General features: G+C 37.4%; 11 protein-coding genes, 1 long non-coding RNA gene and 1 pseudogene across 18 annotated transcripts; 5 read left to right on the forward strand and 8 right to left on the reverse strand.

Annotated features, from left to right (window-relative positions):
- Positions 1–853: 853 nt before the first annotated feature.
- On the reverse strand, positions 854–4,740 carry LOC137725687 (uncharacterized). The gene is made up of 6 exons (XM_068464456.2): positions 2,994–4,740; positions 2,209–2,426; positions 1,946–2,122; positions 1,594–1,818; positions 1,357–1,485; positions 854–1,239 (listed from the first exon to the last, which is right to left on the reverse strand). The coding sequence occupies exons 1-6, from the start codon at positions 3,142–3,144 to the stop codon at positions 1,009–1,011; spliced, it is 1,131 nt and encodes a 376-aa protein (XP_068320557.2). The 5' UTR covers positions 3,145–4,740; the 3' UTR covers positions 854–1,008.
- LOC137725686 (pentatricopeptide repeat-containing protein At4g19890) lies at positions 3,606–6,087 on the reverse strand. Its single transcript, XM_068464455.2, has one exon. The coding sequence runs from the start codon at positions 6,034–6,036 to the stop codon at positions 3,901–3,903; it is 2,136 nt and encodes a 711-aa protein (XP_068320556.2). The 5' UTR covers positions 6,037–6,087; the 3' UTR covers positions 3,606–3,900.
- Positions 6,088–9,882: 3,795 nt separating this feature from the next.
- LOC137726665 (protein EXORDIUM-like 7) lies at positions 9,883–11,270 on the forward strand. Its single transcript, XM_068465600.2, has one exon. The coding sequence runs from the start codon at positions 9,890–9,892 to the stop codon at positions 11,018–11,020; it is 1,131 nt and encodes a 376-aa protein (XP_068321701.2). The 5' UTR covers positions 9,883–9,889; the 3' UTR covers positions 11,021–11,270.
- A 1,213-nt stretch (positions 11,271–12,483) lies between these two features.
- LOC137725749 (uncharacterized protein At4g19900-like) lies at positions 12,484–17,493 on the reverse strand. 3 transcript variants are annotated; one of them, XR_015962443.1, is made up of 6 exons: positions 16,008–17,493; positions 15,769–15,918; positions 14,802–14,898; positions 14,137–14,271; positions 13,392–13,586; positions 12,484–13,100 (listed from the first exon to the last, which is right to left on the reverse strand). XR_015962443.1 is itself a non-coding variant. In XM_068464525.2 (5 exons), exons 1-5 carry the CDS (start codon positions 17,378–17,380, stop codon positions 12,914–12,916), a joined length of 2,040 nt encoding a protein of 679 aa, XP_068320626.2. In that variant the 5' UTR covers positions 17,381–17,491; the 3' UTR covers positions 12,484–12,913. The 3 variants fall into 3 exon arrangements, 2 of the variants coding, with proteins under 2 accessions (XP_068320626.2, XP_088550128.1); XM_068464525.2 differs by lacking the exon at positions 14,802–14,898 and having other exon boundaries at positions 16,008–17,491; XM_088694002.1 differs by lacking the exon at positions 14,802–14,898 and having other exon boundaries at positions 12,990–13,165; positions 16,008–17,492.
- Positions 17,494–20,433: 2,940 nt separating this feature from the next.
- On the reverse strand, positions 20,434–26,567 carry LOC137725830 (uncharacterized). 2 transcript variants are annotated; one of them, XM_068464632.2, is made up of 4 exons: positions 26,443–26,567; positions 25,359–25,650; positions 25,156–25,272; positions 20,434–25,072 (listed from the first exon to the last, which is right to left on the reverse strand). In XM_068464632.2, the coding sequence occupies exons 2-4, from the start codon at positions 25,641–25,643 to the stop codon at positions 20,945–20,947; spliced, it is 4,530 nt and encodes a 1,509-aa protein (XP_068320733.2). In that variant the 5' UTR covers positions 25,644–25,650; positions 26,443–26,567; the 3' UTR covers positions 20,434–20,944. The 2 variants fall into 2 exon arrangements, with proteins under 2 accessions (XP_068320733.2, XP_068320734.2); XM_068464633.2 differs by having other exon boundaries at positions 25,359–25,673; positions 26,443–26,559.
- Positions 26,568–27,253: 686 nt separating this feature from the next.
- PEX1 (peroxisome 1) lies at positions 27,254–35,905 on the forward strand. 3 transcript variants are annotated; one of them, XM_068465601.2, is made up of 18 exons: positions 27,254–27,649; positions 27,739–27,912; positions 28,007–28,106; positions 28,234–28,716; positions 29,107–29,865; positions 30,014–30,105; positions 30,743–30,816; positions 30,939–31,161; positions 31,846–31,939; positions 32,085–32,239; positions 32,846–33,076; positions 33,268–33,468; positions 33,656–33,781; positions 33,866–33,927; positions 34,332–34,449; positions 34,634–34,918; positions 35,028–35,101; positions 35,438–35,905. In XM_068465601.2, the coding sequence occupies exons 1-17, from the start codon at positions 27,455–27,457 to the stop codon at positions 35,064–35,066; spliced, it is 3,411 nt and encodes a 1,136-aa protein (XP_068321702.2). In that variant the 5' UTR covers positions 27,254–27,454; the 3' UTR covers positions 35,067–35,101; positions 35,438–35,905. The 3 variants fall into 3 exon arrangements, with proteins under 3 accessions (XP_068321702.2, XP_088550130.1, XP_088550131.1); XM_088694005.1 differs by having other exon boundaries at positions 27,311–27,649; positions 28,007–28,102; XM_088694004.1 differs by lacking the exon at positions 33,268–33,468 and having other exon boundaries at positions 27,304–27,649.
- Positions 35,906–36,932: 1,027 nt separating this feature from the next.
- On the reverse strand, positions 36,933–40,087 carry LOC137724504 (proteasome subunit alpha type-5). Its single transcript, XM_068463245.2, has 10 exons — positions 39,901–40,087; positions 39,552–39,594; positions 39,355–39,436; positions 39,143–39,223; positions 38,554–38,667; positions 38,378–38,479; positions 37,950–38,008; positions 37,661–37,763; positions 37,340–37,405; positions 36,933–37,236 (listed from the first exon to the last, which is right to left on the reverse strand). Exons 2-10 carry the CDS (start codon positions 39,563–39,565, stop codon positions 37,144–37,146), a joined length of 714 nt encoding a protein of 237 aa, XP_068319346.1. The 5' UTR covers positions 39,566–39,594; positions 39,901–40,087; the 3' UTR covers positions 36,933–37,143.
- A 47-nt stretch (positions 40,088–40,134) lies between these two features.
- Positions 40,135–44,922, forward strand: LOC137724505 (proteasome subunit alpha type-2-B). The gene is made up of 11 exons (XM_068463246.2): positions 40,135–40,276; positions 40,353–40,429; positions 40,630–40,694; positions 41,141–41,187; positions 41,890–41,965; positions 42,124–42,191; positions 42,826–42,895; positions 43,404–43,489; positions 43,626–43,688; positions 43,832–43,897; positions 44,570–44,922. Exons 1-11 carry the CDS (start codon positions 40,236–40,238, stop codon positions 44,616–44,618), a joined length of 708 nt encoding a protein of 235 aa, XP_068319347.1. The 5' UTR covers positions 40,135–40,235; the 3' UTR covers positions 44,619–44,922.
- A 365-nt stretch (positions 44,923–45,287) lies between these two features.
- LOC148696647 (uncharacterized) lies at positions 45,288–46,481 on the forward strand. 2 transcript variants are annotated; one of them, XR_015962444.1, is made up of 2 exons: positions 45,288–45,521; positions 45,622–46,481. It is a non-coding gene; the product is annotated as an uncharacterized LOC148696647 (long non-coding RNA). The 2 variants fall into 2 exon arrangements; XR_015962445.1 differs by having other exon boundaries at positions 45,346–45,521; positions 45,676–46,481.
- Positions 46,482–48,407: 1,926 nt separating this feature from the next.
- On the forward strand, positions 48,408–50,776 carry LOC137725693 (glycine cleavage system H protein 2, mitochondrial). The gene is made up of 3 exons (XM_068464463.2): positions 48,408–48,567; positions 49,467–49,726; positions 50,335–50,776. Exons 1-3 carry the CDS (start codon positions 48,489–48,491, stop codon positions 50,458–50,460), a joined length of 465 nt encoding a protein of 154 aa, XP_068320564.2. The 5' UTR covers positions 48,408–48,488; the 3' UTR covers positions 50,461–50,776.
- A 106-nt stretch (positions 50,777–50,882) lies between these two features.
- Positions 50,883–52,076, reverse strand: LOC137724659 (F-box protein SKIP23-like). The gene has a single exon (XM_068463400.2). It carries the CDS (start codon positions 52,074–52,076, stop codon positions 50,883–50,885), a length of 1,194 nt encoding a protein of 397 aa, XP_068319501.2.
- A 448-nt stretch (positions 52,077–52,524) lies between these two features.
- LOC137722896 (putative F-box protein At5g55150) lies at positions 52,525–54,615 on the reverse strand (annotated as a pseudogene).
- Positions 54,616–56,423: 1,808 nt separating this feature from the next.
- Positions 56,424–59,192, reverse strand: LOC137726283 (AAA-ATPase At5g17760). The gene is made up of 3 exons (XM_068465185.2): positions 59,075–59,192; positions 57,932–58,935; positions 56,424–57,106 (listed from the first exon to the last, which is right to left on the reverse strand). The coding sequence occupies exons 2-3, from the start codon at positions 58,922–58,924 to the stop codon at positions 56,687–56,689; spliced, it is 1,413 nt and encodes a 470-aa protein (XP_068321286.1). The 5' UTR covers positions 58,925–58,935; positions 59,075–59,192; the 3' UTR covers positions 56,424–56,686.
- Between the last annotated feature and the right edge of the window lie 3,119 nt (positions 59,193–62,311).

The raw sequence follows: 62,311 nt of genomic DNA on the forward strand, positions 1-62,311 counted from the left end.
GAGAGAGGGCTAGAGAGAGAGAGAGGAGAGAGAGGACAATCTTATCTCTTTGCGTATTACAAATGAGGAGAGAGATTACAATACCTTCTCTGATCTACGTTTACAAATGAAGGAAGAAGAAGGAGGAGGGAGCTTCAATTTAAGACTGCGATAATTAGGAGTGGGCAATTGAAAACCAAAACCAAAACACAAACTACATCGGACCACACCGAACGGTTCAGTTTGTGGTTTTGGAATTCTTTTATCATCATTTAAGTATCACATATGCAAAAAATCATTCATTTTGGAAATCTCTTAGCCATTAATGTGCTTCAAATAGATGGATGATTCATCATGACGATGATACTTGTTGACACGAAAGTTGCTCTCCATCATGCGATCTTATGTAGAAAACTTAGAGCATCTCCAACAATTATGTTCAACTAGGGTTAACACATAACATTATATTCTTGTTTAGGTGAATCGTGTGGGGGTTAATTAACAGTTTACCAGAGAGTAACTGTGGTTGTGGATCATATTCTTGTTCAACTCTAGTAACAGTTGGAACACTTTTTGACTCTTATGAAATTTCAGTTTTGAGTTACATGTATTGAGTTAAGTCATTCTTCTTACCTACATCAGTCTTTCATAAGATCTAAATTCAACACCTCATTCAACAAAGTAAGGATTGAATGTCGCTGAACCAATAAACATGTGCTACTTTAGCCTTAATTGCAACATATGTTGAACATTAGAAATCCTAATCCATCATATTTAAGTTTATGATAAACTACTTCAAAAAAGGGAATATAAATATCGCATTGTTAACAGGATTTAGTAACATGTATTTTGAGGGAGAGAAATGCATGATGTATAAGTTCTAACTAGATAGAGCTCAATTCTTTTTTACTAGAAGTTAAGATGCAAGATTCAAAAGTACAAAAACACACGTTACAAATAGAACAAAAGCACACAACCTCAACACACAAGCGATATGTAGTTTGGTCTCCAAGCTGCAGTGTACACAAACTATGTAGAAAACCTGTCTCTGTCATGAGGAGAAGAGTAGTCGATATTTGGGCCGATAGGAACTATTCCGGATGGATTGACAGCCAGAAGGCCGTAATAACCTATCTTTATGTGATCCATGTTGACAGAGCTGCTCACTCCAGGAACTTGGAAGATATCTTTCGTGTAGTTAAACAAATTTGGGTATTCTCGTAGCAGTTTCTTGTTGCACTTGAAGTTGACTGCGTAAGCCTGCCATCAATGGGAAAAATTGTATCGTTAAAGACAATGTAACAACGTGGGTGCAGAAGAAATTGGCAGAATTTTCTGACAATATAAAATCTTGATTGAGGAAACAAGTATCAGTACCTCGTCGAATCTTATAAGAGTGACAAACAACCGAATATCTGCTTCAGACAATGTGTTCCCACACAAGTATCGTTGCTTGCTAAGTATCTCCTCGCATTTATCCAAAGCTTCGAACAATTCTTTCACAGCCTGAGAAGAGAAAGATTAAACAATGAATTTGAGATGGCACAAATAGTCCTTAAAGATAATGTAAACACCAGAACCTGCAGAGTCGTAATTACAGCTTGCAAAATATACCTCTTCATAAGGCTCCTGATTCCTCGCAAACCCACATTTATAGACACCGTTATTTATCTTGTCATATATCCATTCATTCGTCTGATCGATTTGAGATTGCAAGTGAGGAGGATACAAGTCCAAAGATGCGTTTTCAGCTATATCATTGAATTCAGTATTGAACATACGAATAATCTCTGCACTCTCGTTATTGACAATTGTTTTAAGTTTTTTATCCCATAGAACCTACAAAAGTAAAAAGATCGATCACTTAGTTACAGAAAAAGTCAAAAATCTAAGAGAGGAACAACCAGAATAACAACAGCGAAGGGAAAAGAAAAATGAGAAGGCCACATAATATGAGTGAACATACTGGAACTGTGTACTTTCCGGTATACTGTGTGCTTGCAAGTTCGTAAAGTTCTTTAATACTTTTTGCTCCATTCAAAGGGTCCGGTTCAGCTCCAGCTACCTCGGTATCTGAAGCAGGAAAAACCCACCCCATATGCTCATCGGTTTCTTTTGTTCTTCCCCATGTTGGTCTGACTGACTGGGCAAAGCAAGCATATATACAAGATTAATTTGTCTCATACAATGAAAATCTAATAAGTAATAATCTAATATAAAGTGCTATACCGTAAAGCCGATGGCTTTCTCAAGTCCTTTGATTTTCAAGTATGCGAGGCACCTAGAAGCCCAAGGGCAACCATATGAGATATACAGATGATATCTCCCAGGTTCTGCCGGAAACTGCGAATTTGGGTCCCGTGAAATGAAGTTACGGAATACAGAAGCAGTTCTCAAAAATGCACCGGATTGTGATATCTCCGTGGTTTGAGCCATCTGATAGCGGTCTGAAGAATCAAACACACGAAGTAATCAGTTTCCCTTCCTATCGTTTGATTAAAATTATATGACTTGAAGCATATATATATATATATATATGTATATATATACATATCATCCTACAGTCTTCAATCCAGCTACAACTCGAAAGTCAAACCTTGATTAGAACTCAAAGGAAATTTTTACCCTTCCAAAGTCTGACTATGAAACTTAAGCCACACTCTTTGTTCTTCGTAGTCAACGGACGATCTATGTAAAATTCTTAACCCACTGAATAATATTTCTTGAAAAAGTTCTAACTAATCCTGTTCATATTTGGTTTCCAGTTCTGTACAGTTATTGAACAATTCACAATCACCAAATGAATCAATTTAAGAAAACACAAGAACACCTACAGTAATCGATCAACGAAACAAGCAACTAAAACTCAGATGAAATCCAACTGAAAAGAATTGTACTGTTTTTGCTTCAACGACCATAAACAGTTACCAAACGAGTTTTTAGTTTTCAAAAATAAAAACTGAAATGGTTATCAAACCAACGACTCTAAATAAATGAAAAAAGTTTATAGTTACCTTCAACTTCAAGGGGAGGATCTGACGGGAGAGACTGGGAGAAGGAGATGTAGCTCCGGTCAGACCCGGTAGCTATAAATACAGATTTTGGAAGTCTTCTCGGTGTATTGTTTCCTCTTTGTCTGCGTCGTGTATATATATATATATACATATATACATGCCAATAAGCCAATGTGCCATGAATCAACGCTTTGAAGATTGAAGTCGTAAGCCGTTGCGTTGAAGTCGTAAGCTGTTGGGTCGAAGTCGTAAGCTGTTGCGTCACACGTGAGTGGCACGTGGGGCTTTCTAAGTGGGGGTTGAGATGTTTTTATCGTAAATGGTCTCTGAAATTGAACTAATTGATCAATTTAGTCTCTAAGTTTCACTGCCGTACATCAATTTGGTCCTTTTTTTAGACTTCTGTTAATGTTTATGTTAGTAAGCTGATGTGGCAAAATACATAACCCAGAAGTTCAATAATATAGTGCCACGTAGATTATACAAAAAAATTATTTAAAATCTCAAAACTCTTCAAAGATTAACACAGGCTAGCAAACTGGGAAAAAAAGGTGTGAAAATTTTCCCGTAACGTTATTGTGAAGTATACGCCATAAATTCAAACACTGCTGATTAATGTGAAATCCCTTCAAGCCATTTATGCTTTACCTCATTACAAAGGATAAAGTGAAAAACAATCCCTCTCTCCAACTTAACAAGAAGGCAAAATGCAACAAGATTGCATGGCGGAAGCAGGAAGAATCATTGGCTTAGCCTGCCGGTTGCGCTTCGACCCTTTCACTTACAAATGGAGATGGCAACGCTGTCATCACCTATGAAAGGGAGACCTGCTTCAGCAGTTCAACTTCTGAAGGCCACCAGATTTTGGTAGCCAATAAAACAGCTAGTTTTCAATATATTTCAGCTGCTAGCCAATTCCTTTTGAGATCCTCTCAGTCAAATCTGAAACGAGAGCATACTTGTTGCTCTCACAGCATGCTGTCATAAACGCTGCCAATGTCACACGGTCCACGTTTTGGTCCTTGTCTACTAATTTATGAAAGAACAATGCTGCTATCCCTACTTTCTTCTCACTACAAAGCTTCCTGACTAATGTATTCACCGTGCGGATCCAGAGCTTCTTTTCTAGCCTTTCTAACATGATCATAGCAGCGGCAGAGTCATCTTTCATGCAGTACTTGTAAGCTAATGTAAATCTAGAGACTTCACAGGGCGATAGCCCTTTGTCCATCATGGTATCATATAACCTACGAGCCTCTTCCAATTTCTTGTCCTTACAGAGCCCACTTATCAGAGCACCGTAAGTAATACTATCAGGCGCACAACCATGGTCACCCATCCTTTGGAAATACTTAATAGCAGAAGCAATATTTCCATCCCGACAATGCCCACAAATCATGGATGTATAGGTTTCCTTGGTGGGAATCAAGTCAGCCCTGACAGCAAACTCAAGAAGTTTCTCGCTTTCTTTCATTTTCTTTTGCCTGCAGTAGGCAGCAATCAAAGTTGTATACAAATGTATATCAGGCTGCAATCCAACCTTCACCATCTTAGTAAAAAACACCAGGGCCCCATTAATATCAGCCCGTTTGCAGTGCTCAGATATGAAAATTGTATACGTGACCCTATCAGCTGCCAATCCTCGGCGAATGGCCTTCCTAATCAGTTTATTTGCTTCTTCAACCCTTCCCCTTTTACAGAGACTGTCAATTACTGCATTGTATGTATAGATATTAGGAGGCAATCCTTCCTTATCCATTATATCCATAAATTCATATGCTCTTTCAAAGTTCCCAGCTTTACAATGCCCTGAAACTAGAGTAGTATACGTGTTGGTGCTAGGAACTAATCCTTGTTCCTTCATCCTGCTCAATAGCATCTCTGCGCGGCTCATTTTGTCCTCTTGGCAATATCCACTGATCATAGCAGTATATGTATGTACATTTGGCTTGTGATTATCGCTCCGGACAAGCTTAAGAAACAGTCTAAACGCCCTTTCAGTCCAGCCTTTCTCGCAGAGCCCATGAATCAATGCTGTGTGTGTATACACATTCGGCTTCCAACCTTTCCTCACCATTTCCTCCAACATTTCAAATGCTTGTTTAATGCTGCCCCTCTTGCACAACCCATTAATCATCGTCGTGAAATTAATCAAATTCGGCTTCACACCCATTCTAATCATCTTATCAAAACACCAAGACGCTCGACCTACAAGACCCTTCTCGCAAAACATGTTTATGATCAAAGTAAACGATGCATTATCCAAAACAAAACCTCTCTCGAGCATCTTACTCAACCACCTATCCACGTCCAAAACCCTCCCGTTCCTACAAAACCCAACAACCATAGACTTATAGCTCAAGGAATCAGGAGACACACCTCTCTCACACATTTCCTCGAACAGATTCTCTGCATAATCAACCAAACCCAAATCGCAAGCAATCCCAAGAACACAATTCAACGTCCGAGTACTCAACGCAAGACCCTGATTCTGTATCTCAAAGACCATATCAGCAGCCTCCTTCAACCTCTCAATCTCAGCGAAATTCATCACCATACAATGAACCACCTCATGGGCTCTCTCCAGATTCCCATTGCGAAGTATCGCCATTGCGCAGAATATGTAAAGCCGCATGAAATATCGAAACTTGGGAAACCCAATTGCCCAGTAAAAGAAACTCAGCGCCGCCATGGAACCTGCTTCCTGAGCCAGTGAAGCAACGACGGAAATGGCCTGCTCGTGGGTCAAAGATTCAGGATTTAAGTCGAGATTGAGCTTCGGAGGCGAAGATCTCAGATGGGTTTGCGGGGAATAGGATTGGTATACCAATGAGCAGATCGAGCTGACAAGTGACTGCGATTGAGAAGAAGCGGCGGCGGCGGTGGCGGTGGGAGTGGTGGTGGAGTTTTGGTCATCATAGTGAGTGTAGGAAGAGAGTGTTCTGAGAGAGAAGAGGGTGTAGAATAGAGAAATGGGGGTTGAAGCAGGGGATAATAGCTTCAGTTGGAGTTCATGGGTTCTCAGAATTCGCAGAGAAACCATGAAGTTTCTCAGTTCGTTTGGTTCCACTGCCCACCAATCTTCGTAGCTTTCAAGTTTTTTTTTTTTTTTTTTCCTTTGAATTATTATTTTCATTAATTTGGACGGGCCGGGCCTGTACGAATTTGAATATTGGGCTTTTCTTTGATGAACATATTTCTAGCAATCAAAACTCTTTTTTATTTGTTTATTGGTTTTATGGCTGCAATTAATTTTTGTAATTTTATAGATTTGAATCTGTTGATGTACAATTGTGTATTATTCACTCTTTTCGGATCAGATTAATTATTTTAATTGTAGTACCCTAATACATACAATGTGAAAGTATAAGTTAAATTTAGGATAGTGTTATTCACACACTATTTTTTACCTCTTATACACTCTTGTTAATTCTGATTCATTGATTTTCTTCAATTTATTCATTTCGACGATCGAAAAATAAGTATGTTGATAGCACTACCCTAAATTCATATGTGAGAAAAAAATATGACCGGATTTGAGCTCACAATACAAAAATGTTGGTTTCGTTTTAATACTGAATATATACCTAACTTATTTAATATGCATGTGAACTTCCAAAATTTTCAAGGTAAACTTCACCTTTCATTAGCAATGACTAGTTTTATAGCAAATGTAATGACAACATTAACTAAATCACATTCATTTACAAGAAAATTAATATCTTCCAAGATCCATCTAACCACCATTTCTAGCTATGGTGAAAAAGACAAAAGAACTCACCATAATCCATTGTAATTATTCTCTTGGGGGTATTTATGATGCTGTAATGAACATATATAGTGCACTAGATTTTTATTTTTGCATTATGCTTCCTTTTGTATGGTAAACTTCTCCTGTCTAAGTTTATCTCATATTGTAGTGGCTAGATTTTTATTTCTCAGTATGCTCCCTTTTATATGGTAATTCTGCATGTGTAAAATTATCTTAGACTGTCGTGCACTAGCTTTTAATTTCTCATTATGCTCCCATTTATATGGTAAACGCCACCCGTGTAAGTTTATCTTACGTTACTAGTTCCAAGCCCGGATAAAGGAGAAGGGGGAGTGCGTGAGGTAGTCAAAAACCGACACTTTGTTCTTCACGTTAAATCCTATGATATGATTCATAATAGCCGATCTCACTTGATGAGATAAGGCGTGGTTGTTGTTCTTCCCTTTTTTATGGTAAATATGTTTGATGTTTGTGTAGGATTGCATTTTATTAGAAGCACTTCAAAAGCGCTTATAGTAGAAGCACACTAAAAAAATTATAATCCAATTACATTTATAAAATACCTCTAAGGTTTGTATATGACTATTGCAATATGAGTCACTTCTGTTTATAAGCGCTTTAATTAAAATAGTTTACTTCCAGAAAAACACGTAATATGTGATTATCACAAAAAGTGTTTTTAAGTTTTTCTACCAATGTTGCAAGAAGTGCCTTCAACATATAAAATGCTACAAGCGTTTCTAGAACTTTAAAAGTACTTCCAAACATGAAAACCCTCCAGTATATGGGATTGGCACAATTCACAGGGGAATTATCATATTTCTAGTGTTGCATTGTGATATTTCAGATCAATAAACCTTCCATCTAATAGTCCATGAAAAAGTGCAAGACATGCACTAATAAACCAAATTGAGTGCCTCTCGCAAGGGTATCTGAAAAGCATGGAGGATTATCCCCTCTTAATCTCTCTTCCCTTCCTTCCCCTCCTACTTGAACTAATAAATCAAATTGAGGATTCTCTCCCCTTCTCTTTCCTTTTACTTAAACGGTTACGATTAAGCCACATTAACATCTTATATTGATTTTTTTATAGAGACAATAAGACAAAAAAATAAAGTGTGAGAAGAGGAGAGAAGGAGATGAGAATAGGAAGTGAAAGAATCCAACTCCGAAAAGCATTGTGGCATTTGGCACTCAAGTGGATGACCTTTGTGATGATTAAATGGCAGCAAGCCAACAACACACAGTTCCCTTCTTTTGAGCATTTTCCTTTAAGAATCCAATCCAGCCCTATTTTTAAGGGCTGATGAGAGTTGAATATATGCAATGCTCCCACAATTTGCATGATTAATGCAAATACATTTAACCATAAACTTTCGATATTTTGATAGACATTTATATATGCATGATTCACAAATCAACTCTTCAAAACTCTTTTTTCACAATTAAAATACTTGAAGCATCGTTTTGAAGGAGAAAAAAAAAACTCTTGCACCATCTATTATATATTTGATAAGCTAATATATATATATATATATATATATATATATATATATATATATATATTGTAATTGAATTCTTTTAAGTGTTTCTTGTTGCTATTAACTACTATCACTGGTTTACATAAATTAACTTTTTGAGAAAGAAAACAATTTGGTCGTTGAATATTTCTGAGGAATTTCATAAGAAAACACTACATCATGCATTTGATTTATTAACTAATGCAAACGAAGAACATATATAGTCAATGATCATGAAAAGGAAGGGGTGTAGTCGAAAAGGGAGAAAATTATGGAAAGCCATCACATACTTTGCTTTTTTCCACACCGATCATTCATTTTTTTAACACTTGGATTTGACCCTCATCATTTTTCTTCTTCTTCTTCTTTATTCTTGTGAACAACTTTATCCTGAATCCTAATCACAGTTTGGTGAGTGTTTTAACTTCTGATTGAAAAAAGATAGAAAACCGTGTGGGACGATTCTTCTTTAAGGATAATTGGCAGTGCTTAAAACTCTTGATTAGTTCAAACATCAAAAGCACTTAAAGCTCCGTTTTGAAGGCAAAAAAAAAAAAAAAAAAAAAAAAATTTATGCACCTGATTGTTATTGTACTTGACTACCATAGCCTATCAGCTAAGCGGGTTTTTTTTTTTTTTTTTGACTCGTTAAGCGTTTCTCACAAAATATTATCGATTGTTAGGGTAAACTGAAATAAATGGTGATTTTTTTAAATCATTGGAAGATAGTCAGGTTGCTTATATTACCCAAATGATAATTTAGTTTATGAGCTAGAACCATAATATGTGGCCAACTACTGAAGCATAAGTTTTGTGTTAAAAGAAGATGTGAAGTTTGGCAATAACCAAGGTTATCATCATACACAAACCCAATGGAAGTATCAAATTACATGGAAAGACAAGAAAAATCTAAGAGAAAGAGAGAGAGAATCAGATATAAAAATTAGTGCCATAACTGTTTTGGGGACAAACAGACAGTTTCTTCTATGATCCCAATCTTCTACCCTAAGTGTAGGCTTTATACATAAAAAGGTTGATTAGCATAACACCTTTATTCTAATTAATATGGGAATAAGAATACCAGAGAGTTCTTTTTATTTCATTAATTAGTCTCTTAAACCTAACCATGTTAGTAAGAAACGCTTAAAACCCAAACTATAGAATACAAAACTCCTTATATATAGTGTCATTACAGTTGAGTGCAATAAAATTGGCGCTCATAGTTCTATCCGTTCAGAATAGAGCTTACATATTAAAATAACAATCGAGTAAAATATTTGTACCTGCTTTCTCCTTATGCACATCTTATTATTCATTTATTTTTGTTACTTAATTCTAGAGTAGGCTAAGTCTCTGGGCTAGCCATAATAATGTGATTCAAAATCGTATTTGCAAGAATCAAACTTAAAATCTCTCATTTACAAATATAAAGAAATACCACTAAATCATAGTTAAGCAACAATTCTTCATTAATTTCTTAAGATTCTATTGTAAAAAATAAATAAGAGTGTATATTTAAGAGAAAAAGGCTCCCATAAAGAAAAGAAAAGGTGAACAGCATAGTTATCATTAAAAAGTAGACAAGACCTTGAAATTATGCAAACATGCAAAAAACTGCTCATCACCACCCACCCCATTATTTACTTTCATTGGTTTCAACTTTCCCTATCTATAAGAACCTCCCCACTCTCACCACCCACAAACACCACATACCATTAAAGATGCAAAACCTGGAACTTTGCACTTTCTTCTTCCTCTCTTCCCTCTTTTTCTCCACAACTTTGGCTCAATATTCATGGAGCCAAAACAGACAATTCAACCAGGCCAAAAACTACGAGGGTTCATCTGATCTGGTGGACCTTCAGTACCACATGGGTCCTGTCCTTGCTTCTCCTATCAACCTTTATGTTATATGGTATGGCCAGTGGAACCCTAATCACCAATCCACCGTTAGAGACTTCCTCTACTCTCTCTCCTCTCCTGCTCCGTACCCTTCTGTTGCTGATTGGTGGAGCACTGTGAGGCTCTACACTGACCAGACTGGCTCAAACATCACTAGAACCATTGCTCTCTCCGGCGAGTTTTACGATTCTTCCTACTCCCATGGAAGCTATCTCAGCCGCCTTTCGATGCAGTCCATCATAAAAAATGCCGTCACTTCACATCGAGGAGCCTTGCCTCTCAACCCGAGAAACGGGGTCTACTTAATTTTGAGCTCTTCTGATGTTAGGGTTCAAGACTTCTGCAGGGCGGTTTGTGGTTTTCACTACTTCACATTTCCAACCCTAGTTGGTGTGACTGTGCCGTATGCATGGGTGGGTTATAGCGGGAGTCAGTGTCCGGGCGTCTGCGCCTACCCTTTTGCCTGGCCCAAGTACTCAGGCCGGCCGCCACCAGGCACACCTGGAGGCAACAACATTATGCGCGCGCCCAATGGGGACGCGGGCGCTGATGGGATGATAAGCGTGATAGCTCATGAGCTAGCGGAGGTATCGAGTAACCCGCTTGTGAATGCGTGGTACGCAGGTGATGATCCGACTGCACCGACAGAAATTGCTGACTTGTGTATGGGGGTGTATGGGAGTGGTGGGGGTGGAGGGTATGTAGGGGTTGTTTCAAAGGACAAATGGGGAAATGGGTTCAATGTGAATGGGGTGAAAGGAAGGAAGTTTCTGGTGCAGTGGATTTGGAACCCTGTTAAAAGAAGATGCTTTGGTCCCAATGCTATGGACTAGGAGGAGGAAGGAACTGTGGTTAACAGCTGCTTAATGCTTTTGTGCAAAAGTACTTATGGATCTCTTTCTTGCTTTTGAGGTCAGAGGCGGAAGAGAGAGAGAGAGAGAGAGAGATGTAATCTAATGAATCAAAAGGGTGGATGGCCCTACTGGTAAAGGGATTGGGGATTTGGCCTGCTTGATTTGTTGGGAATTATTAGCGATTTTAAAGGAGACTAGACAAAAGCACTTTCATGCTTTGCTTGTTCTATTTATAGGCTGCTTTTTTTTTTTTTTTTTTTTATGTAATGCATCATTGTTGTAGAAATACAGTGCCCTTGTAAAGGAACTATTTGCAATTGTAGCGCCATATGAATAAATAAGATTATGTAGGGGTGGGCACAGTGCGATGTGGTTCCACCCTTAAATCGGAACCGGAACCGGAAAATATCAACGGTTAGGTTTGGTGCGATTCTACTTAAATTTATTACTAGAACCATACTGTTCAGTCTACTCTAGTTCCGATTCGGTTCTCGCCGATTTACGATTCCAAATACTAAGCTTAAATGGAGACAATATAACATTTGATAGTAGCCTTACTCAATTATTGAAATTGAGTTGGAAGACAGATACCAAAGAACAAATATAAGATATAACATTTGATAGTAGGTTTCTTTTCTTCTCCGTGAGTGGAACATGTTAGTATTGTTAGAAGTCCTAAGCACGATGTACAATGTCTAACTAATAGTTAGACTTGATCAGAGTAATCATGCTTATGGAACAATTGTCTCCCAAAGGAAACTGGATAAAGAATGTAACAATTAGAAAATTAACGTAGTTCTTATGTCATAATTTGAGAAATCCATGCTGTTTATAAGATATAAGAACCCAGGGCATACACATGGAAGAAGCATTGCACCTCATTTTAGCAATTATCTATATCAATAAGCCCAAATAATATAAGCTAACGAGCATGCCAACTACAGATTAAAAAAAAATCACAGAAGCTATTAAATACCTGCCAATTTGTTTGAAATGGCAGAGAACTCCCAAACTCCTCCTTTAACAGGTTATTCCCCAAAGTTTGTTGTTCAAGGGGAACTCCAGCAGAACTAATTTGGGTGGAAGACATTGATGCATGAGAAGTTCCATCGTGGAGAGCGTCCACAAGGAAGAGGGGTCGACTGTGTGAAATGGGGGAATGGGGATGTGAGGCTGTGAGTGAGGTGAGTGAGCCCTAATTGGATTCCAGCTAGTTCGGTTAGGTTCCAGCTAGTTCTTGTTCATTCGAAATTAGAACCGAAACCGGTTTGAACGGTCCGGTTCGATTTTTGAATCAAAGTTGACTTTCCCAGTCAACATGATTATTTTCCGTTTTTTTTTTCATACGGTTCAATGCAGTTTTGCGGTGTGGCGGTTTTTATGCCCACCCCTAAGATTATGTACATTGGAGAGAGAGAGAGAGAGAGAGAGAGAGGAGTATATAACAAAGAATAAGACATCTTTATATATTACCATGTAAACTATTAACAAGTAATCTCTTCAATACAGGTGAACAGGTGGCCGAACCAACGTTGCATTCAAACCTTAACCGGTGATGCTCTATACTCGGAAGACAAATGACACAGACTAAGAGCCGCCTAACTAACTTGAGTGAAAAAGATTTTCCAAGATACAGCAGAGATTCCACCAGCATTTCACAAAGTAACGAACTCTATCTTTTCATGAGCATACAGAGAAGATACACGATCTTACAACTACATGAACGAGCTTGCGCTTTCATGTCCTCAACAGACAGATCACCAATACAGGTTAAATACTTATCCTCTAAATATCGGCCGGAGTGAAAACTTGATAAACCTGCGATGTTATCCGGCCCTTTCAGTATTGACCAAACAGAGTATTTATGCTAACTCACAACACATCAGTGCATCGGATACAAGAGTGGTCAATAAGCCTGGCTGCAACGCTCTCTGGCTCTGGAATGAGAGGAGATGTCAAGCTGTTCCAAAAATGGAATGTTAACGACTCATCTAGAATCTTTCTGAACAGGGCATCTTGTTGAGTCTTTTCAGTCTCTGTTGACGGTGCAGTGAAGTATCTGTTTCCACATCAACTGAGTTAGGAGGAAAGCGCATGGGAGATTTGTAAACCAAAAGTTAAAAACTACTACATCGAAGAACAAGAGGTCAAGAATATTTGAATAAATACACCAGCATGCATCCTAATATAAAACTCGTAAATGTAAGAATATCAGAAGATGGGGTTTTCTTCAATGCAGGATGAATGTTCCAGGACTGCTGTAGGAAATGAGTAGCAATCAAGGTGGATCGATTGGCACTCCAGCCCACAACACTCCTCTCACATTGGAAAAGAATTCATATAAGATTACCTTGAGATATTCTGAGAGGTGATTGGGAAAAATACAAAAGAAGGTTGCACTTTCAGCTCCAGCTGTCTAACTGATTTATTACGACCACTCAAAAACCTTCGCGCAACTCTTGTCAAAAGATCAGCCCCATTAAATCTCAGACGAGTATCATCATATGTCATATAAAACTCTTTCAAGCACTCCATTATGAAGTGACTGCATGGAAAAGTGAAGCAAATATCAAATCCAAAATTTTCATACAAGTCAAATATACTAGTTACAATTTTCCTCATCAGTGCCACTCAAATTTTCAAATATAACTCAATTTCCTAATTTTCCATGTGATTCTCCTGGACTCTCTTTCTTTGGTGTTTACACAATAAAGGTTTTGCAATTCAAAACAATTTTGAATTTTTGAGACGCATAAAACACGCAGACATATAGCCCAGTACACACACAAACAAATATAGATATTTTCAAGGGTCAAGGGTTAAGGGTTTGGTGTAATGTCAAGAAGAAATCATTGAAAGCTTCTGTTTATGAATCCTAAACCAGTAGGATGGATGAGGTAAAGGGACAGCAGTAGGTGAGAACTCTAGTACTCTACGCAGTGCACCCATATAAAAAGCACACTTAACCAACCATAAAATGAAAACAAACCTCGTTATTAAAATTCGATGATAAATACAAGTCTGTTCTGTTTCAAAATGATTTCAACTGAATAGTACTTTGATTCCCATAATTAGAGATGAAGTCATGTTCATACCTCCTCCTATTAAATGCCATTACAGCACCATTCAAAGAACTTCCCCAGGGTCGATCCTCTTTACCAACAGAATTGTAAAGTGAAGATAACGGCTTCAGAACTATTATATCAGAATCAAGATATATTCCTCCATATCTGCAAATGCAACAAATGAAGTTAGGAAGATCTTTATGCTTAACAGAAAAATGTTGAAGTTATGTTTAATGCACCATTCTGTTTAACGTAGCTTACACATATCAGCATCTAAAATCCAATACGTAACACAGAACCAGATCATATCAGACAGGATGATAATGGCCATGCTTAAGTTTGGCATATACCATATAGAATGAAAACTCTGAACCTAAAAATTCAACACATGCGATAAGTTTTCCATGATATGCTCAGCAGAAAACTTAAATCTTCTTTAGTTGAATCAAGCTCATGTAGCAAAACTTGCAGTCTCTTTAAAACTCAACTGCTCACACATACTATGAAAACTCTTGAGTTCATTTATTTTTTTAAGAATTTTTTGATGAAAGTGAAAATGGAGCTCATTGATTTGTTAAAACTCAACCGCTAAAGCACATACCATGAAAGCTCTTCAGCTCATTTATTTGTTAAGAATTTTTGCTGAAAGTGAAAATGGAGCACGGAAAATCAAAAAATTCAGGAAGAGGAATTACATTTTGCAGAAACAATATTTCATACTTCGCTCCACTCCAGAAAAGGAAAAGAAACCATTTGATTTCCGTCTTTACAACAAAATTATAGCACACAGCTCTGTTACAACAAACAAATAAAAAATGATTGTATAGAATAATAGAAATGAAATGCAATTAAGAAAGATTAAGGTTTAAACTCCTTTCACAGCATTAGCAACTACAAGGAGAACTAATAGTGCCCCACTCCAAGAATGTTTGAAAATTATTGCAAGGATGACTACAATTACGCAGGTCCAGCTAATGGCTGTAGTTTTCTTCTTCACCAAGTAACAGCCAGATAGTCTTCTTCTAAGCCGAATTGACAGAATTTATCTCTTTATTTTTTTATGAGATACCAGATTAATATAAAATGGATAAACAGAAACATAAAAGGGGAAATAATTCCATTCTGACATATCTATAATGAATGAAACTACCAAGTTAAAATATTCCGTTGATCCTATTTCTACCAATTACTTCCTCCACAGATTGGTAAGGGGTAAATATTAAAACTTTTAGGCTTTTAGCCCTTAGTTTAAGTTCCTACTCTGAACTGTTGAAAGTTCCTAGCCAAAAGCGGAATGTGATTGTGCATTTAACATCAATTATGAATCCTAACACAACTCTATCTTGTTAAACTTTGTGTACCCTGACGATAGGAAGACGAAAGTTAGTGCCTTGAATTGTGCCTACATAAGCATATCAGATTGACATGGTTGAATAGCTACAGTCAAACTTAAACTACGATTAAAGTAAATTGACAAGAACTTAGATTTCTCATTCATTATCTTCAGCGGTATGATAAGTATGTCAAAGAAAGTCCCAAATCTGACTGTACGTACTATTTTGTTCCATCCCAATCATGTTCACATTCGTCCCAATTGGATTTAAAAATAAAATAATATTGACTGACCCATATAAAGACGTCTCTACAATTAAATAAACTTACTTGTAGAGAGCAGCAAGGCGGACAAGCTCACTGTAATGAGTAGCATAATACTTGGTCTTTCTCCATTCGAACCAGGCAGAAGCAAATATATGGGTCGGTGTATCCCTTAATAATTCATCAAGATTTGGCATAGCAACAGAAATTTTGTAACTATAAAAAAAGAATTGCCTCAGTACAAAAAATGAACATTAGCAGATCAGCAAATAAATGTATCAAAAAAGCAAAATTTGAAGAAGTACCCGTCCTTCAAAAAGTTATCTTTAAAGAAATCGAGCTCAATTGTCTCAGACAACACTAAAACACAGGCATCTCGATGACGGAACAGTACACTCTCAAGCCCCCGCTGCTGTCTTACACTATACATCCAAGGGGGAGAATTCCACACCATAAACACCCTCATCTCACATTTCCCCTTCCTGAAAAACGCATCCACAAAATCGGAGAATGACAAAAACGGATCCAAACCGGGATAGTAACCCCATCTCTTGCCATCTGCATATATAAAACCTGAAAACTCATCCTTAAAGCCACCCACTTGATCCAGATCCGACTTACTAATTTGTTCAACGGTGTTCCCAATTGCTTTGTCACTCACATTACTCATGTAAGACAAATTCCTATCAGTACTAGAATTTCCATTTGAACCTGAATTCAACCCCTTACTGTCATTTTCATCAAGTTCTGTTCCTACACCTATTCCATTTCCCCTTCCATTCACAACACCATCAACACTATCACTCTCCATTTTCCTACCCTCACTACCATTTTCCCGGAGCTTCACTTCTCGGGGCCTCCCCGAAACTTCCAACGGCTTCTTCCCGAGAAACGGGACCTTCTTAAAGTGATTCAGCCACCATTTCTGCAGCACCTTATCACCCCTTGTCAACCAAGTAATCCCAACCGCATCAGGGTCCTGCAGCATTGGATTCTGCAATGGATTCAGCATCTCCAGATTGGACTTAAACATCCTATCCCTCCTCAAGAAATCGCCTTTCTTATCAAACCACTCCCCCCATCCCTCCCTCAGCGGCGAAACCCTCTTCCCCACCTTCAGCAAAAGCGCGTCCTCAATGCCTGCCACCTCACTCATCCTCCGCCGCACCTCCATATCCACCGGCACATCGTCCGATCCCAATGCCACCTTGCTCTTATCCAATGCACCCAATCCCACGTTAAACCCATTGTAATCCTCCTCCCAATCCTCAATTTTACGCTTATTGAAACCCCTCCTGATAACCCCAGTCACGTGATCGAATACATACCCGGAAACTCTAGATTGCGAAATCTCCGATTGGGGGTCGTCCTCGTCGTCTACCTCTTCGTCTTTGGGCGTCTCCTCTACGACGTCGTCGAGCTCGTCGATCTTGTCCTCGGTGGCGATGGAGCCGACGTCGTTGCCCTCGTCGGAAACGAGGGGGTTGGTGAGAGAAACGTCGTCGTATTGGGCATCGGGGTTCTGGTGGCGGTGCTGGAAGTGGTGAGATTGGGAGTGAGAGAGGCGAGTGTAGAGAAGAGAGACGGAGAGGAGGAGGAGGAGAGCGGAGATAACAGCGCAGATGTAAACGCCGTAACAGGGTCGGTGGGGCCGCCGGGGCCGAATACTTCTCAGCATTTTGGGTCTGTTTGGGGTTTAACGGAATCGGGTGTCATCGGCGGAGGGCAGTGAGAGGAGAGAGATTCAGTTGCAGGTCTTCAGTTATTAGAGCAAGCCCAGCGTGGCTTTTTGCTCGGGGGAAGGTGGACGGAACAAGGGCCCGAGGGCCAGGGGATCAGCTCCAGCGTGGGCTAGCCCGACCGAAGGTGGAGGCCTGAGCTCCGGGTCCGTGGGGGATTGCCAGCCCAAGAGCCCGAGGGTCATGTGATGTCAGCGCTAACGTCAGGCAATATTAAATTTTTTTTGTGTCAGGCGCGTGCACCCCACTCGCGCGTGGGGGCGCGTCGCCGACACAAAATCAGAAAAAAAAAATAAAATTTGTCAGTTATCGTTGGGAAGCCACGTGGCTTTCCACGGTCCGTTAGATCTCAACGGTTACTTAATTTGGACCGTTCGATCTCAACGGTAAAAAAAAATAAAAAAGTCATATTTAATATCTACCGTTCGATCTGAGATCAACGGTGGATATTAAAATGCTTTATAAATAAAAAAATAAAAGAAAAAATAGTTTTAAAATTAAGAAAAGTTACCGTTGTGACACGTGGCACAATCTGGAGTGTTGGAATTCAAATTTTTTTATATCCAACGGCAGAGATTAATTAATTGAATAAAAATTTAAAAAAAATTCAAAAAAATTCAAAAAAAAAATCTGAAAAAAATTGTAAAAAAATTTGTTTTTACTTTTCTATAAATACCTTCTCATTATCATCTACCTTACTCAACAATTTCATATTTTCTCAACTACTTTCAATCACATTCCTTTCTTTATTTGAATCCATTTTTTTCAACAAAATGACCACTGGTGCAGGTACGAATTGGTCGCTTATTGAAGATGTTGCGTTGTGTACTAACTGGGTTGAAGTTACTCATAGTTCGCTTACGGGTAATGAGATGCAGTTGCGAGAGATGTGGAGTCTTATTCATATCAATTTTCTTCATAAAATTGGTGGGAAAAGAACCAAATAATCGATGTCCAGTCGTTGGAAATTACTTAGCCAATCGTTTAGTACGTGGAGAGACGCCTTGGCACAAGCTAGTAGTAATATTCGAAGTGGGGAAAATTACTCGGATCAGGTAACAATATATTATTTATTTGATACCCAAATTTACATTATAATTATTTGTTTGTATTATTTATTTGTTACCTACATAATTTATTATTTATTGTTTGTATTATTTATTTGTTACGTACAAAATTTATTATTTATTGTTTGTATTATTTATTTGTTACCGTCATAATTTATTATTTATTGTTTGTATTATTTATTTGTTATTTATTATTTATTATTTGTATTATTTATTTGTTACCTACATAATTTATTATTTATTATTTATATTATTTATTTGTTACCTACTTACATTATAATTATGTTGTTTGTATTATTTATTTGTTACTTATTTTCATTATAATTATTTATTTGTATTATTTATTTGTTACTTATTTTTATTGTGTAGGAACTTCAAGCACAAGCTTGGTACGCTGCCAAAACCAAAAGCAAAAATAAATCATTCAACCGATGGGAATGTTGGAATATTGTCAAAGATTATCCTAAATTTAGAGTTGTGCCAGTCGGTCCAAAAGTACACATGAACAACACCCCTCTACACTCTACACCCGATGATGTTCATGAAGATGATGCAGAAGAAGTGCCCGAAACGCCCCTCCCTGAACAAGCGTCGGGTTCGACCCATTATCCAATTAGGCCTCAAGGTAAGAAGGCTTCAAAGAGAAAAGGGAGTGCTTCCAAGAATGATTATGCAAAGTTCATGGAAGAACTTACTCGCCAAGGTGAATTGACTTTGGCAAGGGAATTGGCGAAAGATGAGGCTGATAAGGCTAGATAGGAAGCAAAAGCAGCAGCTGTTGAGAGAGAATTTCATGCTAATGAGAGAGAAAGAGAGCTACTTAGGCAAGAAAGGGAACATGTTAGAGAAGAAAGACAGGCTTAACAAGATCGTGAGATTATGAACATGTCTTTAGAAGGGAAGTCTCCAAATAAAATTATTTTGTATTATTTAATAATACTTCGGATAATGACACGTGGCGCAACGAGAACGATTAAAAATCTTATCCGATATTACAATTAAAATTATTTTGTATTATTTTATAAATAAAAAAAATACTAATATTTTATTGTCTATTGCTAGGGCTATTGAAGTGTAACGGTGGAGTTGCAAATGCTATTGCCAGGGCTATTTACTGTTCATTAAGGGCAGTTACTGTTCATTAGGTGGATTGAATAGTGCATTGCCTGGGGGGAGGGCTCCAACGCTGGAGTTGCTCTTATAGCTCGAGTAATTTTCGGAACACTAAATTTTTTAAATCAAATTGATGCAGTGGTTTCTTAATTGAATATTCATTAACATTTATCTCTCAATTTATCAAAATATGCAATTATAATCATTTTTATCAACTCTATTAGAATTTTCGTCAAAATGAATCACGTGTCTTGTTATCCACGTGAAGTTAAATCAAAGGGAAAATATGGAAAATTAAATAAGAAAAATTGTATCAATAACCCTCAACTTTAGGTTCTTCCAACTTAACTAATTTTGACATAATTCTAACGGAGTTGATAAAAAAGACTATAGCTACATGTTTTGATGAGTTGAAAGATCACTGATAATGGATTTTTAATTAAGAGATTATTGCTAAAATTTGATTAAAATTGAGAAATCATTACTACAATTTACTCTAAATACAAAACTTCACAAAAAATATTAGAAAAAATTCGAACAAGAGACTTTAAAAAAGACTTGAGCATAAAACCTTAAAAACGAGAGTCCTCGAAAAGGAATAGGACATAAAACCTTCAAACGCAGGACATGTAAAAAAATAAAGGAAAAAGAATAAAAAAAAAACTTGAAAACTTTGAATTTTAATAATAAGGACAAAATAAAGAGTAAAGTAAATAGTACAAAGATTGATTTTTTAGTATAAAAATATGATTTTTCGTTAAAATAAACAGTACGGAAGCTTTTTGTTAAAGTTACAAATGGGAATATGGGGATTGAACAGATGGTCAATTACATCATAAATAAAACCTGAATTTGATGGTCAATCACATTTTCAACGTGCAATGTAAAGGCATCACCCACACAAACCACTGCAGTACAAGAAACAAGATTATAATTTTCCTTCAACCCGATTCAAAAGATTCACACATCCTGGGAACATATTCAAGAAAACTATATTCTTTAACCAAAATCAGAGCTTAGCCAACAAAAAAGGGTCATCACTTTGCATGCATAACCGTTGCATTCTTCCACTCCACTCCAAGCAACTCGAAAACAGCTACCGGAAGAAGGTCAAGAACGCGGCACGCGGCACGTGGCCGGCGGCAGCTTTCATGCGTGTATTTCCAGCTCTTCGGTTAGTAACACCACGACAAGCTGAAAAGCCCTAGCACTCCGCTTTTACAGGAATGTGGGTTGATCTTTAACTTCAACTAAACAAATACTTGAAAAAACCTGTTTGTCAACTGCAATGACTCGTTTTCAGGATGGAGCATCGACCGAAAGCTAGGATCTTGTCAGTGTTGTTTGTTGAGCATTCTTCAGCTGCTTTAACCTGGCCGTTAGAATACTCCAAAGCCTCTTGTTTTCTCTTTCAGTATCATCAGTTTTACTATCATCATCAAACTCAAAATCATGAGCTAAACTTGTATTTTGGCTGCAGGCCGTCTTGAGTTCACCTTTTCCGATTCCAACGTTGCTTTGAAGAACATCCTCCCTTGCTTCCGCACTCTCAGAGGTCGCACTGTCTGACCCTTTGCAAGAATTACTGCCGCTGATTGGGAGAAAATCCTTTGCATCGTCCATGTGCTTAGAAGTCTCAATTTTAGAGCAGTTGTCTGCTATCTTGAGTACACGTTTTCTAATGACAGCCCTGCTTGGGAAAATAACCTTCTTCTCTTCCGCATTCTCGGAAGTACCAATGCTTTTGTCAACATTACTGTCGCTGATTGGATGAACATCCTTTACATCGTCCACATGCTTAGAAGTATCAAATTTAGAGCGGTTGATTGCTCTCTTGAGTACACGTTTTCTAATTATACCCTTGCTTGGAAAAAAGTCCTTCCTCTCTTCCACATTCTCAGCGGTACCCATGCTTTTGCAAACATTACTACCACTGATTGGAAGAGAATCCTGTGCATCGCCCACATGCTTAGAAGTATCAATATCAGAGCGGTTGTCGGCTGCCTTGGGCTCAAGTTTTCTGCTTGGAACAAGATCCTTGCTAATCGTATCTTCCATATTCTCAGGAGTATCAATGTCAGAACTTTTGCAAACATTACTGCCGCTGATTTGAAGAGCATCTCTCCTTTCACCCACATGCTTGGAAGCATTAACATCATAGCTTTTGAAACTATTACTAAGTATAAAAAGTCGCTCTCCAAATCCCAAATTCAGGTCCCGAAATTCTAGACAAGATTCTGGCTTTTTGAAGCAACCGACAGTGCCAAAAGGTGCCTCAGACAATTTACCGGATCTGTGATCTTTAGATGGTTCTTGCTTGTCCAAGCAACTCACGGTGTCAAGAGATGCCTCAGACTGCTTATTACTGGATTCATGTTGGTTATCACCAACACCAGCATCTACACAAATAGCAACTTCTTTGGTTCCTCTTTGCAACCCAGAGTTTAGACTACCTGAGCTGCCTATTACTTTACCGATACTAAGATCACCACTTTCAGGACAAAGTTCAAATCTTGGAAGCAACTCCAGTTCATCGACTCTTGCACATTCAATTTCAGAAAAGGCATTTTCTGTTCCAGAATTCTGTTCAGGTAATCGCAGGGCTGACTCCTGAACAGTGATGTGACTGATATCATTACAATCTTGAGACGATTTGAGCACAATAGGAACCTTAAAATCCGAGTCTTTCTGAACATTAGGATTTTTGTCTCTATATGGGATTGCAAGGCCGCCAATTGGGCTGCCAAGATCATGAAGAGACTCCATTCCACCTTCATCTTCAATTTTGACAGACGGTCCGGAAATTTCCGTTTTTTTTTCCTGCTCATATTCTTGAAATCTTTCCGTTTCAGTATTCTCATTCTCACGACTGCTTTGATGAACTACTTGAGGCCATTCTGTACATTGCAGTAACAACTTAGGAATTGCAAGGTTAGCAATTTGGCTGCCAACATCATGAAGAAGCTCTTTTTGACCTTCGTGAACCACTCGAGGCGATTCTGTACATTGCGGTAACAACTTAGGGATTGCAAGGTCAGTAATTTGGCTGCCAACATCATGAAGAGGCACTTTTCGACCTTCATCTCCGAGTTTGACTGATGCCGCAAAGCTTTCAACTTCAATTTCTCTTTCATACTTTGAAGATCTTTCAGTTTGATTATTCTCATTCTCATGACTGTTTTGACACACCACAAGCGACAAACCTGTACCTTGCGGTAACAACTTACCTTGGCTTCCAACAGAAGCCTCACAACTTCCACCATCTGCACTAGTAGAACATTGTTGAGATGATACTTGTAAAATTTTAGAAGTGTTTCCATTCATGCTTTTATCATCACATTGCTCATTCACCCTGAACTTCGGTCTAACCAGCTTCCTTCTTTTGCCATTAACATCTTCACTAATGGAAGATTCTTGTGACAATGCTTGTAAAATCAGAGATGTATTTCCATTTATGCTTTTTTCATCGCCTGGCTCATTGTCATTGAAACTCGGCCTGACCAACTTTCTTCTCTTGCACTGCCCACCCAACAGTCTATCATTTCCTGCACTTTCATCCTTGGCTCTGGCTTTGGTATCACCATTAAGTTTCCGCAGTACACTCCGCCGCTTGAAATCCACAAATGGTATTTCTTCACGCCTTTGATCATCTTCATCTTCAACGCGTGTAGCAGAAGCCATGTTTGACTTCTTTGGAATCAATTCCAAGTAATTACTATCCAACTCAGAGTCCACTTTGGTCTTTTTCTTATTCCTAAACTTCTCTTTGTCATCGTGCAGTCTAGTAGGCCGCTTAGATTTTTTTGATTTCACCCAGCTGTAGTTACTCGCACTCAACCTTGCCATGACTTCATCCACTGATGCATCGTTATCATTTTCCTCGTAGTCAGTATGCATACTATTCTCTTTGCCAGGCATATCTGAAGCCAAGCGAGAAAATACACTTCTTTCATTCTTCAGATCAGAACGCATACCTTCAGAAAATGCACAAGACTTGAGATCATGATCAAAAGATTTCTGTTTATGGTGGTCCACGCTGCTATGACCAGAACGCATACCTTCAGAAAATCCATAAGACTTGAGATCATGATCAAAAGATTTCTGTTTACGATGGTCCACGCTGCTAGCGCTATGACCATCAGGATGAATGCGACATTGCAACTGGCACTGAAGCTCCTCAGATGAAGTTACATTAGCAGTACATGGTTCATTGTTCAATTTCTGTGCCATTTCTTGCTCAAGTTTCTTTTGTAATGCTACAGGATGAGCATGATCAATCACAAAGGACAGACAGTTACTAGGACTGAGAGAATAAGATGTTGGCCTCTTGGTTTCCCTCCCGCTACTTCCAATTTGTGAAAAACTGTCAGTTGATAAAAAACTCTTCAAAACTGGGTCCCAGGAACAATGTTTTCCAGAATAATCTATGGTCATTTCTTCAGAATATGCCACCCCTGGAAAAGGCATGATGTTCCCATGACATGTGTGCTCATAATGGTCAGAGGATGCGAATGGAACATGAACATCAAACTTTGGATTGGACTCTAGGCTTTGATTGATTCCTTTTGGCTCCGTGTATGATTGATTTGCAATGGAAGGAATGCCATGTTGTTTATAACAATCTTGAACGGAATTTGAACTCTGATTGACCCCAATTGATTGTGAGCGTGGATTGTTCAGACTAAGAGCATCAGGATCATAGGTGCTGGTTACAATCGCATCTCTATAAGACGGAGATGGTGAACAAGAATGGCCAGCAATTGGCAGCTCCATTAGATGGCCAACATTTGAAGTTGATATAGTTTGATCTTGAATCAAAGAACCTGTGTCTTCAACAGGCATGCCAGCACAGACAGGTCTATCAAGACTAGACTGAAAGAAAGCAGGGTTCTCAGTTGGTACAGCTGGCCCAAAAACATTACTTTCAGTATTGTCGATTTGTAATTGATCACCCATTAAACAGATGGAATCATCATGAATTACCAGGTCGTCATCACCATTTCCAGATTGACCCGACATAGGATGCTCAGATGACATGGATTCAACATCCACATTAAATTCATTCCCTGCCCTCTCAGACATTGCAAAAGTAGCATCCAATTGTCCAACTTCACCTGGAACGGGCACAAGATACTCACTCTGCATGATCTCCCCAACCTTCTTGTCTACTTCATGAAGATTTCCCACTTCATCACTTGCCAACCTGCCACCATCTCCTTTTCCAATATTCCCAGAGACATTCCCCGGTGACCCAGTCATTTTTGGCCCCTTATGATTGTCGGCAACAAGATCGTTGGTTGCCTTATCACTCAATAGAGTTTTGCCATCATCAACTTCCTTGACTCTACCAGCAGTGTCCACTGATATTGCTTCTCTTCTACTGGTTAATTCTCTCTGCCGCCGCTGATATTTCAACTTTCGTGAACTGAACAACATTAGAAGCCTTCGAACCTACATATATACGTGAAACAACACTGTTAAAGAAAGCAATTCTAAATCCCATCAAGGTCTGACTTAATAGGTAAGGAGAAAACCTGAGCTTTGGACAGACCAAAATTGAACTTCCAATTTGAAAAATAGTTATCTTTGATTGCGCCACTGAATTCAGGTTCTATGAGCGAATGACAACGCCAAATAAGATTGACTTTTACCTAATAGATCCAATTGGAAATTTGTAATAAATAAAAACATAAACGAAAATAGTGGATTCTCAACTGAAACTAGACATTATTCATACCTGAGCAGGAAACTGCCTTCCTGATGAATTGTATGCAGAAGGCGAAATATTCATTTCACCATCAGAGCATGCTTGAAAAACACCATGAAGTTCTCTCCTCTCGAATTCAAACAGAAACAAAATCATTCCAGTTTTAATCTGCTTTACAAATTGGCCTTGTGAAGATGGAAGGCCAAACAGTCTCCGTTTAAAACACTCATCTATCGTTGCAGTGCTTGACATGAAAATTGCACCATACTCCGGATATAACCCGCGAAAACAATCCTGCTCCTCGTCTGACTCCATTGGTGATCTAACAAAAAGCTGTCAAATTCACTATTCATAGCAACCATAACTATCCCTTCATCAGGTAATCATACCCACCAAAACAAAATACCAGGTAAAAGTACAAAAATGCGAAGGGTTTAGCACAGCAATATATAACTCCTCGCAGTGAGGCATGTTTAATCCAAATTTTCACCATAATCAAACACAATTTATTACAGCAACGAAGGTACAACTCCGAACATTTTCCGAAAAATGTATCCTACATTGTAATCCAGTTTATACACCACTCCGTTTCCAACCAAAAGTTCATTCCATACACAGATTCCTCTCTTTCTCCACCTCTCTCACCAAACCCCATACCCCGAATTCCGAAAAGGCTAATCACTATTCACTAACACGTAATTATCATATATTTTCCATTAAAAAACAAATTCAAGGAGGCACAGTTACTGTTAAGAACTCATTCTAATCACTAAAACGCCATTGATTCTGACAGAAAAATGCTTTCACAATTTATTTTTCAAACATTAGCAATAAAATATAATATAGTTACGCCCCTTCATATATAAACATGTATATATAATTTACTTATACACAAACAATTACAATAAATTTCTCGAGAAAATATTTACGGAAACCCTAGACCAGATTAGACAGAAAGCGATGACGAACAGGATATAAAAATAAATAAATAAATCTTAGAGAAAAAATAGCGAGAAAATAGCAGAAAAATGTGGACGCAATCCAAGCATTTACAGTAAGAGACTGAGAGAGCAAAGAGAGAGAGAGAGAGAAAAAGGACACGAAACGACGTTACCAGAAGAAAGAGAGAAGAGGAAGAGGTGGAAGAGAGAAGAAGACGACGGCGTGTGGCGGTGTGGCTTCTCGAGAGTGGCGTGAGCTATCAGAACTTTTGGCTCTATGCTTGATGGAGTTGGTGGGGTTGGTGGAGTTTGATGGTGAACAATTTATACGACGTCGTGTGTGAGTGGGACCCCATAGCGGTTTTTAACTCACTATCGACATGGATCATCCGGTGTCGTATTTTTTTTCTTTCTTTTTTTTTCGTTTCCTTTTACTTTCTTTTTGGGGTTCCAAAAAATCTTTCAACTTTGGCACTGTGTACTTGTATACAATAATTATTTTCCTATTTTACTCATAAGTTTATGGTACATTCCCTTTCGTTTTCTTGGCCAAATTAGTTAATTTTAAGAGAATATTTTCTTGGAATAACTTAATGAAACACCCTTTTTTTATCTTCTTCTTTTTTTAAATATTGTTTGCAAATGTTTTAGCTAAAATAATGATGAGATTGGGGTAAGTTTTTATTTTAGTCACTGAGACTTAAAATCAATATAAATGGTATTTGAGTTGTCCACAGTTAATTATTGTTTGTAAATCTTTGTTAAATAAAGACCGAAACAACAAAACTACTCTCAGTTTATGGACTAAAATGATTTGATAAAATCAATAGTATTATTGTTATTTTCTTCCTATTTAACACAAATAATCGAAGGTGAACAAGTTCAGAATTATTTTGATCAATTTTAAATTTTGAAGATGAAATTAAAAATTACATCACTCGCAGAAATCATTTAGCTAAAAAGCCGACAAATTAATAAACAAGTTATAAAATTCGAAAAAAAACACGTTATAAAATATACACACCCAAAAATCAATGGGATAATTTGGTGGGAGGGAGGATGACGTAATTTTACTCAACTCGAGAAAGCCTCGGGGGACGACCGTTTTCCGGCACTGCTCAAGCTTGACTCTTTATCTTCTTCCCGAAACGAAGCTCTACTCCGTCTCTCTGATTCTTTCCGGCCATGGAGTTTGAGGTCCGGTTAGTCGGAGGCATAGACAACTGCTTCGTCTCCCTCCCCCTGTCCCTAATCCAAACCCTCCACTCCTCCTCCCCATCCCTCCCGCCAGTTCTCGCTCTCGAGCTCCGCTCTTCCTCCACCGCCGACCGCTGGAACGTCGCTTGGTCCGGCGCCACCTCCGCTTCTCAGGCTATTGAGGTAATCTCAGTTTCAACTTCAATTTCTCTGCTTCTGCAACGGAAAACTCTAGAATTTGATCAGTGATTGTGTGCCTGATTGTTTTGCAGGTTGCTCAGCAATTTGGGGATTGCATTTCGTTGCCAGATCGCGCTAGTGTTCAAGTTCAAGCTCTTTCGAATGTGCAGAAGGCTACTCTGGTCACTATTGAGCCTTCCACTGAGGATGATTGGGAGGTTTTGGAGCTTAATGCTGAGCTAGCAGAGGCTGCAATTTTGAATCAGGTGCTCCGATGTTGTCAATTCGTGACCTTTTCGGTTGCTTGAAATCTATAAATTCGAATATTAGCATTAGTTTGTTTACATTTGATGAATGCAGGTGAGGATTCTCCGTGAAGAAATGAGATTTCCTTTGTGGTTGAATGGCCGCACTTCCATTACATTCCAAGTTGCTTCAACCTTCCCGAAGAAAGCGGTGGGTAAGATGCTGTATGCTTTGTCATAATCCAATTATTCAATGAATTCTTAGCATTTGAAATCGATGAGCCGTGACTTAGTGGTTGTACTCTGTATTGATATCTTGGTCTACTTGTGGGATATTACCAGTGCAACTGGTGCCAGGGACTGAAGTTGCAGTTGCTCCAAAGAGACGCAAGACTGTCAATCCACATGGAGATCCTTCCATGCTCTCTTCTAACGGAAAGTATCATATTTCAAAGGCACTACTGCGCGTTCAAGATCCGGACAGGAGATTAGTTCACAAAAGTTATGTCAAGGGCGTTGAGATTGGAGTTGTTCTCACTTCTGTTGCTATGGTTCACCCAGAAACAGCAAAAATGTTCTCATTACAATCTCTTCAGTTCGTAGCTGTAGTACCAAGATTATCACCAAAAGAGAGCATGAAAAATTCTGAAAATGATGGGTTGAAAACAAGAAGCAGTTCAACTCTGAAGGAATCTAACAGTGGAAATGACAAAAAGGACAATCGTGAAGTAATTGTTCGGCTGTTGATTTCTGATTCAGTTGCTAAAGGGCATGTTATGATTGCCCAATCTCTTCGTCTTTATTTGAGAACTCGTCTGCATTCATGTGCGTATATTCTACACAAAGTCTAATAGAGTACTTTTTAGCTATAATGCACATCGAACTATAGACTTGAATGATATTTGTTAGAGATTACATTTTGGATGTTATTTTAAACAGATAAATGCTATTGGAACACCATCTAGATTTTGGATTGTTCTAGTTGCCTTAGTTGGATGTAATCTTCTGATTATACATGTATGATGCTTATTAGCACACTGTTTCTTTCACATTTAATCACAAAAGTTGGTGTCTTCCCGAGTATTTTCCGTCACTTCCTGTATTAAGTGGCTCATGGGGTATGCTATGCTTGCCACTTAATAAGGCAAAGAAGAACATCCTAACCTTTCATTGATGAAACATATTGTTTTAATGGGATTGCTATCATGCCTGCAGGGGTTTATTTGAAGGTATGCAATGGTATTTTGAAGAATGACATTCCATTCCTTTCACTTTCTCCTTGTCACTTTAAGATATTGAAGGACAAAGCTGTTGAAAGAAATGGTCTAGATGTTCTTGAAAGGCATAAACTTCGCAAGAAGAAAAACATGCTTCTGACGACCGGCTCAAGCACCTATATAGATGTTGCTGATTGGTCAACCCACGACAAAGTTGTTGCTGGTTTTTCATGTGAATCTTCTTGCAAAGAAGATGAAGAGGCGGCTCTGCATTCTGATGAGTTAAAGGGAGTAGAGAGTCTTGTTAAAGCGTGGGTCCTTGGACAATTTGATGCTATTGCTTCCAATGCAGGAGAAAAAGTTAATTCCTTAGTTTTGGGAAATGAAACTATACTTCACTTTGAAGTGAAGGGGCATAAATTTAAGATTGAGGAAAAGCTACAAGAATCATTGGATGGATCCCTTGAAAACAAAAAGAAGAATGTTGAGCAACCAGTTGAAATCTTGTATGTACTGAAATTCTCCAATGAATCTCAACTTGCTGGAAATGCATATGAGCTTGTATTTGATGAAAGAAACAAAGGTAACGATAATATTGGAGGTGTAGAGTCAATTGGGAAGCTGAAGGTGGTCGATCCTAAGATGGCCGATCCTGTGACCTTTAATTCGGTTAGAGAGAGAATGTCTGAAAAAGATATCAATTCTGATGTATCAACCTTGAGCTGGATGGGGACAATTGCTTCTGACGTTTTAAATAGTAGGTATTCGTATTACCTTGTGGAGTTGTTTTCTATTCTGACACCTTTATATGTTCACCGATTCCTATGAGAATTGTAAATTATATTTACTCTTACCCCTTTAAGAATTCCATTGTGTTCCCTAATACATTATGTTTTCCTATGTAGGGATGTTGGTGTTGTTATCTCCTGCTTCTGGGGCATGGTTCAGCTCACACGATCTTCCTCTCCCTGGACATGTTCTGCTATATGGACCTCCTGTGAGTTTATTAACTTTTCAGATTTAGTTTTTCCACTGGGTGATGTATCTGAATTCTTAAGTTAAAACTTAAAACACTTATGTGGCGGTTAACCGTGTAAAGATGTGGTGTTTCTTTTCTGATGGATCTTCAATTTTCTGCTATTGTCGTGCAATTGTCATTGGGTCGTGGGTATAAATGATTAAGGTGTTAAAAGTCCCTGATAGTTTAAACATTAGTATAGTGATCAGGTAAATGCTTATTGTCTAAACATAAGCAGGGTACTTTAATTTCCTATACTCTTTTTCTACTTATCAATTTGATCCCTTAGAATCTTAGTGCCACTATTTGGGGACAGCTACAGGATCAAATTTTCTCAATGAACAGATCAAGTTTTGGTTTTGTCAAGCTTTTTCCCAATGGACTTCTCTTTTTCTTTTTTTTCTCTTTTTTTTTTTTTTTTTTTTTTTTATATGAAAAATGCAATTTTTTTTTTGCTATGAAAAATGCAATTTTTTTTAAATCAATTTTAATTTGATATTAATATCAGGAAGTTAATCTTCATAAGCTGTTACGGTGTTATCCTAGGAAACAATTTTTTTTATATATTAAATATTTGATTTGATGTGTTTTTTTCTTCACCTTTTTCTCCTATCAGGGTTCGGGAAAGACATTATTGGCGAGAACTGTTGCTAAGTGTCTCGAAGAACATGAAAACCTCTTAGCGCACATGTATGGTGTCATCGTGATGAATTTGCATTAAAACTTCTAACTTTGTGAATTGTATATGTAAGAGAGGTGTACTGATGGGTAAAAACATAAATGTATTCTAATGCCTCTTTTTGCCTTGGCAGAGTTTTTGTACCTTGTTCTCAACTTGCCTTGGAAAAGGCCTCGACCATTCGCCAAGCGCTTTTGAGCTATATATCTGAGGCTTTAGACCATGCTCCATCTCTTGTAATTCTTGATGATCTTGATAGCATTGTTTCATCCTCTTCAGACTCCGAAGGATCTCAAGCTTCAACCTCTGTGCTTGCACTGACAGAATTTCTCATTGACATTATGGATGAATATTGGGTAAATACTATAGGGATGGTTCCTAGGATGTTAGCTATAATGCTGATGTTAAAGTGTTACTTATTAATATTCTAACATACAACCGTGACTTTTGGGACTTGGTACTAGAATTGATTTAGTATGCTAGACTAGTACAATATAATGTATTTGGCACTGCAATGAATAAATGGAAAGCTTATTTCAGGTTCAAATTAGGCTTGTGGGATCCAAATAAAATTTGTAGAAACAGTTCTTTCAAACCTGAAAGTGAGTATATAAATGCTGTCATTCATTTGTCTCTAAATTGATACGCCAATTTGTAATGGAGCTGTTTCACAAAACAGTCCCTAATCTTATCGATCTATGACCCTCAAGTCTCGGTTCTGCTTGAACTAAAATTAGGGAGAAACGTAGAATCAGAAAATTTCTCCATAGCTTATCCCTGTATTCTGGAGTCCATGAGTCATTTATATCTGATATTTCCTTTCAAGCCCTTTATTAAAAAAATATTTGGAGTGTGCTGCTCAAACCAGAATTGGAAGCACTTGCAAAATTAGGATAAAATCCTAGCCTATTCTGTGTTTGTTATTGTAATACCTGAATGACATAGCTTTGAATCTATTATACCAACATGATGAAATGCAATAATTCTACTGTTGTTTTTGTCCTTATTCAAGCTAAGGATTCTATTGTAACTTTGAACAGGAAAAAAGGAAGAACACATGTGGAATTGGTCCGCTTGCATTCATAGCTTCAATAAAGTCTTTAGAGAGTATACCACAGTCATTAAGCTCTTCAGGTTTGTTCTTTCTGAACGTAGAATGAGTACTGCATTATAATTGCGGTAGATTCATAGCAGATATTTGTCTTCTTTTTTTTTTTTTTTTTTTTATAGTTTAATTAAAATTTAAGACTGCTCTGCTTTTGACTTTTGATGTTATCAGGAAGGTTTGATTTTCACGTGCAATTGCCTGCTCCTGCTGCCTCAGAACGTGCAGCCATTTTAAAGCATGAAATTCAGAGACGCTGCTTACAATGTTCTGATGATATCTTAGAAGATGTAGCTTCCAAATGTGATGGCTATGATTCATATGATCTGGTATTTTGCCTGTTTTAAAATTACTTCTTCAGTTCTTTGGGGAGGGGGAGTAGTGCAACGATATGTAGAAGAGGGGGAGTAGTGCAACGATATGTAGAAGTCACTTTTATATGCTTTACAAGCTCTTATATTACTCCCTTGTTGCATCCTTATCTTTCTACCATAGAAATTTGAATTCTTGATAAATGAATGCTTGCCACATGATAATGTTTTCGCCACCTATAATATAGTGAAAACTGATAATCTGCCTTGAAAAGTGCAATTTAAACCTAAACTGTCCAGGCCCCCAATATACATGTACACACATATTTAAAGGTCGTTTTTTAGATGTTAGAATATTTGTAGTAGTTTGAGAGAGAGCTGCCTACTTACTGGTACAAATGAATATGGAGACCTCTTTGTCTCTGATTTAATACATTTGTGTCAGTTTTCTTTTCATGTGCACAAAAGAGAATCCTTTTTAGTGCTTCAAGCATGACTTTTTCTGCCTGTGGTACGACTTTCATGTTTAGAATGTTTTTGTAGGTATTCTGATCATTGAGAGTTATTGAAATTATGTTAGATCTAGTTTTGATATTGACTATCTTAACAATGCATCTGTTTCAGGAAATCTTGGTTGATAGAACTGTTCATGCTGCCATTGGTCGTTTTCTGCCTCATCATTTATCTGTCGACAATTGTGAAAAGCCCACTTTACTTAGGGATGATTTCTCTCGGGCAATGCATGATTTCCTTCCAGTTGCCATGCGCGACATCACTAAATCTGCTCCTGAAGGTGGCCGGTCTGGGTGGGATGATGTTGGCGGTCTTGTTGACATCCGCAATTCAATTAAAGAGGTATGATTGTATCAATTAGTTTTGTAATATTGGCTTGTTTATTAGTTTGTTTATGTTTGTAATATTGGTTTTATATGTTATACTGCTATCATATCTTACTTTTCATGTCATATATAATGCATTTGTTTCGGTACTTGACTTTTAAAATCTGATAGTTCTCTTATCTCCAATTCCTATATGATCAATATCAGATGATTGAATTGCCTTCAAGGTTTCCAAATATATTTGCCAAAGCTCCTTTAAGGTTGCGATCAAATATTCTATTGTATGGTCCACCTGGCTGTGGAAAGACGCACATAGTTGGTTCTGCTGCTGCAGCTTGTTCACTTAGATTTATATCCATCAAGGGACCTGAACTCTTGAATAAATACATTGGCGCTTCTGAGCAAGCTGTAAGTGGTGGTTTATTTCTTTGCATAAGTAAATCCCTTTTGAGTTGATTTCTTGTAGCCTCTATGCCCCATTTATTCACATAATTTATGTGTCTTTTCCTCTACTGGTTCACACAGATCTCAATCCTTATATGTTATAATGATATTTTGTGAGGTGTAATGCACATTGAATGCTGCTGATGTCTAGGTTCGGGATATATTCTCCAAAGCTGCTGCTGCAGCACCATGTCTTCTCTTTTTTGATGAATTTGATTCCATAGCCCCCAAAAGAGGGCATGACAATACTGGAGTAACTGATCGTGTCGTCAATCAGGTTTCTCTTGTGTTTTTATCCTATTTTATTTTTTTCTTCTTGTCATAGCTAATTTTCTTATCCTGATATCTCCCTTTCTCACAGTTTCTGACCGAATTGGATGGTGTTGAAGTTTTGACTGGTGTTTTTGTTTTTGCTGCAACAAGGTTAGTTTCTCGTCTGAGTAATGGTTTTATTTTTAGATTCATTTTTAAATGTTGAATCCAGATATCAGTCTTTGGGTCAGAATATCTTTGTTCGAAGTACTGTCAATTGTGGTGATCAATTAAATTTTATACAGAAAGTCAATTTAGCGATTGTAATACTCGTGATTATGACCCATACAGGAATACTATATTCGTGCTAGAACAAGAAACCGAATCTTGTGCTTAACTACCTTCGTGTTTTTATGTTGATATTGTTCCTCCTATGCAAACGAAAATCCTGTTTGTGGATTGCTTCTATCATATTTGCTTCGTCTTGACTGAGTATATGTCATCTTGTCTGCTAATATGTTTTCCCATTGACTACTTATCTAATGAAAAAAAGACTGGATTTTCATGTTAAGCAGTAGACCAGATTTACTTGATGCTGCACTGTTGAGACCTGGTAGGCTAGATCGCCTTCTGTTTTGTGATTTTCCATCTCTGCGTGAAAGGTTGGATATTTTGACGGTCCTTTCGAAAAAGGTCAGTAATTAACATTATATGATTAATGCATGTACTTTTAACTTCTATTTGGATATTTTGTGGCATTGTAGCCAAGTCCCCTAACTCGATAGTAGCGAGAGTTGTTACTCCGAAATCCAATGCTTTTCCAGTATATCTTGTTTTCATTTTGGAATTTAATTATGTTTTATTTCTATTGCTTCAGCTACCAATGGATGACGATGTGGATTTAAGAGCCATAGCTTATATGACTGAGGGATTTAGTGGGGCCGACCTTCAAGCTCTGCTCTCAGATGCTCAGCTTGCAGCAGTGCATGAGATTCTAAATGCTGAAGATACCAATGATCCAGGGAAGAAGCCAGTTATTTCTGATGCTCTCTTGAAGTCTACTGCTTCGAGGGCAAGACCATCTGTTTCTGAAGCTGAGAAGACAAGATTGTATGGCATTTACAACCAGTTCTTGGATTCAAAGAGATCTGTTGCTGCACAGGTCTGTCTCTTCATCTCTCTCTAAGTTCCTTTCGTAGTTCCTGTAGGCTCATGTTTTTATACTTTAAAGAAAGAATTTACTTTACGACTAACAAATAATGGTTTTGCAGTCGAGAGATGCAAAAGGCAAGAGGGCAACCCTAGCATGATTTACGAGTGAATTTAATGACCTAATGTTCTTCAGGTAAAGATGGGACATTCTGCACTTTACATATTTCTGAACTCTGATCCATTTTTCGCATCTAGGCAGAAGACATTGTACTCCGTTAGCCTTATTTGGACAGAAAGTATCAAATATGCTTTGAAACGAGTCCTTACTTGTTTTGTTACTATATGATTTAAGTTCTCGTATCAGTTGCATTTTTGACAAACAACCCCTACAGAGAAGTAAAATTAACCCTATTGCTGTGTCCACAAAACTCGCTTTCCTGGATCTTATATTTTGATTTGTTCTACCTTCATACGTAATTATATTTGATTTCGAATTTGAATTACATGGTTCTTATTTTCTGTTGTGCAGGAAATCAAAATCCAGAATGGTTGCTTGACCATTTTGGCAATGCTTCTGATGGTGCGGCCTTCACTTTATGTCGCTCTGCTGATGCTGTCGCTTCAGATGACCTTTGCCAAAGAGATAGATAGCGGCGTCATACGCCCAGGGTAGGGTTGGCAGCTAAGGATGGGTGAGAATTGAGAACAGGTTTGCAATAAAATTTCATCGGGACTCGTAGTTCGATAGAATATCAAAATTCCAATGATTTTTGTTCTTGAATATAGTTGCTATACACAGTAGTTCAGTCCTGGACATTAAGAATAGCGCTTGAAAGGCTTAGCGTGACTGTAGCGTTACCTGGGATTAATTTGTATGTAACTAGAAGGGATTCATATATTTTTGAACTGTTACGAAGGTCCCCCTGGAGCAATAAGAGGGTTCATGTAAACAAGTGAACCCGTTGGTTTATTTATGAAATATCAGATTTCCCTTTCAGTGGAGCAATTTTTTTATTACAACAACAACAAAGCCTCTATCCTACTGAGTGGAAATGACTGTATTAATCCGACAACGCTATTGCGCTTGGTTTTGCGCCAAGCCGTCCATTAACTCTAAGTACTCCATGTATTTTCTTAAAGCTTCTTTCCAAGTTTTCCTAGATCTTCCTCTGCTCCTTTTACTCTGAATCTCGCCTCATAATAGCATTTTTTTAACGAAGCAATTTCAATGGGTCTTCATTTCATATATCCAAACACCTTAACCGGTTTTCTCGTTTTCCGTGTAAACAAGTTGAGCAATTTTTTATTGTTTGGAAATTTTAGCGTTTGTTTATTTTAGCATGATCAGAATTCAGTGCCTTCAACCATACAATCTGCTGATCTAAGGAATGGTAATGACAAACGCACACCTTTTTTCTTCTCGTGCACACCATGTGTATCCTTGGTCCTTAATTTTTCTTCAATTTATTCAATCTAAGGACTAAAAATAAACAGTGTGCAAGAGGACCAATTAACTTGATAATCCACAAGGTTAATTTCATCCAAAAGAACCAATTAACTTGATATATTTTGAAACGCCCGGCTGAGCGAGTTCAACTTCTGAGCTCTATCTCTTGGTCAAGGGAAGGAGAATAACACCCGAAACTAAGAAGTTTTAGAGCGACCGTTGTTACTGTTCACTTTAACGAAAAACCATATTTTTACGTTAAAAAATCAATCCTGGCATTATTCAGTTTACCTTTTATTTTGTTCTTATCGTTAAAACTCAATTTTCAAGTTATTTTCATTAATTTTCTTGTAAAAGAAACAGCTTTCATAGCTCCAAATCTAATTACCGCTCTGCAATCAAACACAGGTATAGAGCGTGAAAGTGGTCTAATAGCACGGTGCAATTCTACTGCTGGCCTGCAGTAGAAACACAAACGGAAACCGACTTCAACATGTAAGATAAAAGGCATCACATTCCAACTGCTTGCCTGCATTGACCACAGATTTGTGCACAAAACAAAATGACAGCGACAAAGTTTCGAGTTCACATGAAATCATTCATTAGAGCGCAGGAAGGCATCTGCTCATCAAAGTAAGATGATAATATCCTCGGAATGTTTTAGTATTGCACTGCACTACCGAATGACTTTTACTGGTTAACCAGAAACAAATCCGAAATCCATTTCTTTAAACTTAGCAAAAACAGTAGTGACAAGAAACAAATTCGATTCAGAGAAACACGAGAACTTATAGGCGAGCAATGACGGCCTCCACCTCAGAGGGGGTATACAGATGATATGTTGGAGAAACCTTTGCGATATCTACATTGTTGGGTGTCACCTGAAAACAGTACCATAGGTCAATCAGTGTAAATCCTATGAAAATTAGAACAACGCTCAAGTAAAGTATGCATACAAAACCTATATCTATTATAATACGTCACCTTTTCTTCCATAACTTGCTTAAGGATAGACAGAGCAATTGTCTCAGCTTCTAGAAGAGTCAAGTCCTGAAAACCATCAATACGTGAAAATATTAACCTATATAGTTGAAAAAGCATGAAGAAGAAGGAAGTTCCTCCATATCTTGTTTCTACCATAAAATAGTCTCAAAAGAAAAAAAAAATGGCTTCGACCTAGAAGGTCAATCATGTGTAGAACCATTTCATACTCCTTATTGAGAAGGTTGACAGGTCGGTTGACCCGGTAAGATATGTTTATGGAAATAAGAATACATCAGTTAAACTTAAAACAAGCAAAGATACCTTGTTGTATTGCTCTTGAAGAGAGCTGTCTGCTCCCTCCGAACCTGAACCAATAGCTTTTGCATTGCACTGCCAAAATGTGCCAGATGGATCAGTGTAGTACCTGCAGCAACAGGAAACAGATTTAATTCAGAGAAAAAAATGAGTACTTGAAAGAGAAGAGGATGTACGAAACAGAAGCAACGATTTGGGGATTTTTTATTTTTCAGTTTTTATAAAGCATCTTATCGCTTATCAATGTTTATACATGTCGAATACTGCAAGACAAAGTCGACCAAGTATCACTTACAAGCTGGGCCCATGCTCATCATGACCAGCAATTAGGAGAGATACCCCGAATGGTCGAGACTGCAAAAAAGAATATAAAGAGCCAAGCGTATAGCAATGGCGTATTACATATCAATAAGAATACAGGAACAGTACAAAGGGAATGTTGTATAGTGCCAAAAGATACTTCACTAATATAAAAAATAATGCCAACTACATCATGGTTTATCTCTTTCTCAAAGGTAAACAGGTATCTTAAAAAACTCTAGAATTTCATCGTAAAGTGCTTGATCATAAATTGCTATAAAATGAACAGAACAGTTCAATAAACTTTAACGAAGACGAGTATTATATTATATTAGCGTTTCCCAAAGTAAACAAACTTAATTATTTGACTAAAGATTAAAAACATGAATTTTCATATAAACTAAGAAATGAAATGGCCATTACCATGGACTCTTCATCACCTTCACCAAATCGTAGGGCAAGATCACAAAGAGCTTGTGTTGTAGACTCCACAGTCATTGGCTCACCATAGGAGAACCTATGATTCTGCAAAAAACTGGAAGTTAGTAAACCAGTAAAAAGGTTAGGAGATCAATGTGTATAACCACCAAGAAAATTACCTGAGTTTCAACTCGCGCATGTTCAACAAGTGTACGAGCATCAGCAATCAGTCCACTCATGGCACATCCTATATGGTCATCAATTTCCATAATTTTCTCCACACTGCTGGGTTCCTGAAAGCAAACAGTATACAGTAGCATTCATCAATGAAACTGCAAATCTCCAGATTTGAAAAATGAACAACTAAATCCACGAAAAACAAGGTGAGAAGACAAAAGAAACATTTTGGAAGACAAAAGTTGATCCACCCCAATACAATTTTAAGATGAGATCTAAAATAAACCTTTCAGAGGCTTTACTGCTCCTAATGTATGCATGATTCTTAAACAACATGATACTGACAATTTGCTAACGCCAGACACAAAAAGTACCATGTGTTGAAGGACAAAGGATCTATAACAAGTCAACTTCCAAAAAAATCAAGAGATGCTATTACATACATTTGAAACAACCTCATAGGAATTTTATTTTGTTTGAAAAGATATGGTCTAGCAGCTTTGGTTTGAAATATAGCCATAAAAACTATTAACAACAAAAAGTAAAAATTGCCAAGCACATAGAAGTCATATAAAGAGAGAGTTTACAGACCAGCAAAGGCGAAGTGATGCGCTTCTCCACAGCAAGCACAACACCTTCTTTCGTCTTTAGCCCAATTGCAGTCGAACCCAACTGTAATACGTCAAAACCAATAACTTTATAACACCAACTACTCGAAATCCTACCTTTTATTTATAAATACAGCAAAAAATTGTTAAGATTTTTGAATTGGTGCGAAAGCAAGGATTAATAAGGATAAGTACCTTGATGGCCTCAATGGCATACTCAACCTGAAACAACCTGCCTTCGGGAGAGAAAGTGTTTACTCCTCTGTCATACTCAGTCCTTCACAACACGCACAAACCCCACAATCAAATCAACAAGAAATTAAGTATACACATATTATATATAATTCGAGACAAATAATTCACTTCAAAAAATTCTCAAAAATGCAATTCACCTTGTGAGAAACATTTTGGTCTGATTGGAACTTGGAGATTGATCTGAATCAGCAGTAATAAAGCACAAAATTTCTATCAGAGATTACAGACAGATCCATCTCTAGCTCGGTAAACCAGCAAAAGGGGTTTTACCCAACTACATTCTATACTAAATATGATCGGGATTACAGTGGTAAAAATTGAAATTTCTCGGAACCCAAACAGAAAATAGTGAGAAATCGCGAGAAATAAAAAGCTCAGTTCTTTATCAACTCTCACTCGCCATTCAGTAGAGTCACAGAGACCTACACCACCATATGTGCGTGTAGAGAGAGAAAGAGAGAGAGAGAGAGAGAGAGAGAGAGTTACCGAATTAGTGCTTGATTTGCTTCAATGCGATGAGTGCTGCTTCTGCAGAGAGGGATGGTGTGATTTATGATATACTTTCGTGTTGGAGAAGAAGGGTTTTTCCTCTTCCTTCGTCTTCTAAAGAAAATCAAAAAATAAAAGAAAAATAAAAACAGGCTCGGGTCGGGTCACATTTTTGGGCCACAAAGCCCAATCAAAACCTTCTTCTCCAACAAGTAAAGCTCCAGTCTTTAGACCCCCATCTGTTCTTTCTGCCAAAGCCACCTCAAGTCTCTCTTTCTTCGATTCTCAGAAGAAAAAAAGTAAGAAAAGCTTCAGTCTCTCTCTAGAAAACAATGGGAGACAGCCAGTACTCGTTTTCTCTCACCACTTTCAGGTATCTCTCTCTCTCTCTCTGGAAATTTAGTTGGGTTTTTGTATTTTCTGATTTATTTGCGGTGTATGGTGAGCAGTCCTTCAGGGAAGCTAGTGCAGATCGAGCACGCTTTGACGGCAGTCGGGTCGGGCCAAACCTCTCTCGGGATCAAAGGTAATAATGCACTCAGTACTTACAATCCATTCGGTTTGCTGAATCTCCTTGTTGAAATGTTAGTAGAATCTGGATGAAAAGATGGATTCTTTATTTGGGTATCAATTTTTTTGATGGCTCAAAAGTATTATCTGGTATTTAGTTGAATGGAAATTTTAAAAGTTGGGTTGTTTAATTGTGTGTTTACCTGGTTACTGCAGCTGCTAATGGGGTTGTTATTGCAACCGAGAAGAAGCTACCTTCAATCTTGGTTGATGAAGCATCCGTAAGCCACTCGTGGTCACTCTTTATGTTTTCCATTTAAAGTTTCAATTTTATTAAACAATCTTATTTTAATATTCATTATATTTGTTTATGTTAGTTATATTGCTTAGTGTTTGTAGTGAGTGACTCTTATGGTGATTATAAGTTTGTATCACTTTTAGCATTGTGTAACTTTTGGAACTCCAACCGTGTGTTGTATAATATCTATTTGCTCGAACAACATTTTGTTTTCATAGGGTTGTTTCTTTTGTGTATGGTATGATCGGCATAGTTAATTTTCCCCTTTCCTGGTCTGAACAATTTTTTTTCTTTCTCTAGAGCTCTGTTTTACAATAAACTGTCATTACTGTGATGCATTGTAAATTGTTCTACTTTCTTAGTTTCAGAGTCACACAAGTTTTCTCTTCTAAGATGGTCGTTTCTAATGATTATGTTTTCTTTGGCCAGGTTCAAAAAATACAGAGTTTGACACCCAATATTGGACTTGTTTACAGGTTTGCTTTCTGGCTGATTCATGTCACGAGGCTTGCTTTTTCTTAGTACTGAGTTCCTTCATAAAGAAGATGTTGCATCTAATACTTAGTGTAAGGATGATTAATGATGCTTCGTTTTGTGGACTTTCTAGTCGTTGGTCCTTGCTCTTCTTGTAAAGTTCTATAACCTTGGGCCCCTAAACATGGTTTACAAGGTCATGTGTATTAGAGACTTGGGTATAATATCATATAGCTAGCATTAGAAAGCTCAGCCTAGAGGAATATCGAGTTACCTACAATTTCAAGAGAATGTATTACTCTAGTGATGAATTCGACACCCTTGAGTTTAGAGAAACTTGATCAGCTTTCTACTGTGATATATAGATTTTAAAGGACCATATTATTGATATCAGCTTTCTACTGTTATATATAGATTTTAAAGGACCATATTATTGATATGAGGATGGGTCATGTGTTGGATGTGCAACACTGTGTGATAAGTGAGAGTTTAAATGAAGAAATGTAGAAGACACTGCATTCATGAACTTGCATTTGGAGACTACAATTCTGGCTTCTGAATGATCACGTTTGGATTGACACGAGACACTTACTTTTGTCTTTTAACAACAGTTCCAGTGTCCTAATATTTTGTGTCCTTGTTGAATCTATTATTTATCTTCATTCAGTCTACAGGTATTCTTACCATTACTTTCTCTCCTGCAGCGGTATGGGTCCTGATTTTCGAGTCTTGGTCCGAAAAAGCAGGAAGCAGGCAGAACAATATCACAGATTATATAAGGTATTGAGTTTTTCTCCTCTCCTATTTGATTATTTATTTTTAATATGTGATGTGACAAATGGTCATCATTCCCTTGTCAAGTTCTTGCGAACTATAATAATAAGATGCTCTTGTATATTGCAAAGGTTATAACTTGTGTAAAACCATCATGTTTCTAGGAACCTATCCCTGTTACTCAACTTGTGAGGGAAACTGCGGCTGTTATGCAGGAGTTCACGCAATCTGGGTAATTATCACGCTTTATTTATCTATATAAATTGTGGTTCATTTTTTGATACACAAGGCCTAGGCCCATTTTTCATCACATTGAGAAATTCTTTCGTCATATCTGTGACCAATGGTCTCTAGATGATGTTAGCTTTTTAACGTCACCCATGGTAAACACTTTGTAGTCAGGTTTTACAGGTGTAAGGTGCTCTTTGAATGGGCGGTTTTTTCTCGAACATTTGGACCCACAATAATTTTCTGATTGCTCATGGGTTCAAGTGTGGAAGAAATGACCTTTTTCAAGCGTTGAGTACCAAGTACTTTGAATGTCTTGTACGATATTGGATCCTTTTCCAAAATCTTTAGTGTTTGGAATTATAACTAAAACACTTGCAATCGGTCACTACAAAATTGCAAGTCTTGGGAAACAGTATAAGATACTGCTTGTGTGTGTGAGAGTGAGACGAGAGAATATAAAAGGTGATAAATTATGAGAAGTATAAGTTTTGAAAGTTCATAAGGGTTCCTGCTTGTGAGATTTATTATTTAAGGCAATTGCAGCTGAGTTTGAGTAGTTGAACTTGAAGATGAGTAACTAAAGGATATTCATATTATAAAATTTACTGAAGTATTTTTCGTTCCTTCTTTTGTAGTGGTGTAAGGCCATTTGGAGTATCTCTTCTGGTTGCTGGGTTTGATGACAGTGGTCCCCAACTATACCAGGTATTTTCATTTTCCAATGTGTTATTTTCTTTTTAACTTTTTCGCTATTTGTTGTTTCTGGTTGCAAATTACGATGCCATCTATGGAAAGAACATCTCGATTTAAAGTTGACAGAGTTTGGAACAAATTCTTGTAACATATTTGGTTGGGTTGCTGCTGCCCAATATTTAGCTTTGTTAGTTTGTTAAAAAAAAATTTGTGCAGGCGTAGAAATATCTAATATGTGGAATGTGTTACTTTTAACAAAAATTGGGTTGTTAAATTGACCGTTAGTAATCTTGCTTAAGCTGATTTAGTCATTTCAACCTCTTCATGCAATGGGTTGTACTTCTGTTTGCGTTTAGTTTTCTTGAATCTTAACTCTATTTTGGATGGTCGGAGAGGAGAAACTCCTGCCAGGAATAGTAGTGTTATGAAAATTATATATTGTCCTATGTTGACAGTTACATGATAGCTAATTCTGCTAATTCTACTACTATTGATATGGTTAATTTATATTTCTCTGTAGGTTGATCCTTCCGGTTCATATTTCTCATGGAAAGCCTCTGCAATGGGGAAGAATGTCTCAAACGCAAAAACTTTTCTTGAGAAGAGGTACTCAGACATGTTTTTCTGTTTTCTGGTTGAATAGTCGGACATGGTTTATGCTGAATAAAATTAAAATTTCGGCCTCAATTTCTTTATAGTCCTCAAATGTGAAGTGTGTTTCTTTATTATTCTTTTCTAATAGGTATACTGAAGATATGGAGCTTGATGATGCTGTACACACGGCTATTTTGACTTTGAAGGAAGGGTATACAACATAACCGTTAACTTCCAGAATTTATGTTTTTATTTTTTCTTTTATACATACGCAAGGCTTAGGAGCCACAGAAAGTGGAAGAAACTTTGTTTTATCTGTCAGCGGTATAAGTAGTTGCTTCATATTTGATGCAGATTTGAAGGACAAATCTCAGGGAAAAACATTGAGATTGGGATTATTGGCACAGACAAAAAGTTCAGGTTAAGCTCCATCTTTACTTCCTGCCGAGGCATCTTTGCTCTTAATTCAATTTACTAAATATAGTTTAGATTGCAGAAAATACTTTAGCGAGATATAGGATGCATGTTAGTTAACATACACGTGGCATGCAAAATCCAATGAAAAATAAAAGTATTATGTCAACGCATTAAAGAAGAGAACCCTTCACCTCCCCCTACCCTTATTTAGGTCCAAGGAGCCAGCTTACTCAACTTTAAAGTAGCTAAATGCCAAAGGATTAGCTTTGATTTCACAGAGTTGAAACTGCTATAAAAGAAGGGGTAACTGCATCTGGACTGTGTTTAGACCCAAAACCTTTGTTTTGGTTTGCTACCAAGAGGTCTGGGGTTCGACCCCTCTCAAGGTGCCCACCTAGCAATTGTTAGAGTTTCTTGCTTCCCAAATGTTGTGGGGTCTGGCGGGGGGGGGCCTAGTGATTAGTCGGGGTCAAAGATCCGGAGACACTAGTTTCAAAAGAAAAAAAAAAAAAAAGTACTTGGTATAGACACCGAAGAGATGAACACATTAGGTGTGTGCCAAGCCCGTGACACCGCACTAGTGTCCTTTAATCATAATTGGTACTTTTAAATGATTGCTGATTGCCCATCATCGGAGTGTATTTCTAATTAATTTTTATGCTTACCTTGTTGCAGAGTGCTGACCCCAGCAGAGATTGAAGATTATTTGGCTGAGGTTGAGTAGTGTGGCTGTTGCAGCGGAAAATTCGAAAGAAGAAAAACTTTTAAAAGTCCAATTTATGTTGCAAGATGGTTGCGTATTAAGCAAGAACGATTTGGTATATGATTGTGCTGTGAATCTTTAGGAACCGAGTCGCAGACTTCTTGAGCTCAAGCAGCATTGTATTGCCATTATTTGTAGCCTTAAGCCTTACAATTCCTGAGCTCATTGTGAACAGCTTTGAAATTCGTTAACACATTTGCTTTGGCCCCAAAATTTGTACAATGCTTATTAACTCTCCATTTATGAATTTAAAGTGGAACTTAAATCTGTTATTACCATCCTTAATTTTCAATATGTTACGGGCCGTTTGATAACATTTTTGTTTTCAAAAACCGTACTTGCTATTCCCATTAGCTCATAGCCGAGAACGAATTTACTTCACATTCGCATACATTCCCAAATACTCGAACCAACCTCGGCATTATTTTCTATTTAAACTTGATGTCTCTTCTACCACTAAAATAAGTACCACTACGCTAGGAACTAGTTGGTTAGCGATTCCAAAATGACATTTTCTGTTTAAGAATGGCATATCGTTAACCTAGCACAAGATGAATTAACAGATGGTTAAAATTTGGATTAAAGCTAGGCGGGTAAGTAAGAACAAGAGAGAGAAAAGAAAGATAAGATGTTGTATTGTCCTTTATATGTATAAGGTGTGAGATATTTTGAAAATTCAGACGTTTTGTCCTCACCCTTCCTGTATGCCATCAAACACTATCTTCTTCTCACAGAATACCAGACTGGAAGCTCCTCCTCCTCCTCCAATTTCCAAGCGTTCATGTGAGCTCCTTCTCCCTTCACTCACTCTCTGACTCCCGGCTTCTGAATGCATACTGTTTCTGTATCATTGGTTTCATGAAGGTAAACAATAACAAACAGACCTCATACTTTTCACTCATTTGCCTTGAAATAATTTGATCTTTACTCATTTCACATGATGATGAGATGAAATTGATTCAAGGCACAATTGTGATTGAGATTGAAACTACAACGAACGAGTCTGTTCTCATATCAGATGCACAAGCTACGTTTGAAGAGATGAAGCGATTAGGAATAACCCTGACAGAGAAATCCCATATGCTACTTTTATCCGCCTACTACAAAGCTGGCAACGTAGCTAAATGTGAGGACATTGTTAACGGATGCAAGTGTCCGGGCTGGAGCTAGAGTGCACTTTTGTCATCGACAGCATGTTAAATCTGCATGACCGTCTAGGTCAGTTAGAAAAGATGGAGGAAGTTTTGACAGCCATGGAAAAAGGACCTTATGCAGCTGATATCAGTACATACAACATCTTGATTAGCATATACGGAAGGGCAGGATTTTTCGACAAGATGGAAGAGCTCTTTCAGTTGCTTCCACTCAAAAACTTGAAATCCGATGTCGTGACATGGACTTCGCGGCTTGGAGCATGCTCGAGAAAGAAACTGTACACAAGGTGCTGGGAAATTTTCGAAGAAATGATTGATGCCGGTTGCTATCCAGACGGCGGAACTGCAAAAGTATTTCTTGGAGCGTGTTCAAGCGATGATCAAACCGAGCAGGTTAGTACTGTTATTAGAACTATGCACAAGATGTCAGGATGTTTTAACTATTTGATGGATGGATTTTGTGTTCAAGAGATCACAAAGTAATACATTTTCTGATCCTAACCATCCATCTCTTCATCAAAATCATCAGAAAGCATTAGCCATTAAGGTATGCTCATGGATAAAACGCTCAAGCTCCATATCTCTCGATGTGACTAAAGACTGCAAGAAAGAAGCTAACATGCACGAATAACTGTTATGTTGTTAAATTGTTAGTTCGGTCACTCAACCATCTTGGAAGTCTATTATTCCGTCCTCCTCTTGCAATTATGTTCAGTTCACACGAGAGTAAGATTTAAAAAACGTTAAGTGCTAGTTGGGCAGCGGGTAGGGGCCTAACGCCTAAGTGTCATAGATTATAAACTATTAGAACACATTGAAAATATGGAGAACAAGCATATAATAAGTGTTCATCCAAGTATTTAAGAAGTCTCTTACAATTTATTGAAAAAATAAAATGCAATATAAAAGTTATCTAATTTTTTGCTAAGTGAGAGTCACTACCTAGATGGGTGCCTAGGCAAGTCTAGGTACCCTTATTTAATTGTTAAACGTAGGAATTAATCGAGCCGATAACTAGCCACCCAGTGCCTAAGTTGGCGGAGCTTGCTGGGAATTTTTAGAATAGCACCTGAGAGTAGCAAGAATTTCACAAAAATGAGTAATAGATCAAATTAACAATCTAACATAACACATACTTAATAGAAAAATTATGGCCTAATTCGACCATAATAAAAAAGAAAAACGATTTTCGCACTCCATCCTCATCTTATATATAAAGCCAACACAAAAGGTGAATAGTGCTTATGGTGTCACCAAGCTTGAACAAAATAATTTGGACAAAAATGTCCTCAAGACAAAAAACTTCAAAGGCATCCCGAAATAATCCATCAAGTAAGGCAAGGGTATTTTTGCCATTTTAATAGTGTTTTATTAATAATTAATTTTTTGTGCTTTTTTTTTTTTTAATTAGTACTTTAAAATAGGCTAGCAATAATATGATTAAATCAGCTGTTCATTCAATATTATTTTCTCTATTTTTAAACACGTTCAAAAACATCTTAAGAGACATGTAATGTTGGTTAATGCCGGTTATAAAAAAAAGTCTTTCGCACATGGATAATAATTTGATTAAATTAGTTGTCACGTGATTTTTTGTTTTTTTAACAAACAATATTATCTACATTAAGGGGGAGGGGTGGACTTAAATTCACAATAGGCTAGCAATAATGTGATTCAATCAGTTGTTTATTAAATATTATTTTCTCTATTCTTAATGTAAATTTTATAGCGACCGATTTTATTATGTGGATTCAGCTGCTTTAATTAGTTGATGAGAGGTTTCTTATAGCATGATCTAAGATTATTCATTTACTTTGTTAATTTAAGCATATAAATACATTTAAAACGCATAAGTCTTGTTAATTTAAGCATATAAATACATTTAAAACGCATAAATCGTGTGTAACACACTGTAATTCAAAAAATATCTTTTGCACACGCCCACGAATGTACATGAAGGCTAGTTAGACATGACAATTGACAAGCAAGGAAAGTGAACAAAAAGTTTGGTCAGATTGTGGTTTCACATGTAAATTTCCACAACAGAAACAAGTGCTCATATGTCATATCATTGGAGCCTTCTACGAAAACCATGGTCTTACAAAATTTCCATACAACCATGTGACATACAATATAAAATTAATTTATTATAATTAATTAATAATCCGAAAATAGCACTGCCACAACGGCACTCACCAACTTCTGCCTTATTAGGTTTGTTGATAAATTGACCCACCACCTCGTATCTCCATTTACTTTTCTTTTTTGGAAAATATTTTCTCAATATATTTTTGACGGTTTTAATGAAAAAATTTTGATACGATTCATTTTTCAGAAAAATTATATTGTTACATTAAGAAATCAATTATGATACTATTTACTTTACCATTTATTTTGTACTTGTCGTTAAAATTTAAAATTTTCAAGTTCTTTTTATTAGTTTTTTTATATTATTTCTATGTATTTCTATTTTTTAGATTTAATTCCAAATGTACCATATACTAAAAAAAAAAAATTATTATTATTAATTTTTTTTTTTTGTAATAATAAAAATAATTAGGGAAAGAGGAAATAAATGAAAAAGCACACCTACCAACCGCACCATATAAAAAAAGGAGTGAAGTTTTTATATTTAAGGTGAGACAGCGTAGTGTTTGTCTTGTGTTGGATTTCACAAATGGCTTCAAGGTTGCTGTGGGCTTCAAGGGCGGCTTCCTACCTCAGAATCCAAACCACCTTCAGAGGATTTGCTTCTGGTAAGCCAACAAAAAAACCACTGACTTCCCACTTTTCTTGGATCATTTTTTTCATTTTTTCTGATTTGCTTCATTGTTTCTGCAATAATCTTTGAGAAAGATGAATGCTTTTGAACATGGGTTGCTTGTATTTTATTGATTAATCATGGGATTATTGAGAAGTTGGTATTTTGTAACATGGTTTTGGTGTTGGTGAAGATGTGGATCTCTGTTATGTGTTTGTTGAAATGCCTGATCCATCATGTAGCTATAAAAGATCTGTTTTTTTCCTGATTGGTTGTGTGTGTGTGTGTGTGTTTTGGCAAATGGTTTGATTTGATGTGGGCTGTGGATTTAGTCTTTCAAGAGGGTAATTGGTTTTTGCGTTTTCTGCATCTGTTGATGTTAGTGTGAGGTGTAATGATCTGTGCATTATGATTCAACTGTTGTTTTTGTTTGATTGGAATTGGCATCAGTTGTGAACTGTGAAGTACTGTGAAAGTCTGAATCATGTTAGGCGTATACATATTCGGGACTTTCATTTCGTTTGTTTGAATTACAAGTTCGCGTCTAGATAAAAATATCCGTTGTATATTATGAATGAGCTAAAAGTTTGTTTAGGAGGTAATGGATCTCTGTTTCCGTCTCTCGTTGCAATTCTGCCTATAAAAACCAATTAAAACATTCTCAGAGTTGGTTTCATGACAAAAAAGAAAGGAAAAAAAAAGTATTTTTGTTCTGTTTTTCCCCAATGATTTTATCCGATGAGGTATTCTGTTCTGTGTCAAAGCTCAGAAAGAAGTTGCTATTAGTATGTTGATAGATGGAATTATTTAATTAGGTTCCTGTTTGGATTTTCAACTGGTAAATTTTCCGTAGCTTTGTGGTGGTTTCAGATTTTACTTTTCTGTTTACTGCAGTTGTGAAGGATCTCAAATATGCTGATTCTCATGAGTGGGTGAAAGTTGATGGAAACTCCGCGACTGTTGGAATAACTGATCATGCGCAAGATCACTTAGGTGATGTTGTGTATGTTGAGTTGCCAGAAATGGGGGCTGCTGTGAAGCAGGGTGAAGGCTTTGGAGCAGTCGAAAGTGTCAAGGCAACCAGTGATGTTTACTCTCCTGTGTCAGGAAAAGTGACTGAAGTCAATGAAGAGCTTAGCAACTCCCCTGGTTTGGTAGGTTCCCATATCCTATGTTATTTCTCTACCATTGGTATAATAATTGCATAAAAACTGACTACCAGGTTTCAGTTGTGAGCTTTTCACTACTTCTGTCGCCGTTATTGTTTTAGTATTTTACCTCTTGTAATTCGGGTAAGTTCTTATATCTGAAATAGAGACGTGCTTCAAAATTAACATCACAAATGTTGTTGATGCCCCATCTTTTGTTGAGAAGTCAAGAAACAAAAGACGTCTTGCTAAATTTCCTGAAAGATTGAACAAACTTATTTCTGAATGATTAATTGGTTTTAAGCTTACCCACTCCGCAATATTTGACACAGTCAAGGCTTGGATAAACAGTTGAAGACACTTGCATTCTATTAGGTTTATTTGGGTTAAAGTAAAGTTAGTGGTCTTGCGAGAACTTTTTAACTCTCTTTAAGTTTTTTCCAAACTATCAAAAGTCTTCAGCTTTGAAAATTCCCTTAAACTGCTGGAGATTTGCTTACTTCTGTTAAATTATGCATGTGGTACGAGCATTGCATCATTACAGACACATCAGCAAAGATTCCTCACCATTCACCCCTCCTGGTCGTAACGTTCGATTCATTTTTCTGAACCAGGTCAACTCAAGCCCGTATGGGGATGGGTGGATAATGAAAGTCGAGATAAGCGATAGTGGTGAACTGAATAAATTGTTGGACGCAGAAAAGTACACCAAGTTTTGTGAAGAAGAAGATGCACATTGATTGATCCTGGCCAATGGCAGCAGGCGGTTCACCCGGATGAATTGCTGCTGCACAAAATGTAACGGGAGTAGTCAAAACTGCAAATTTACCTCTCTACTTTTATGCAGTGTATTTACTTCGCTTTTGTTCCGCATGAGTAATCAATTTTAGAGGGATTGTTGTTTCAATCTGGATAATGAATGATAAGTTTTGTCGTTCTTTTATTCGGTCTGCCCTTCGGTGTTGTAGCAGATCTGGAATTTTGTTAAATGTTCTTTATCGAGAATGAAGTGCCACAAATTGAAGACAAATAATTTCAAACATACTGTTTTTGGAAGCCAATTGCAATTTGAATACATTTTTTTCGGCGTTAAGCTACGGATGAGATGATAGATTCAGTAAACAGCAGTGAAATCTGTTTGATGAATTTGAGTCGCATCTTTTCACACAATGGTGGGCAAAATCCAGATCGATGCTGGTACGTTTGCCTTTGGACGATCGATGCAGTACTGGTGCGTTTCCGTTCTTCTGTTTCCCAAGTTGAAGGCACCCATGTGAAGAGGCCCTTGAGGTTCTTCATTAAGATGACCTGTCCAGTCATCAGCGACGAAGTATATGCAGTTCGGCTGACATCCAGGGAAGTCTAAAGTAGACACACGCATGGATGCAGTGTAATCCAAAAACAAAGCATCATTTCCAATACTCTCAATCTCCTCCACTTGTTCTGGTCTATCCCCGCAAGCACATTCCACCCTATAAACCTTGAAGCTCTGAGTCATCTTACCAAACCAAAAATCAAACACATCAAGCTTCCGGATGAGCAATAGTTCTCCACTGGACGATTCGACAAGGGTTGCTCCTCCTTGTGGAGCATGTTTTACAACTAGGATTATATCGGGTTTAGCAGTCGAGCCACTGCTGGTGTCAATCGAAAAAACCAGACCGTCATAACTAACAACCAGAAACCGGCCTTCATAGTAAATTAAATCGCAAAATCCGATCACAGTACGTATGACTATGTGACTCCAACCGTCATCCCCCGACTTAAAATGGGCTATTTTGTGTCCAGCATGATCATAGAGTACCAGAACTTCATAATCATTTGAAAACAAACAAGGGTCAGCAGATAATACTACTTTGTTAATGTAGTAATCACATTTGAATGTTTCTGCCTGCGGTGGGACTTCCGTGACTGGTGGAAGGCGAATGGTACGTCCGGTGAAGGGGTTTAAGAGCGTTATTGCCAAATTGTCATCTGCACAAGCCAGCCAACCATGGGAAGAACCGCAACACCTCTTCTTGTACGGCACATACAACTCAAAGTTGTAAGGCTTCCGTTGCGTGACACCATACAAGCCACGCCTTTCGCCGCTGTTGTGTTTGGTAGGAATCATGAGCATAGGGAGCTGGTTGTGACGTGATTTGACGCGCTGCTGCTTGTGATGCAAAGCTACTGATTTCCAATGCTTGCAGACCGCGCTAAACCGGATATGGTCAGAGATTGGTATCAACTTTTCTAGTATCGAATCCAGAAGGAGGTTCGGGAGCCATGCCCAGCCTAAAGCCGAGGGCATCGGTGTATCTTCCAGAGTGGTAGACATAACTTTTTTAGGCTTGGATTTCGAATCTTCGATCATTGACTACTTATGAGGTATGAGGAAGCGGCTTTTCTTAGTAGACTATGAATTCCTTAGGCGTGATCGACATTGTTGAATTGTAATTCTCGTTGGTTACAAAGTGGAAATTCTCTCATTTCAGCAAAACCAATGTGAAAGGTTATGACTTTTTCTCCTTGTATGGTTCAACATGGCCAAATTCTTAATACAAAGGAGAGTCATTGCTAAAATTAATCGAAAAAACGCCACCCTCCCGACTAGCATAACACAAATTGCAAAGGTTTTGAAGCTGGAGTAGTTAAGTGCGTTTACTCTTGCAGCCGAGGTTCCGTGTTCGTATTTTCCTCCCCCAATATCGTTTGTATAAGGAAAAAAAAACATAACAAGCTATTAATATAAGCTTACTATTAGAATCACAAATGAAATATAGAGCTTCAAATTATTCTATCATATGGAAGAGCTTGAAGTTATTCTGTCATACAAAACATCGTTTTCACACCATGGTGGGCAAAATCCAAATAGATGGCGGCATGTTCTTCTGCGAACGGCTTAAGCAGTAGTAACGTGTTCCAAATCTTCTGTTTTCCAAATTGAAAACTGCCATGTCAAGAGGTCCTTGAGCTTCTACTCCCACCCAATCATCAATGCAGAAGTATATGGAATTCGGCTGACATCCTGGAAAGTTCGAAGCAGAGACACACATGGACTGGTTCTCACCTATGAAAAAAGCATCATCTCCAATACTCTCAATCTCCCGGATCCATTCGGGTCCAGTTCTACCCCCGGAAGCACTGAACAGATTGAACCTTGAAGCTAAAGTTTTCAATGAAACACTCACTGTAATTCAAACTTTGGAACTTCCTAACCAGCAAAAGATCTCCCTGGGACGATTCCACAAGGTATGCTTTGTCATCAATACTTGGAACTATTGGTAAAACTATGCTTACATGAGGCTTATGAGTTGAGCCATTGCTAACGTTAATCGAAAAAACTCCACCCTCCCGACTAACAGCAAGAAACTGGCCTCTATAGTATAGTACATCATCGAATCCTATTATTTGATGCAGACCATAAAAATATCTGATTGTTTGATCTATGTGAGTCCAAGCATTGTCCCCTGACTTGATATGAGCCATTCTGGTTCCATGACAATCGAAAAGTACCACAACTTCGTAATCATTTGGAAACAAAGAAGGGTCTGCAGACAATACAACCTTCTTAATGTAGTGATCTCTTCTATAAGCATGTTTGCGTATGTCCTGGGGGACTTCGGTTAGTGGTGGAAGGAGAATCGTATGTTTGGTAAAAGGGTTGAAGAGATTTACCCCGAAATTGTCATTCACACAAGCCAACCAACCGTGGGAAGAACCGCAGCACCTGTTGTTGTACGGCACATACAACTCAAAGCCACAATTCTTACCATGCGTGACACTATACAAGCCACGCCTATCGTTGATGTTGTCTTTGCTGGGAATAATCAGCATTGGAAGCTGTTGTTGACGTGATTTGAGGCGCCGCTGCTTCTGAAGCAAAGCGACTGATTGCCAATGCTTACAAACTGCACCAAACCGGATATAGTCAGAGGTTGGTATCAACTTTTCTACAATCAAATATAGAAGGTCGCTCGGGAGCCATGCCCAGCCTGAAACAAAAGTTGATGATATCGCGTCTTCCATAGTGCTCGATATAGCTTTTTGAGGCCTTAGCCGCATGGGGCTTGATTGTCAATTTATGATGAACCAGGAGATAGGTTTCTCTTAGGCCATGGATTCCTTACGCATGAACATTGTTGAATTGCCCTCCTGTAATCTTGTGGATATTCCCCTTTCAGGCAAAACCGATAAAAAAAATATGAAATGGTCAAATTTGATTGGAATTGGCTCCAAAAGTAATAAGCAGGCGCAGGCATAAAACATACACAATTTTTGGCTACCACTGCATTAGGTTGGACAAAGGCATCATTTGCCTACCAAAGCTCGCCCAAGACAGGATGAGATCCAGTTTCTGTCATCATACAGAACAAGTGGCACTATGTTGTCTCGAATCAATATCCCGAAAGTTGGCACTTCTGTCGACAGAGAATTTCTTTCTGTGTAAACATGGTAAACCTTAATTAAAAGAACACTTCGTCGACAAAGGCATCATTTGCCGACCAAAGCTTCCCACAAGACGGGATGAAATTTTTTGTGCAAATGTGGTAAACCTTACAAGAACACTCTCTTCAAAGGAGAAGATGGTGACAACCTTGACCTGCGTATAGCCTTTATTTCCGGAATGTTTTGCTGACTAAATTTATACAGTCGACGTTCGAATATAATGAGCAGGATGAAAATTAATTCTGCATCTCAAATTTCTTATCAAGGTATATCCCTCCGGCCACATGGGAATGCTCGTCATGTTTAATATCGGAAAAGTTAAGTTTTTCCCCTTAAATTTGCTGCTGTGTATTGTCTCCTACTTTCCTCTGCAGTACTGTGTTTAAAGTACCAAATATTGTTTTGTCATCAAACTTTTCTGTAGTTAAGTATTCATACTTCATATTATTATTACCATCTTCAAAGGTATGCACATTGGAAGCTCAGCGTCCTTATCCGACATTTGAGGCTTACATTTACGATTGCAAACAAATGAAAGTACAGCTTCAAATTATTCTATCAAATGGAAATTATTTTTCTTGAAAACAATTTCCTTTAAAACTCAAAAACTTGTTTGGTATGCGATTTAAAAATTTTAAATTTTACAATTTAAACTGGACAAAGAGATCTAAAAAGAGAGGGTTGAGAGAGAAAGAGGAGAGGAGGAAAGAAAGTAAAAGATAATTGGAGAAAAGAGAAAGAAGTGAGAGGATCGGAGGAGATAGAGAGGAAGAGGAGTGATAGAAAAAAGCCGAGAAAATAATGAGAGCGGATTGGAGGAGAGACGAAAAAGGTAAAAAAAATAAAGGAGAAGGGTAGAGAGAAAGAAGAAAAGAGAGAGATAGCTTTGGAGTGAGAGGGGAGGAGGAAAAAAAAATGAGTGAGTTTAAGTTTAAAAACTCTTAAAACTCATTTTTTGTGTTTTTAAAGAATATACTATATTTTTTAGTTAATCTTGAGTTCATTTTTTAAAAATAGTAATACCAAACAAGTTTTTAAAGCCTACAACTTAAAAATTGTTTTTGAGTTTAAAAAATTGGATTGAAATAAAATACCAAACATGCTTTGAGTTTTGTCGTGAGACTTTTAGCTCCTAGATAAATGAAAGAACAGTATCAAATCAGTAGAAATGAAATGTGGCTGATGAATGCTGAAGTTCAACTCAGTTAATCGTGAGTGCAGGAGTGACCTTTGTGTTTTCCAGTAAGGTTTTAATCTCTTCAAACAAGGGGTGGTCTTCATAAATTTTGAGGTAAATAGAAGCCAAAGTTTTGAAACCCTCGTACGTGCATTAAGAGGTGTGGATGTGCAATGTGCATAGCTTGCTCTTGTGATTGGTAGTGAACACAACGGTCCTCTCTTCTTCACAACTTGGCGACAGCCCATCTGTGAAGTTTAGTAGATCGGATAGGGTAAGCTGCGCACAAAAAGAAATCGGACATGCAGTTAAAACATCAAATTTAAAGCTTCATATACCTAACAGAATCTGCCCAAATTGAGTAATCATTTTATGACCGCAAATGCCAAAGCATTATAACCAAATCTCTTGTGGCAGAATACTAACCTGACCACCTTCTGACCAGTTTTTGTGCTTATATTTTATGTCCTCAGTGCCAAGAATTGACTCATCTGTTGTTGCCAGCAACACTTATCTCAATGCCAAATCAGTTTTCAAATGTGAGAGATGCAAATCGTAGACTTCGAACTCGAGGTAATTAGCCATTGCAGCTACTAGGGGCGATTTTTCAGTGCCTGGAGGACTATATAGAAGGTACCCTTGCTTCCAAGCCCATCCCACCCTTTGGTAGTACTCTTTGCTCTCAACAAACATGTCCAAGTCCTCCAAAACCGTTCTTTTCTGTTCCGGATCCATGGCTAGAAAACGCCGTGTTTCAAGTACACCAGATGATTAAGCCTTTCAATTGGAAGAAGAAGATGATAATGCTACTTTGTCTCATTTCTCTTTTGTTACTTGTGCATACAAGCATGTATTTGAAAGATTGACGACGAGCCATTTTTCATTAGGTTGGATTGTAATTGTTTTTTTTGTTTTTCTACAGTAGTATATACGGATTTACACTTGGATACATGAAAGGGTGGTAATTTAAAATCACATTTAAACTCAATTGAGATCTTAGAAGCTTGTTAATTGGGTTGGAATATGTATTGATAGATTATTTTTTGATTCAGAATCACAGATAGGTCTGTTCTACTTATGCATGCAGCAACTATATTAATAAAATTTTTAACATTTCCTTTTTAAATAACAAGTTGGAATGCCCTCATTTGGAACTTCATTGAACAAGGGCACGTGAAAATTGGTAGCGTAATCAAAGTAGGCAAGTGGTGGATTGCTCTGGTGGTTAAAGATGTCCTCTTCACCCACTGCACCTCGAGCTCAAATCCTAAAGGATGTGGCTTAGACATGGATCAGTTTTGCGGCGTTCATTCTTATCTCTAGGGCATGAAAACAAAAGATGAATCCCTTGACCCTTATCAAATAAAGTACGTTAATTGTTTATGATCATTATCATCGTCGTCATCCTCATATTCATCTTTCACACTGTTCTTCTTTTCCTTTAGAAATGTGACGAGACCTTGGAGTGCAACTTCAGCCTCCTCACTCTTCATTAGCTCCTCTGCCACTTGTGCAGGCGTGGCCTTTGTTTTCTGCAGTAGGGTTTCAATCTTCTCATACAAAGGGTGGGTTCCACAGATTTTGAGATAATTGCAAGCAAGCGTTTTGAAGCCCTCGTACGTGCAAAACGACATGTGGATGTGCATGTCCATTCGTCCAGAACGAAGCAATGCAGAGTCGAGCTTGCTCTTGTGATTGGTAGTGAATACAATGATTCTCTCTTCTCCACAACTAGACCACAGCCCATCTGTGAAGTTTAGTAGTCCGGATAGGGTAAGCTGTGCACAAAAGCAAAAGGAATCATATGAAAAGCGCTTTTAGACGCGCGCGCGAGCGCACACACATATATATATATACACACACATACACACAGGCCCTTTAAGGGAAGAGATCCCCATTTTTCAAAAAAAAAAAGTAACATTTTCTTGACCATTAAATTTGACTTCAATGAAATTTTGTGTTTGAGATTAAATCACAGGCCACAGAATCTCAACCACAGGATTTCATTAAAACCAAATCTAACAGTTAAGAAGATGACCCCATTTTTTTTTTTTTAAATGAGGATCACTTCCCTTAAAGACTTCCTATATATATATATATATATATATATATATATATGATGCATGTTATAAAACATTGTACTGATTATAAAAGTCATCCCGATTATAAAACATTGTACTGAGTTTTGGTGAACTTGTTTTATACTATGGGTAGGTTTGATATATATGGAATAAGTGCAGCCCTTCCACTTGGAACAGATTTTATACACTTAAGCTTTAAAACTTTAAGCAATCGGATATTTGATCAATAATTTATATCAAGCCAACACAATAAACCACAACATCGGAACAATATCTCTAATTTTATGACCTCAAATGCTAAATCACTTGCATATCTTTTGATGAAGGTAAAATTTGTAAAATATTACGCTCTAAAAGTTTTAAAACAGTGTTAGACAACTACTAAACTCTAAAAATTTAATCAATCGGATAATTGACCACCAATTTATATAAGCTAACACGATGAACCACAACTACTGAGCAATATCTTATTTTATGACCTCAAATACTAAATTATCATTTGCAATATCTTATTTTACTAACCTGGTTGCCTTCAAACTCGGGCTTTTTTATGCCATAATTATTTTGTTTCCGATCTTGAACCGCCGGCTGACTACAATCGATGTCCTCAATCACAAGGATTGACTTATTTGTTGTTGCCAGCAACACCTTTCTCAATTCCATATCCGTTTTCAAATGTGTAAGTTGCAAATCATAGACATCAAACTTGAGGTAATTAGCCATGGCAGCTATCAGGGACGACTTTCCAGTTCCTGGAGGGCCATACAGAAGATACCCTCTCTTCCAAGCTCTTCCCACTCTTTGGTAGAACTCCTTCCTCTTCACAAATCTGTCCAAGTCCTCCACAACCGCAGTCTTCAGCTCCGGGTCCATGGCCACTGTCTCGAACGTTGCCGGGTGTTCAAGATTGATTGCCTCCCATCTGATCTTAAAAGCATCTAACCTCACTAGTGTGTGCAGCTTCACAACTTTGCCTTCATCTTTCATAGCCTTAAATCTCTCCATAACATAAGGCAAGTAAGAATTCATGACCTTTTCCTTGTGTCGCAAGTCAAACACGAGTTCAAAATATTGTTTTTTCTCTGGAACATTGTTAATTGATGAAGAAGAAGTTGGATTGTACTTGAAATTCTTGGAAACGGAAATGAATTTCCATTTCAGCTGGATCCCTTCGTACAAGTCATCAAACTCTTGGTTGTTCGAAAACTGGACGGTGAAATTAGTCTCTTTACGAGCTTGCGAAACTTTGAGAAGCCGAGCTGAAGGGCTGATCTTGTCTTTCAAGTAAAGATCTAACGCATCGTAGACTTTGTTACGCGTGCTCGTGCCGTGGTACTCTTCGATCTGCAGCGCCACGGGTTTTGATAAGAAACGTATGAAGAATCCGTCGAGGACCGACACGAGAAATCGTATCGTGGGCAGTAAGCAGTAGTCCATGGCCTTGGACCAAACAAGGATCAGATAAGCAACCATACTGGAAGGACATGCTGGAGTTACCTTCATCATACGATCCATGTTAACAAAATCTGCAAAAATGTGGAAATTAAACCCCAAAATAAACCTGAATTATTCAATTAAACCTCATGATTTCGAATATAATTTTTTTTTTTTTTTTTTACAGGAAACCTAAATTATAGAAATGATCAAGAGAGGAGGAGATAATACCTGAGTGATCGAGTCTTGCTCATCAACTGAGTTAAAGAAGAACATAAGTCAATAAGTCGTCTTAGTCAATGGGAAGTTTGAAGTCTTCGTCGATGATTACGTTCTACCTAATACCATTTGGAAAACTGACAAAAAAAAGAAGAAAAAAAAAAAAACCATTTGGAAAAGGAAACACCATGGTCCCACTACTAGTCTATGAGATGTGAACTTTGATTTTTTTTTTTAAATAAAGAGTCACAACGAACCGTCGAGATTTCTTTAAAAAATATTATTATAATGCAAGATTATCAATTTTGTTAAACAATTCTTGTTGTCGCTCACTAGAGGAATATGCAACCAACTCAGAAAACGATAAATAGAAACAAAGAAAACACCTAAAACCGACTGCAAAATCAACGCAAATAAAAGTTGAGCCATTGGCTTTGCTCGGAGCTTCTTGGTAATTTCCACGATGAAGATGTCATGGACAATGAATAATATTTCGGGATGTGCTATCCATACAATTCATTTTACTTCTCAAACGTCCTTGATAATTTATGTTCGTTGATCTTTTTCAATTCATCTGATCCGACAGTCAAAAATTAAAAATGTGTGTGAGAAGTATAATAGGGTGTGTGGATATCAAATCCCTAATATTTTATGCATGTGTGACCTCATTACAAAAAGAGAGCACTTGCATGGGAAGAATTCATCGTCACTCATGCTAATTATGTAAAAACATATGTTAGTCTTTTTCCACATGTTCTTGTGTTATCGGCACGGGACATCACTATAGCGGTAAAACCGTGTGTATGTAATTGTTTACATTCCATGTATATAATTCTTGTACTTTCTTCTTTCTTGATTGAATTATTTGCTCCTAGTACGATCCAATGGTGAATTTGCATTTGAAGGAAATTGTTATGTATATAAACTTAATATATTCTAATCGAAATACTTACTTGTAAAATTAAAACATTGACAAGTCCCCCTATTTCACTGTCAAAAACTTTTATGACTAAAAATATAGGAAAACTAATGAAAATGACTTGAAAATTTTGATTTTTAATGATAAAGATAAAATAAAGGGTAAAGTGAAGTACGAGGATTGATTTTTTAGTTTAAAAATATGATTTTTCGTTAATGTAAACAGTACCGAGAATTTTTCGCTAAAGTTCCCTATAAATATTGAAAGCAACTGAGTGCGCCACTCCATTACAAACACGAGAGTTGTAAAAAACTACCAAATTTTGGCTGGTAGTCTCTCTAAATAGTGTCCACTGAAGTGAAAGCTTTGTAGCTTTTGCCAAAAACTGTTTCTTTGAGATTAATTTCTTATCTTTGTGTCTAATGGTTATAAGCGAAATTGACAGGTAATCTACATCCCTCATCTAAAAGGGGAAGTTAGCACTCCTTCAATTCAAGAAAATTTTCATTGTGTCCGAGATAAGAATGGGTACATTACGTATCATTATATAAGTGGAGAATTTTTTTTTTTTAAATTGTTAATTTTTTAACATAATTACCTAAACACTTGCAGTAACATGTCACACATAATGTATTGTCCTATATTCATAGCATATGCTAAAAAATCTCTCCAAGTTTCAACCCACCCTCCCTCTTGACGATTGCCGTAGCATTTTTGGAACCCAAATTGGCTCGGACCCATGCTAATTCAAGGTCCAAATATAATTCGGACCCATAAAAAGCTACATTTAGCTTGATCAATTTTCAGTCCCACCCAATCAATAAACTTCGAAATCGGCCCAACCCGACCCATTTTATCATGCCAATAAGTTGATCTTGAAGTCGGAATTGGATCCTCTTCTAAGCAAAGGCTCAGGATCCTCGTGATTCACTAACACAGGCCGTTGGATTTTGATCCAACAGCTACAATTATTATAATTTTTAGAAGGGCCTCCTGTTTGTAACCGTTGCATCAAAATTCAACGGCTTGTGTTATTGGGTCATGAGGATCCCGAGCCTTTGCTCAGGACAAGATCCAATTCCCTCAAAGTCAAACCGCTCCATTTGTGACGTCAGCATTGCCAAGCATATGGTATAGTTAGCTTACCTGCGAACTAATCCCAATTAGGAAACTTAATTACCATCATAATATTGACGGCCATGAAGATAATCATGATTATTGGAAAAAATCTTTGTATTATTATAGCCGATTTTTGTAGCTTTTGCGTCCAGCAATAATCTCTCACAAATCCCACTAATTTTGAAGGACAAAAAAAAATGATAATTAGAAAACAATGATGGTTGCTTAACGTCCAAGGCAAGTATGTCTTCCACCTCATAAAACAAGGAGTGCATCCTTCTAATAGACGCACAAGGCACTAACACACAGCTAGAAAGATGAACAAGTCCACAAACATACATCTTGTGAGCCAAACTATCCATATAAATATCTAACAAACTAATGTGTAGCCGCATCATGTGTGCCACTAATTAAGATCTATAGGTATAATCATATTTATCATCTTAATATTTATATATATAAATAATGTAAAATTTTAATATGTAGCAAAATTTTAATATCGTCATATTCTTACCTATAATGTAATAATTATAATTTAAAGGAACTTAGGAATAATTTTGTAACAAGTTATTTTAAATCGTGTGAGAATGTTTGGGTGCAATTTATTTCGCGTCATTTATTCAATATTCATATTTGTAAATTGTAGTTAAGTTGTCGTCGTGAGTTTGTTTTCTAGTTCTTATTTTCTCGTAAAAGAAACACAAATTATTATATGACTTCATCTATTTAAATAGGGAGATGAATCTTTAGAATCGAAGACAATTCAAATCAACATAGCGTAGTGTTGATTATGAATGTTTATCAACATAAACATGCATTCCAAAATTTGTGATGCCATTGTACATCCCTAGAATGTCATGTTGCACCTTGAATTTAATATAACTATTTTTTTAGTTAAAAAAAAAAATGGAGCTAGAGTAACTAATATTTAATCCAAGGAAAGAAAAGACATGATTTTTTAATTGTAAGAGCGACATTGGGAAATTAAAGATTTGTGCGAAGTAACGCAAGAGAAAAACATCCTTAATCACTTGAGTTTCAAACCTTGTGCATAAATTGTCACGACTTAAAAAATGTCATTGCCGAGAACAAATTTAAAAAAAAAAAATGTATAAAGAGAAGCGAATAACAATAATCCCAAATTTTCTTTTACCCCTGCTATTATCCCTACAATAATTTGTCTTTTGTATGATATTTGGTACCTTCGAGTT

This window comes from Pyrus communis, chromosome 5, assembly GCF_041283825.1.
Source record: "Pyrus communis isolate YQ-2024b chromosome 5, ASM4128382v1, whole genome shotgun sequence".
In the NCBI taxonomy this organism is placed as follows: Eukaryota; Viridiplantae; Streptophyta; class Magnoliopsida; order Rosales; family Rosaceae; genus Pyrus; species Pyrus communis.

Coding starts and splice junctions, on each gene's coding strand:
- LOC137725687 (XM_068464456.2), bottom strand. CDS start 3,144: ATGTATATATATATATATACACGACGCAGACAAAGAGGAAACAATACA. Junction 2,427..2,993: donor TCCTCCCCTTGAAGTTGAAG/GTAACTATAAAC, acceptor TTGATTCTTCAG/ACCGCTATCAGATGGCTCAA. Junction 1,240..1,356: donor CTCTTATAAGATTCGACGAG/GTACTGATACTT, acceptor CATTGATGGCAG/GCTTACGCAGTCAACTTCAA.
- LOC137725686 (XM_068464455.2), bottom strand. CDS start 6,036: ATGGTTTCTCTGCGAATTCTGAGAACCCATGAACTCCAACTGAAGCTA.
- LOC137726665 (XM_068465600.2), top strand. CDS start 9,890: ATGCAAAAAACTGCTCATCACCACCCACCCCATTATTTACTTTCATTG.
- LOC137725749 (XM_068464525.2), bottom strand. CDS start 17,380: ATGCTGAGAAGTATTCGGCCCCGGCGGCCCCACCGACCCTGTTACGGC. Junction 15,919..16,007: donor GATAACTTTTTGAAGGACGG/GTACTTCTTCAA, acceptor CTTTTTTTATAG/TTACAAAATTTCTGTTGCTA. Junction 14,272..15,768: donor CGCCTTGCTGCTCTCTACAA/GTAAGTTTATTT, acceptor TTGCATTTGCAG/ATATGGAGGAATATATCTTG.
- LOC137725830 (XM_068464632.2), bottom strand. CDS start 25,643: ATGGAGTCAGACGAGGAGCAGGATTGTTTTCGCGGGTTATATCCGGAG. Junction 25,273..25,358: donor GAAGGCAGTTTCCTGCTCAG/GTATGAATAATG, acceptor TGGATCTATTAG/GTAAAAGTCAATCTTATTTG. Junction 25,073..25,155: donor TTGGTCTGTCCAAAGCTCAG/GTTTTCTCCTTA, acceptor GTATATATGTAG/GTTCGAAGGCTTCTAATGTT.
- PEX1 (XM_068465601.2), top strand. CDS start 27,455: ATGGAGTTTGAGGTCCGGTTAGTCGGAGGCATAGACAACTGCTTCGTC. Junction 29,866..30,013: donor TGCTTCTGACGTTTTAAATA/GTAGGTATTCGT, acceptor TTTCCTATGTAG/GGATGTTGGTGTTGTTATCT. Junction 33,077..33,267: donor TCCGCAATTCAATTAAAGAG/GTATGATTGTAT, acceptor GATCAATATCAG/ATGATTGAATTGCCTTCAAG.
- LOC137724504 (XM_068463245.2), bottom strand. Junction 38,668..39,142: donor GCATCACTTCGCCTTTGCTG/GTCTGTAAACTC, acceptor GTTTGCTTTCAG/GAACCCAGCAGTGTGGAGAA. Junction 38,480..38,553: donor ATGCGCGAGTTGAAACTCAG/GTAATTTTCTTG, acceptor AGTTTTTTGCAG/AATCATAGGTTCTCCTATGG.
- LOC137724505 (XM_068463246.2), top strand. CDS start 40,236: ATGGGAGACAGCCAGTACTCGTTTTCTCTCACCACTTTCAG. Junction 41,188..41,889: donor AATATTGGACTTGTTTACAG/GTTTGCTTTCTG, acceptor TCTCTCCTGCAG/CGGTATGGGTCCTGATTTTC. Junction 41,966..42,123: donor AATATCACAGATTATATAAG/GTATTGAGTTTT, acceptor TCATGTTTCTAG/GAACCTATCCCTGTTACTCA.
- LOC137725693 (XM_068464463.2), top strand. CDS start 48,489: ATGGCTTCAAGGTTGCTGTGGGCTTCAAGGGCGGCTTCCTACCTCAGA. Junction 48,568..49,466: donor CTTCAGAGGATTTGCTTCTG/GTAAGCCAACAA, acceptor TGTTTACTGCAG/TTGTGAAGGATCTCAAATAT. Junction 49,727..50,334: donor TTAGCAACTCCCCTGGTTTG/GTAGGTTCCCAT, acceptor TTTCTGAACCAG/GTCAACTCAAGCCCGTATGG.
- LOC137724659 (XM_068463400.2), bottom strand. CDS start 52,076: ATGATCGAAGATTCGAAATCCAAGCCTAAAAAAGTTATGTCTACCACT.
- LOC137726283 (XM_068465185.2), bottom strand. CDS start 58,924: ATGGATCGTATGATGAAGGTAACTCCAGCATGTCCTTCCAGTATGGTT. Junction 57,107..57,931: donor CCGAGTTTGAAGGCAACCAG/GTTAGTAAAATA, acceptor TTTTGTGCACAG/CTTACCCTATCCGGACTACT.